Below are 72,089 nucleotides of genomic sequence, written 5' to 3'. Positions count from 1 at the left end.
TCTGCCAAAAACTGAGAAAAAAAAATTTACAAAACTTTTTATAAAAAAAAAAAAAAAAAGTTTATTTTGGATAAAATCTAATATTTGAAATGAGAAGTCTCACTTCAGGATCTTTCTATGTAAAATTTCAGTTTCCCAGTGGCTCTATGGGGGACATACTGCCTGTATCCAGATCATGCCGTATAGCCCCACTTCCTGAACAATTATATATATAATTTTCAAGCCCTTTATGACTCAGAGAATTTGAATGACTGGTCTCCAAGACACCTCTCGACACTGCTAACTACAGGCATTTCAACACACAAGAATTGGTACAAGAACCATCTATTCTTTGCCAATTTTTTCAACAGCAATAAACCCACTTTATTAGCCAAGTCCCAATAATTTAAACACACAGAAGAAAAATGTTTTAGGAATGTTGAAACTTCAGGGCAGTTGTTTGGGCAAAATCACTACAAATGGCCAAGTTAAGCATGTGAATACTTTTAGTGAAGTAAAACTGCATTTTTCTATGAATAAACAGTTCTCACAAAAAATCCTGCCTATCCTGACAAACTTCTCTGTGTCCCTGCACCGTGCCATTCAGCCAGATAAACACCATTCTGCATATTGAAACCCTTCCTACGTGAATTATTTGTTTTTCACAGAACTGAGATGGTACAAAAATTAGTACATGAAGCATGAAGATATTTAGAGAAAGAAAGGTTTCCCCTTCCAAATAAAGTTAACATTACAGAAATAAAGTTACTCTGTGCTAGCAGTAGAAAAGCCAAATCTCTGTTCCATATTTTGGAAAAGGTTTTAATTTCTATTTAATCAGTTCTTATTGGTTCAACACAACATTTTATGTTTTTATATTTTATTATTCATCTAAATCACCTTTTCTTATTTAAGAAAAACCTTCCCAGATCCTCTATAATTCTGTAATTAATGTTGAAGCTATAACATAGTGAGTCTTGTTTGTTTGCTTTTAATACATATATATATATGTATACCTTATATGGCTGCAGCAATTTTTAAAATAAGTCAGAAGCTAACTATAAATTATCATTGTTTTGACTAAATCACGTTGTTAAACAATCAGTACTAAGAAAGTCATGAGTGTAACCCAATCACAATTATGCTTGTATGCAACCTGATCCTAATATCCCACTACCTTTTCATTATCAGAACACATAGATGGAGACTGCCTTTTGTGGCAGACTGCAAGGAACAACATTATTTTTCTGTGGCCTAGGTGTCTAGCCTTAACAGCTCCCTGCCCGCACAGCCCCTGTTCTTGTTCTTCCTGCCGAAAAGCCATAGCTTGCAGCACCTCTTGGTTCTCAGAAGAGACAGTAGCTAGCCTTTGCAGGTAATGAGAGGATTAGAAAGTTTGGTTCTCTGGGACTTCCATCTGTGTCCCAGAACAGTCCTGTTTCCATGAAACAGGAGGAAGATTGACTAGTGAAAGAAGAGTAGAATGTAGGCAACAATGAGGTATTTGTTAATCACAAATACATGGTAAACGAGAACATGTGTAGAGAAGATTTGAGCCAGCTCTAACCTTGAAAAAGACAGCACATCACTCATGCCTGGCATAAATAATACTGTCCAAGGCCAGTCCAGGATCCAGAGTCCTGGTTTGTAAAGCAGAATCATCCAAACTTCAGAAGCAGCAGAAATAGTATGGGTCCCCAACAAAGGTGACAGCAGGGATTTATTCTAAAGAAAGAAGTATAGTACAAGAAAGAACTCCAGTATTTCTACACACACTCTCTTGCACTCTGCCTCCTACAGACAGAATGGTGGGCATTGGCCAAGCCTACTTCATACCGTGACTCTGGATATTACCAAAGATATAATATCCCTTTAAGATGAGAGAGTACTGAACTTCTGCAGAGCTGTGTGCAGACTCAGGCAGGCAGTATTTGCTTACTCTAAGCTTGTTTGTTCTAACTCCGGATGATAATGATGAGAAATTTGCATTTCCTTAAGCACAAAATAAGGTTCCGATGCAATTCAGGTACAGAGCTGTAGACATGTAGCTAATATTTATGCATGAATCCCAAGTCTATTGAGGCTATATTGAGGTTTGCCATAATAGAACAATCTATTCATCTATGTTCCCCTGTACTTGGCTCTGGTGAGGCCACACCTTGAGTACTGCGTTCAGTTTTGGGCCCCTCGCTACAAGAAGGACATCAAGGTGCTCGAGAGAGTCCAGAGAAGGGCAACGAAGCTGGTGAGGGGTCTGGAGAACAAGTCTTACAAGGAGTGACTGAGGGAGCTGGGATGTTCAGCCTGGAGAAGAGGAGGCTCAGGGGTGACCTTATCGCTCTCTATAGGTACCTTAAAGGAGACTGTAGCGCAGTAGGGGTTGGTCTATTCTCCCATGTGCCTGGTGACAGGACGAGGGGGAATGGGCTCAAGTTGTGCCAGGGGAGGTTTAGGTTGGATATTAGAAAGAACTTCTTTACTGAAAGGGTTGTTAGGCATTGGAATGGGCTGCCCAGGGAAGTGGTTGAGTCACCATCCCTGGAGGTCTTTAAGAGACGTTTAGATGTTGAACTTAGTGATATGGTTTAGTGGCGGACTTGTTATTGTTAGGTCAGAGGTTGGACTAGGTGATCTTGGAGGTCTCTTCCAACCTAGACAATTCTGTGATTCTGTGATTCTGTGATGTTCTCCAGGCTTCCTTATTGTTAACAATACATGCTTGTGATGTGAAATAGATATCTTATTTGAGTATATGCATAAAGGCTCACAATCTCATTTTTACAGCCCAAGTCTGAAATTTCAGCCCCAGACTTACCATTTAGATGACATCCAGTCTGGAAAGAACCTAAATTCCCTGTGAATCTACTTACCAAAAAAAAAAAAAAAGTTGTAAGGGTTCAGGCAGTCATACCAAATCCTGAGGTCACCAAATTACTCAGTTTCCAATATGACACCAATCTATGTTACTTGCATATTCTGTTTTCTTGTTTTGGGGGGGCAGAGGAGCGGTGGAGTATTTTTTGGTTGGTTGGTTTTTCTTTTTTATAGGAAAAAATGGTGTTGATCCACATTTTACTCTACAGCATAGTAGCTCCAGAGATCCTCTGTGAAAGAAAGACACAGGTTAAAATTCTCCTTTTCTAAAGAAAACAGGTATATTAATCTAGTTTTCCCACAGACAGGAAGGGTGATCTAACCTCTAGACTATAAAATTTTCATATGTGGGTCAGCCTCTCCCAGTCATTCCATTTTATATAAAGTTCATAGGTATCTATACAAGAAAAAATGACTCCATTGCATGTTGGTTAGTGAATACATCTACTGATATCAGGACAAAATTTTGAAGTACAGATTTTACTCTGGACTTGTATCTACAACATAAGGACACATAAAAGTACCATTAGGATGATCTCTTACTTTATTAAAAGCAAATGACATCAAACCTGAAGTGTAAAGGGAATTTACAAAGCAGGCACAAAAATTAGGGTTGTTCCCATAGAACTAAAAATTACTGTAAACTCTACTTCAACACAGAGTAAAGGGCAAATATCTCTGACCAGCCTTCCCTGAGACAAAGCAATACGTATATTCCAATGTTCCAAAACAAAACCGTGATAATAAACCTTTTCCCCAGAGGATGGCATAAAAGAACAGGCCATGTGTAACAGATGCTTCTTAGTTCAATTAAAGCACAGCAGGTTGCTGATTAATAGACCACAACAAGGCAACTCCAGAAAAGACACAGAAGGACCTTGTAGTCCATATTTGGTCTGCAGCTTCAGTGTTAGTCTCTGATTCCTGTCTTCTGCTTTCCTCACTGTTGACCTTCAATTCTCACAGCAGTGGGACTGGAATCCATAACTCCAGCTTTAACATACTGCTGCACCTTTATTAACTCCAATTTCACAGACAAGGCAAGAGTTGGTTCTCGTAAAAATGTATTCTGACATTAAAGATGAAAAGGGAAAGAAACCCAGCAACCTGAGCTTCCCAAATGAAGGTTACATAGCAAAGTAAGTTATATAATGCTGCTTTGTCTAGATGTGTGTATTTCTGTGTGTTTTATGTGTAATAAAAAGTATGGATGTTTTCATATGCAACTGTAATATTTTCCAGTAGGCACCTTAACTGAACTTAAATGGGTAGCTTAAACCAAACCATTGCCACTTAACACATACTATTACTCTGTTAAGTACTATCCAAGGTATGAACAACTAGACAGAATTCTAGAAGGTAGTACTAATAGAGATATGTAACCATACACCAGCCAAATAAATCTTCCTTTGGAATACTTCTGGCTATTAAGAACACAATCCAGTATTTTCTACATCTCTAAGATGACAGAACTCTTTGTCAAAAGCTTCAACTAGAAGCAAACTGACACAGGGGCAAGAATAAATAGCTGTCCTTATTTCACTCAGTCAAAATAAGAGGACAGAGCAGGAACCAGTGGAGACCTTTCCTTCAGCTTTCAAAATAAAACCAAGCTGGAAGAGATCAGACATGGAAAGTTTCTGTCAACACAGTTAAATTTTGGCAATATGAAGACAAAGAATGCAGTAACCCTAAAATAAAGGCTTCCAGCTAACTCTAACAGTAACTCTAACAGGTTGAATTACGTACAAACATCCTATACAAGCAACCTGACAACATTATCTCACGACTATGCACATATAAGCTAAAAGTTTTCCTTTTGTCATGATCATAAAAAAAAGTCAGTTCTGGATGGGAAATGATGAGACAAAAGAGACTTGACCTTGAAGAGGAAAATTAACTAAATTTAAATATTTTTCCTTTATCACAATGGAAAAAACATGAACTGGTAGGGAAAGAATTTCATTCTCAGGGCCCATTTGAAGGTCAAGGAAGAAGAAGTACTAGCTACAGAGAAATAAATCACTGGGACTCATTTGAATTTTTCTCAAGCCATACATCTTGGAAAGACTAGGGGAAAAAACATTGAGTAAAATGATGGCAAAGACATCAGTAAGTGTCATCTGTGTGTAAGAATAAAGGACCGTCATAGTGTTATTGGCCAAGTTCCAAGTAGGCTAATAAATTCTGTTAATCTTTATTTCCTGTGCAATTTTGAGATGGAATTTTTATTCTTTATCTCCTTTTTCACATTGCTGAATAACATTATTTTTCATTTTTAGTCAGATTGGTACTATAACACCACAAGAAACCCTTAACAACACAGAAGACTGAGTCAGATGGACAGAGACTGACAATTCTTTGGGGAAAAAAAAAAAAAAAAGAAATACAGTTTTTAAAATGTATTGCCAAAAGATAGACAGCTAAGCAAACTAATTGGCAGAAAGGTTTGATCTGCAGTTGGAAAAAGGGGACTAGAAGCGAGAAGAGAAATAATTCAGCTAATGAAGAATGAGGAAATCACATCCACATTACACTGCCAAAAAACAGCATAATCATATTTGCACGCTCAAGAAAGAACCTAAACTAGCCCATACAGATTTCTATATCAAAATTTTATGGAGCTGTGATAGATATTCCAGCTTATTTTGAACCTTTCACTGGAAAACACAGACATGGACAACAGTGGACAGAAACGTATTCAAAGAAGAATGGGAGGTCATCACAAAGGGCAGCCACTCCCTTGCAGACAACTGTTACCAATGATGATTTGAATCTGAGTACTGTCAACTATGATTTGTTCTGGGTGCACACTGGCTGCACTTCATTCGTGCTCAGTATCACTTGCTGCAGAGCAGCACTGCCATGCTGCAGATACTACTGTGAAGAAGATAAGATTTCTACTGCCAGAGTTTCTTCACTTTGGAGGCCTCATCTTACCAAGGTGAGGTAGAGGTCCACGGCTTGGTAGGGTAATAAGTAGGAGGGGGTTAAATTAAAAGGTGTAAGAAAAAACTTAGCAAGAATTTCAATTCAGATTTCCGCAACCTGGCAATTTTGATCTAATTGAGTCATGTCAACGGAGCGGGTTGAGAGGTCGTATTTTACATAACATTCATTTGCATTGCTAGCTTCAGAAAGTGATAATCCCCCCCCCACCCCCCCCATCTTTATGCATAAATAGACCACATTCAGGCACTTTATATATCATTAGCAATATTTCAGCACTCCAGCAGCGGTCTGTAGGGTTCAGTAGTCACAGAACTACAACTGCTTTGATACGTGTGTATAATCACAGGTAAGAATATAGCCAGTCCTGAAATTTTCAGGACAGAAAAAACAGATTATATTTGAAGGAAATGTTAATATACACTATTGTTTATAATTTTTCCTGTACTGCAATTTCTGACTCATCTCTTTGAGAGGAAGATGGATACTTTCCCCAAAGTCAAGCTCAAATAAAGACTTTTAATATTTTAGTATTTCTAATTGTATTTTATCTAGGATACCATTTCTTTTAAGCAAATAACAGGATGCATGTCTAGGTGGTTGAATGACAAAATTATTGGTTTTATGCAAAGAAAAAAAAATGCTTTTATGTATTTTCCGATTAAAAGTATCACTGCAGGTTACCCATCAAACCAGCATTCATAACACCAGTAACTGAGGCTGCATCTATACTCCAAAGAAAAAAGATGCTCTATACTTTTTTTTTTTTTTTTTTAAAATTTGGATTGATGGTGATATTTCCCCTAGACTAAAACTAAGAAAGATAAAAAAAGTTATGTTTGATCTCAGACAATGGCTAAAGTTCAAGAAAATAGAGGACACTTAGGTGTTGCTGAACTTATTTACTGTTAGTGTATGCAAAGTTTGGCTAGCCTGAACTGATAACTCCTCCCAACAGCTCAGATGTACCAAGATAATGTCAACCCCCAAACTGTTCCCATCTCTGAATTCAGCAAATAGCTCCCACAACCTTTTAGAGAGCAAAGGGATAGACTCTGGAAGTCTGCATTGCAACTGCATGGAGTCCAGCTGTTTCAAGAAGCTCTACAGCCCCACAGAAAACCAGAGCTCCCAGCTTAATCAGATCTCTCTTTCCATAAACTCTTTCTAAAAAAAAAAATGGACTGTAGCCTCATTGTCTTTGAATCCAAGACCCCAAAAAGAGGATAACCATAGAAACATGCTGGTTTTATTTATTTTATTTTTATATACAGACCCACCTGTTTGTTACAGCTGATACAAGTTTTGGACATCCCACATAAAAAATGACAAAAAGGAAAAAAAAAAAACAAAAAAACAAAAAAAACCACAACCTTGGGGCTAGTCCTAGTGTAGATTACAGAATTGTTCACAGATGTTCTCTGTATAGAGAAGGTCTTGTTTCCAGTCAAGGTAACAGAGAAATCTTAATAAAATCCATTGCACATTTGAATTTTAAGTGCAGAAGGTTTAGTGTTTACAAGCGCAATTTACCAAAATCCAGAAGTTGCTTTGTCCACATAGAATCAAAAGCTACTACTTTGCTTATATGTGGTACAAACCATATAATGCTGTGTACACTATTGGTAATGAAACAATTATTACATTACACTTAAGGACAAATATTATTTTGAAAAAGCCACATCCGTGAAGTTCACATTTCAAGGAGAATGAACAGACAGGCCAAAGTGTGGAAAAATGTGTAAACAAATCATTACCAATTTAAGTTCCTCTCAATTTCACTGGAAAAAAAAAAAAAAAGTGCTTTTGAGTTCAAGTTTCTCCTGCTTAAATGAAATGATGGGCAGTGTTTACATTTTTCATTTGTTTGTTTGTTTCCACTCAAAAGAGGTCCTGAAAAGTCATATGAGCAACTTTTAAATAATGTAAACAATTATTTAAAAAAAAAAAAGTATATTTTTCAAATAAATATTTCTACCTATTTATTCTGTTTTTATACCTTGGGCACAAAGCAGTCTTAACTTTACAACAACTTCATTAGAATTTCTGCTCCTAGTAAGGCAAAAGTAGGTATTTCTTAGAGTTTTGCTTGGAAATAAGAAATTCTGAAATATCTGAAGACTTTCTCAATAGTATACCAGTTCTGACTAATCACAAAAAAGATGGAAGTAAGATACAGTTTTGTAACCAATGCTGATAATATTGGTATGCACATTTAAGCTTTCTCCTATTCCTTATTGACACATCACTCTAGAATTAGAGCAAGTCAAAATGCAAGCCTTGGTTGCTCTTGATAGTCTCACGTTTTCAAGTAGCTGCAAACATCTACTTTGTGACAATTCCAAAATAAGAAAAGTTTGTTTTTAAAAAACTTGGAGGTGATGAGATATTAATTACTCCCCCCTCCCACAACATCTGTCTTCTTTCATGCATTTTAAAGAGAAAGACTACTCTGAAACAGCTAAAAAAGTATCATAAATAAGAGTCAATATGCAAGATACACTAACATCTCCGACAGCAAAAACTGGTGAAGAGACTGTACCTTTCTGCTGTGAAGTACAAACACGTGCACTTTTAGCTAGCAATAGCTGGATCTTCACTGTTTTGCAGCGCTTGACTATTTCAGTAATTGAGAAAATCTGGTGGAGATGCTGAATTTTCAGAGGCTGCATGTGTATTCTATTGCCTCTAATTAGCTTAAGATTTAGTCCTCCAAAAAATGCCACCAAAGTGAGTGAAACTAAGCAGTAAGAATAAAAAGGCAAAAATTCTCAAGAATGATGATTTTATTATTAATATATACATCTGCAAGTCTCCATAGGACTTGGGTCTACACTCTCATCAGTTATTTCCCAAAAGTTCTTATTCTGTAGGACTTACAGTAAGATATTAAAATTATGACATGAATGAACTATAAATTTATAGAACAAAAACTCAGATCCCACTGTCTGCAATGACAGTGCTACCATCTAGTGGAATAACAATGGTTATACAAGCAGCAACTGCAAGCTGCAGGTCGAAAGGTATCAGGAGAGTTTTAGTCTGTAGCTATGATCACAGAATTGTAGGGGTTGGAAGGGACCTCGAGAGATCATCAGGTCCAACCCCTCTGCCAGAGCAGGTTCCTTAGAGCAGGTTGCCCAGGTAGGCATCCAGACGGGCCTTGAATATCTCCAGAGAAGGAGACTCCACAACCTCCCTGGGCAGCCTGTTCCAGCGCTATATCACCCTGTTCCAGTGCTTTGTCACAAAAAAAAAAAAAAAAAAAAAGAAGTTCTTTTGCATGTTGGTGCGGAACTTCCTGTGATCCATTTTTTGATCATTGCCCCTTGTCCTGTCCCAACAAACCACTGAAAAGAGGTTGGCCAAACCCTTCTGTCTCCCACACTTAAGATATTTGTAAACATTGATAAGACCACCTCTCAGTCTTCTCAAGGCTGAACAGACCCAGGTATCTCAGCCTTTCCTCATAGGGAAGATGCTCCAGGCCCTGTATTATCTTTATTGCCCTCCAGTGGACTCTTTCCAGGAGATCCCTGTCTTTCTTGTACTGGGGAGCCCAGAACTGGACACAGTACTCCAGGTGAGGCTTGACCAGGGCAGAATAGAGGGGGAGGATCACCTCCCTTGACCTGCTGGCCACACTCCTGTTTATGCACTCCAGGCCCATTGACCCTGCTGGTTCATGGTCAACCTGTCACCCACCAGGACCCCCAGGTCCTTCTCCTCAGAGTTCCTCTCCAGCAGGTCTTCCCCCAGCCTGTACTGATATATGCTGTTGTCCCTTCCCAGGTGCAGGACTCTACACTTGCAAATGGTATTTGTATCCATGCAGCAAAGGAAAGTTCACAGCACAGGAAACTTCATGGGATTTCTGACAGCAGCTGCATTACTGCACCTGAGAGAAAGATGATTTCCATACCAAAGAGGTGTTAATTACCAGTAAAATTTTAGTGAAGGTAGGGGGGAAACAATCTCCCCTGCCTCTCTCCCCCATGCACACCCCATCCTCCCCACCCAACCCTGTTCCCTTCTCCCCTCCCAGTATAATAAAAAAAAAAAAAATAAAAAAAAATAAATTGCTCAAACCTGAAGACAGTACACAAGAGAAATGCAAAGATTTAGTCTAAATAGATGTTTAGAAAAGAATTAACAAATGGATTCAGATCTGAATGGATAACAACTGGATAGAAACAAGAGAAATTTCTGTTGAAAAGCAAACTTTGAGTTTAGTTTCAATCTTAAACTTTTTCATAAACAGGGCAACTATGCTAGTGAAAATTGGTTACAACACAGTTGTCAGCATGAATTCCATTTTTCACACAGCTGACTGATGCCTTGCAGACAGCATGATCACTGTAGAGGAAGACTGGAATATGATGTTGCATTGGCTTCACAGTTGAACTGGAAACGGAAATGGGCTAAGTTAAACAAGGTTTTTACTTAAGACTTAAAACAAACAAAACAATAACAAAAAACACCACTATACCTAAAAATCTGCAAAGAGCTGGAGAATCATTTGATAGATTTAACCAAGAATGAAAAGAGACTGACATATATTGTCAGAGTATGACTAAACCACCATTGTGGCCCATCACAGATGATGGCAAATTTCTTTTCAGAGAAGGCAGGGTATGTAACATGCAAAACAGTAGAAGTGTTAGCTGAAATACATTTCAAAAGCTGCATGTAATTCTGACCACTTTGCTCAAGAAAACACTAACCTAAATCTGGAACAGATTGGAGCTAGGGTGAAGTCAGAAGTAGAAATAAACAGTAGTATCAAAAATGGCAGTATTATAGGGTATAGTAGCTATTTGTGAATATGTCAGGGACATTAAAACCTGAAAGGAAGAAAAGCTGTTAAAAGTTAGAGACAGTGATGGCAAGCAACCAGATAGGTGCAGAAATGATTGCACTATGAGCTGTGAAAAAGAATGGGTCTAACCCTCAGAGAATATATATTAGAACAACCTTCTCATAGGAGTGGAGTGAGAAACAACCTAACTAGCACTAATATGGAGCTGAAAATGCTCATAAAATATAGTTGTCCATGGTAGATGGAGGTTGGAACTGCTGATCCAGGAAGTCTCTTCTTTTTATGTGTGGTGTTTCCAGAGCCATCATTTTCATTCTAGTTTTGCAGTTCAGGTCTAAGAAAGGCCTTGGAAGGAGTAATTTCAGTTACAAAGAATGAATCTGAACTGGTCCTACAGTGAGCATATAAATCCTTGCTTCTGTTTATTAACTTCCAAGCACCATTGATTTTTCTAATGCATTTGATTTTCTCTCTGCTGAAATTGTTTTTCAATAAGGTGATGCAGTGTCTCTTCCTGTGTTCAGTTTCCAGACAAACCAAGTTTCATCACTTACATAAAGTAATGGGCCTTTAATCAACTGACTCAATCCTTCTTATTTGGAAGATCATGCATTATGCTCATACAAAATAGAAACGAGATGTATTAAAATTACAAGTCACCATGAACCTATCTGCAATTTTCTTGTCCATGCTAGCAATAAGGTTCTTCTTATACATTGTAATCAGAAATGAAAGAAAGTAATCTCAGACTATACAAGTTTCATTGTTAAAGAGTATTTTAAAGAAGGAGAGTGACTTAATAGTGACTGTAACACTAACAAGATTGGTTTACATAAAAGAAGGCATGAAAATCTTATTACAAAGATCTGTTATGCAACCTAGATACTTAAAAGGAATATTTGCATTTCTCGGTACATTTCTTTTTCTTTAAGTGCTTGAATAAATGTATATAGATTTGAACACTAATTCATTCTTCTTTTGTATACATTATTTCACTGCAATACTGTGGACTGAAATTAAGTGTTCTATCTGCAGCTGAAAATGTACTTACAAGTTTATTCTAGTAATTAGATGGCTGTTGGAAAAAGGTTTTATTTATTAGGAGATTTAAAGAATATGTACCCATTTTTTTCTTAAATATAAGACAATTTTACTAGAGGAAGAGATAGTTTTCAGTATCTATAACTCTTTTCTTTCATTGAAAAGAAGTAAATACTAATTTCTGCAGAAAGTACTTTATCTCCTATAAGTGCAGAGGGAAAAATCTAAATAGTATCTTAGTATTTTGATTCATGAATCAAGAAAGGTAACTCATTTATTGTGTGCTTCCTTCCTCTTCATCTTCTCCTTGCAAATACAGTGTTCAGGAGTCTTTTGGTAGCATCTTTTCTAGACATTTTGTGGCACATTTATGCATATCCTGGGCAACAAACTGAAGAAATATGTTGAAAAAAAATAAATAGATTAGGTCTTATTCTTCTAGACTTTTGGTCCTATAAAATATTCCTGCCTCCTCCAATAAAAAAAAGCAGTTCAGATTAGTTGTTTTTGCATTTCTTTCAGGAACTAAAAGCAGAAGCAATAGAAAAAGTCACAGAAGAGGATGTTCCTACTGAGATTTCCCTTACAATTTTCTCACTACCCCCTCTTCCCCACCAGCTTGACAGGTCCTGTAGCACAAGCATTCACACAGATTAGCACTTCAATTTTCCCAGCTTCTTCTGCAGACGTATCTGTCTCAAAGCTTGCTTGGTTTTCAGCAGAGCAGCGAGAGCTCTGGCTTGCAGTAGCACACTGACAGCAGGTGTGGCTCGACAGCCCTGTATGAAAGTGTAAAGAGCCAACCGGTAATTAATTTTCATGTCTGCTGCTTGCAGTTGATTTTTGCAGTTCCCTAGCGGTACCGGTAGATGATGCACACGGATAACCCAGACGTTAGCAATGCCTGGCATGGAGTCCTGCTTCTTGGCTACATGCCCTAGGTGCAATAACTTCACTGCGGTTTACAGTCCCTAAGTTTCTTACAGACAGGTCAAACAGACACAGCAACACTAGTCTGAAGAGCTTTAATTCTACATTTGCAATAGGCTTCACTAATTCTAAATATTTACAATGGAAACATTCTGTTGTAAGGAAGTTACCTACACAGAACTAAATGAACAGAGACTTGCTCATACTTCCTGTACCCCCTCCAGCTCCTGCATCCCCTCTTCCAAATTACCTAAGTGCTGAATCTTCTAAAATCTGGTTCCAAGCTACATCCAGAAACTAGCTCTAGTCTCAAAGTACTAAAAATGTACCTCTCAGAAACAAAACTTCACAGGGCTCCTGCATGAAGCCCAAGACTCATGTACAACCTCCCATTTCTCCCCAAACCTCCCCATTACAACCTTTGTTTCTGAATCTGCTGATAACCACTACAGCATAACCAGGTGGGATCATGTGTCTTAGAGGCCCTGACAGGTACTTTCTGAACATAGGTATTTGTGTTCGTTTATTTTGTTGCAATTCTGTGAAAAGCAACAAAACCCTCAACCCTTTGGTCAGTCCATCCAGGATAGCAGAATTTTTTTTTTTTTCCTCCTTGCTCTGCACAGGCTATAGTTTCTCATTCTCTGATTCTTAAGCTATCTGCAGCTTGTTACAGACATGTCCAAAACAATTCCTTCTACACCAAGTAAATAATGCAGATGATCTGGAAGAAGTTCTTTTCATTCACTCTACCTAAAATAGTAGTTTGGCTAGACTGTCTATTCCTTATTTCCACTAGAAAACTATGAGATGATATGTGACATAGCTCATACTACTCAATTGTTGATTCAATTTGTGGTAAGCTTTGCAAGGTTCATAGAAGCTGTAAACCTAAACCGTACTGTATCAAAGAATTTGCTCTTGGCTACTACTGTACATTGCTTAAACAATGCCACTGTCTTGTTCATTCCCACTGAATTCACTGAAACTAAGCTGAGCTTCCAAATTTCCAACATTTTTACTCACAAGGGGAAGGAGTAGATCAAACAGTTTTGCTAATCATGCCACCACACTACCTTTCTACAGGAGTGTCCATTGTGAGGCACCCCAGCACGGGCAGGACACCAGCAGGCAGGTGACACATCTCATTATACAGAAGCACTCATTCCAGAGTGGAGACATTTATCTGGATGCAAGCCTGAGTATACTTTTGATCTGAAGAGGCCAAATCTGGTTCAAGAACCACCACAAAGCACTGGCATGTATGAAGACTTCATTGTATGCTTGACTTACCTCTTCACACATTCTCTGGTGGCTGCTAATGGCCATTAGTGCACACTGGTAGATACATCAGTATCCTTATATGAGGTAGCCATCTTTTGTTGTCAGAGAAAACAGAATTACATGTGCTCCTTATTCAGAAAGGAGCTGGTTACCCTTAGATTCCCCTTTTCACATTATGAGAACAGCATCCATTTCCATGAAGTACAGTGGTGTACAGGAGAAATTGTCAGTCAGGCTCACCATCAGACTCAGGGCTGGGGTAGAGGACATAACATACTGGCACACAGCAGAGGGTAAAAGCAGTCTATCTTTGTACAAGTACATAAGTCAATTGTGTCATCTTCACTTTTTTTTTTTTTTTTACAGACTCATTGAAGGACTTTATATGGGCTGCAAGTGTTCAGCAAAAATAACAGTAGCATGTTAATAAAATGCTAATGCTTGCCTGCACATTAGAAACAATATCATATATTGGTTTATTCACCTAACCAGGATAAATAAATAAATAAAATAAAAAATATTTTATTTTCTCATCTTCCAGTCTCTGTGTTGAATTTTATTAAAGTTCAAACATGAAATGTCAACAAGCTATCTACATAATTTAAAGAAATTCAACTGCTCTAATTAGCAGCAGTTTACCTTCAGAAAAGAATAATCTGGGTATTTCTCAGACACCAACAGCCCTGACTTAAAACCTTAGTATCCTTGGAAAATGAGACTCTCAGTCTGCATATCTATTATGTATATATATATACACACACACACAGGTCATGTCCTTGAATTGAGTCATCCAAGAAAGCAGCAAGCTTAGTAGAGCCTTTGCATTTTTATTATGGGACAGGGGTAATATCCCTATCTGCTGCATGTGAAGTCTATAAATTAATCATTCCATGGGTGCCATACCTGTAAGAGTATTAGGGCCTGAGAGGTAAGTACTCTTCATAACAGCTCTTGTAATTGCTTAATATTCTGTATTGAGAGATTTACTAGATCTAACATCTACAGCAACAACCTTCAGAGACCCAAGCATCCCCTCACTCTGCTCTCACAGGCAGTTTGAGGACTACAGAAGTGAGGGATTAAGTAGAGAGGTAGTGTAACAGCCTCCCCCAGCTAGCAGCTGGGCAAGAGCGTTGTAAAGTATCTCTGTCCTTCAAACACTCCTGTTAGGACTGATAGGCACAGCAAGCATGACCTCCCACCTGCTGCTTCAAACAGAGCTGGAGGAAAGATAAGTAAAGTGCCAGGTCACTGAGTGGTGCTTGCCAGTTTAAAGGAATCACATAAAGAAGTACAGAAGTTAATGTGGGCATGGAGGCTACAGCTGCACCATGCAGGGCAATTTGTCAGGTACAGAACTGTGCAACTATCACTTGTTATAGCATCTCTAGTCCCATGGGTTACTCCCCATAGGTGTGCCTATGCTCTGCACTGCAAAAAGAAGGATGTAATTACCAGTAAGAGGTGATGCCTAAACTGTCAATCTGGGCACAAACATCCAGATAGTGCAGGCTTACCTGTTAGTTAGCAACAGAGAGACAGAGCTGAACCAGCACATTTGGTGACAAGAGACTGCAGCTGAGAATTCCCAAATTCAGTGAATTGGTTTGAAGTGTTTACTAAATATGCAGAGGAGGCAGCTGGAGCTTGTAGGCAGGAGAGCAATCTGTGTGCACCAACAGGTGCTTGCCTTTAAAGGTCATCTGCAAGTAAAGAAGTTCAGCAAGCCACACTGTGCTGAAAATAAAACAGAAGAACAAAGAAAGCAACTATTGTAATTTCAGCACTGATTTCTAGTGTAACAGTCAAATACTTTGAACTTACAACTGGATCACTTATGTTTTGAAATTCTTAGTAGAGCCCCTGTCCTGCAGCTGTCTCAGTCTAGATAGATGTCGTTGCACTATGGAGCTCTTGGTAAAGACCCCAGGTAGCTCCTCTATCCACACATGATGTAGGAGCCTGACTTCAATTTGCACATAACTATGCAATGCTCACCAATTATTTGGGTTTATTAGTATGCATCTGTGAAATATGACTCCTTTCCAAGCAATGTTTATTATCTTCAATTAGATCTTGTTAAATATGATCTTATCAGTTAGACAGCTTAACTAGGAACTGATGAATTAACAGCTGGATTAGTTACACCTGAATAAAACACTGTATATTAATTAACCATGAGCTGCTTTGTTGTTTTAGCAACAGAGTTAACAGGATGAAGGTCAGCTTATAAAGAAGCCCTTGTTTTAAAGCCTAGGTTCCTTTAAAATTAAAGCAAATCCACTGTTCTGTAAGAAATTGAAGGGTCTTACAAGTCAAGCACAAAAGAAACACAAGATATTGTCCACTGCATTTAACTTAAGCAGGTGACCTGATTGTAGAAGGAGATCAAATTACTAAGGCAGGACTTTCCTTGATGAACCCATGCAGACTATGCCTTATATTAGCTTTGCTCTTTAAGTGCCTTTCAATATCTCCCAAGTACAATTTTCTTCATTACTTTTTGAGGGAGTGAGATTAGACTAACAGGTCTGTAGTTTTCTGGGTCTTCTCTTGTGTCCCTTTTGTAAATTGGTATAAAGTTGGCTATCTTCCAGTCGGCAGGGACCTCCCCAGACTTCCATGACCTTTGGAAAATTGTTGAGAGGAGTCCAGCTATAATGCCCACTAATTCCCTCAGCACCCTGGGATGAAATCCATCTGGCCCCGTGAACTTCTGAATGCTGAGCTGATACAATTGTTCCCTTACAATTCTGGCAACCACAGACAGAAAGCCACTGCTCACCTTGTCATGGTCCTCCACGTCTGGGGCATGCTATTAGGAGGAACACTTTAGATATCAGAGGAAAGAGTTGCTCTTCAGAAGAACTTTGCCAGGTAGGAGACATCAGCTGACAGAAACCTCATGAAGTTCAACAAAGGCAAACACAAAGGCCTGCATCTAGGATGCAATACCCCTCACAATAGTATAGGCTGGGGACTGACTGGGCAGAAAACAGTTTCTCTCAGCAGGACTTGGGAGTAGTAGTAGACAAAGAGTTGAATGTGGTAAGTGGTGTGCCCTTGCAGTAAAGAAGGTTTACTTCATACTGGGCTGTATGAGCAAGTGCACAGACAGTAGGCTGAGAAAGTGTTTATTTTCCTCATTCAGACTACTTCTGCAGTACCGAGGAGTCTAAAACTAGAGTCAGTACGAGAAAGAAATTGAGAAGATGTGTCTGCCCACCCTTGAAAAAAGCTCAGTCTGGCTTTTTGTGCTGTCTACAGCTCCCTAATGAGAAGGTGTAGAGACTATGGAGTTTGACTCTTTTGAGAGATAGAATGAGAGGCAAGATACACAAATTAATACAAATACAGTATTTATATTTATATTTTATGTAAGGTGCTAGACCTTTCTGGTCTAAATGGAATCAATCTTCTTAGTCACATTTCTTCAATATTGGCAACAAAATTTGTAGTATAAGGATACCATTCAGCAAGAGTAAAAGGCAACCAGATCCTTGAATGAAGAGAACTCTTTATTGTAGTTCCAGCTAGTTTATTGGTTATGAAACATAAAATCAAGGAAGAGGAATTTTGTATAAGCTCATGATAATATTCCCTTAGAAAGGACAACCTGATCCAGTTTGATATATGGAGTTATCACAGTTTAATTAAGTTCTGGTAAATGTAGGTATTACTCAACTAAATTGAAGGGTAGATCCCAAATGATATTTTTTTTCCTAAAAATGATTCATTCCACCTGTAAGAAAGAGGCACTGTTGAACAATAGTGGGCTCATGTAGCAGCAATCACATTTGTATAGCAAGGACATTATTACATTGGAAAACAAAGCAGAAAAGCCTGCTTTTAAACATCATCACGTATGCACACAAAACAATGAAGAAATAACCTTCAATACCTGTGTAAGTGAAACATCCCAGACCAAGGAAACACTGTTCAAGCCTTATGAACTGCGCCTTCAAATAACAAGCTTTATCGTTGATAGAAGGAAACAGGAATCACCTCTTTGAATGCTTTGGCTCTCTTGATAACTATGCAGATGTCTGGGGTGCACCTAACATACAATAAAATGATATTTTGATCTCTGCACTAGCTCCAGTCATGGGTTTTCTCCTCCCTCCTGTGTATGGGATCCATTAGGGCTCCATTTGTCCCCTTTACAGTCAATACTCATCCAAACAGCTTCCTCCTGAAAGTAATACAATCTTGCAATACAGTGGTGATGTGTACACAGATAAGAGTGTTGGACTTTTTATTTCATAATACCTTCCTTAAATGCTGTTATGTGCACAAGGTGCTCTTCCTTTTTGCTACAGAATGAGTGTTTCACATCCAGATCCTTATGCTTTCCATTTATGCAGGAGCAGTGAACAAGATCCTCCTCGTGGTTCGTGTTGCTGACCAGGAAGACATTATTGTTTTGCTGCTGCTGGCTGCTTCAGTTGCAGTGCTTGGAGGACTCCTGCATAGCATTCCATAAAAATCAAAGTGCATGTCATCATCAACCCTGCTGCACACATATGCCACCACCCCCTCATTCTGCCTTCTCAGGCCTGCAGAGAGCCTGTACAATATTGCCACAGGAACACCTCTTTCCTCTGTTCACCATCAGATTCAACATTCCTGCTGTGGGGACGTCCGCATTTCATCTTTACATATAACTTCAATTTTAACATATGTATGATGATTTTGTATTAAATCAACAATGATTTCCTTCATGAGTAGGCTTGCTTGAGAAATGCAAGTTCTGTTCCAGCATTGTTAATATTTTTGTTCACCACATATCTAGAAAGTGCTCAGATTTCAATACCAGCCCCTATGGAACAAGCCTATAGAGTGAACCAAAGAGCCCAAGAGCTTTCACTGATTGCACCTATGAATGGGAAGACAGAAGGTATTCTGCAAAGTGTTAAGCCTCCTCAGTACATAGCATCTCCCACATGTGATGCTCTGTGCTTAATAAAGGAAAAATATGTCTTTGTAGCAGAACACCCTTTTTAATTAAATTAGTAGGAAGTGCACAGCTTCTATCTAGCACAGCTAAATTTAACACAGTGAGACTGTCTGACTACAGCAAATGTTTAAATGTTAAATAGTTTTTAGAAAATTGTTCTGCTGATCCTTCAAATGCAAAGAAAACACAACAATCAATGCCTTCCACCAGCTGCTTATGACAGAGTCTGCTTCTCCCACTCTGGTTTATTCAGAAATAGTAATTTCTGAGTTCGCATTCAGAACAACATTTGAAAATATTAGTTAAACAGCCAAGAGACCAGAAACATGTCTGAGCATGCCAGCTGGATACATTTGAACTACATTTCTCTGAAAATCAGGTGGGAAAAGGCTATTATTAATTCCAGTTCATCAGCCTGGTTATTTTAAGACATGTTTGTCTCCTTGTTCCTATAACAACAGTTTGGTTTCGCAAGGGGTCCCTGCTTCATCTGTTCCGGGCATAAATTCAAAGTCTTATTTACCACTTGCCTATATCCAGGAGGGGAGCTAGTTCATTGCACCACGTGAATACTACCAACCATTGGTGAAATTATACATACTCTGGGTTTAAGTGTAGACACAGCTAGCTTCCCTACCTGTAGTTAATCCTCTGCTGGAGTTACCAATGCAATAGGATCAATTCTGTCTGTAATATAAATGAGAACGATTTTTTTTTTTTCATGGACAATACACCAGAAGAAAACAAAACAAAACAACAACAACAACAACAACAACAACAACAAACAACAACAACAACAAACAACAGCATAAAACAGATACCAGGGACATTTTTTCTATGAAGGTAGAATGGATGGCTTTTGGACTACTTGCATCTCTGTAAACAGAAAAGTACATCTGGTCTGTGCAGAAGAACCTGGAAGTACATAGGAACAAAAGTAAAAGGATTGAAACATCAATAATTGGAATGAGAAAAACAATCTTTGTTCCTACAACCATTCTGTGAGTCAAGGGAATTAGAAAAACAGATTTAGGAAAAGAAATTTGAGCTAGCTGCTATTACTCAACTGCAGCGGCATGACTCACATGACTGGATATTAAACTCATTGGTTACAGACTATTTAAGAAAGACAGCAGGGATATTATATAGCTTAGAGTTACAAACAATTCAGAGAGACAGGAATTTGTATACTATTCATGTATTAAATTATAAATCATAAAATGGAATAGTTCTAAGACAATGCAATAGGCTATTGGATAAGATGAGGAAATAGAAATAGCAGTTGCTAAAGCATTCAAGAAAAAATGTGTCAATCTACAGAATGTCAATTTAGGAGGTTTGGATGATGTGTTAAGTACAAGTAGACCAAGCAGATGTAATTTAGCTGATGCTTTCCCCATGTAGAAATAGAGTACAGTTCTGATTAATGTACACTCTGTGTGCTTCAAAAGATCCAGTATCTTAAAGCAGAAGACAAAAACGGAATGAGATATCTGAACACAAAGAACTGTAAGGAATTACTTCTACATTGCGTGGTTTTCCAATGTCACATCAACCATGTTCCTAAATTAGTTGGACATGTTTCACCAAGATGTCTACTCCACTCAGTCCATGTGTTACAGGCCTCAAAAAATACAAAGGTTTCTGCCAATCTGATGGTGTGTGTGTATGTGTATACTTTCTTCCTCATTTGGCAATAATCAATTTAATTTTTATTTATTTTTGAGTACTTGAGAAGACATTAATCATAGAATCATACAAGGGTTTGATTTGGAACAACCTTTAAAGATGAACTACTTCAACCCCCCACCAATGGCAAGAACACCTTCCACCAGACCAGGTTGCTCTAAGCCCCACTCAACCTGTCCTTGAACTCTTCCAGGGATAGGGCATCCACAGCTTCTCTGGGCAACCTGTGCCAGTGCCTCACCACCATCACAGTAAAGAATTTCTTCTTAAAGTCTAATCTAAATCTACCTTCTTTTAGTTTAAAACCATTACCCTTGGTCACTACACTCCCTGATAAATACACTCTCTGTAGGTTGAGGTCTGCCTGGAGCTTTTTCTTCTCCAGGCAGACCTCAGCTCCCTCAGTCTGTCCTAATATGAGAGGTGCTCCAGCCCTCTTATCAGCTCTGTGGCCCTCCTCTGGTCTTGTTCTAATACTTCCATGCCCTTCTTGTGCTAGGGGCCCCAAAGCTGAATGGAGGACTCCGGCTGGGGTATAACAAGAGCAGAGTAGAGGGGGGAAATCACCTTTCTCGCTCTGCTGGCCATGCTTCTTTTGATGTAGCCCAGGATATGTTCAGCTTTCTGGGCTGCAAGCACACATTGCTGGCTCATGTTGAGCTTGTCATCAACCAGCACCCCCAAGCCATTCTCCTCAGGGTTGGTCTCAATCTATTCTCCACCCAGCCTGTATTGGTGCTTATGATTGCCCTGACCCAGCTGCAGGACATTTCACTTGGCCTTCTTGAACTTCATGGGGTTTGCACAGGCCCACCTCTCAGGTGGATGGCATCCCATCCCTCCAGCGTGTCAACTGCACCACACAGCAACCTGGTCTAGTCGTAGGTGTCCCTGCCCATGGCAGGAGGGTTGGAATTGGATGGTCTTTAAGGTCCCTTCCAACCCAAACCATTCTATGATTCTATAATTCTGTGATCCCTTCTGTAGTTGTAGTCAGTCAACAAGTATTTACAGTAAGGCACTCTGCCTTTTTTTGCATCTCAGTAAAAAATGAAGAAGAAAATCTCTTGCACAACAAGGTGACCAGTAGTAATTCTGTAGGCTGGGACTAATACAGTTTGATTTAATAACCAAGACAAATACTGTTCAGGAATCCTTTAAACTCTCCTTGGGATACCAGAAAAATAAAAGTGAAAGGTAATGGGAATTGGCAAAGAAGGCTTTCTTAGATGCACCATAATGAAAATCCTTAATCATTAATGAAGAGGTCTGTAGATGGGCGTTACGTTTGCTAGCCGCCAGAAACACAGGATGCAGGGTATGCTGTTATGGTAGAAGATTGTATCCTGGAAAACAGCAACACTAAGAAACATACTTTTACATTAGCTGTCTATGCAAGACACTAAATACAATTCTCAGATGTATTAGCAGGAAACCTGAAGGTGGGACTTAGGGAAGTAATTTAATTACAAAAATTAAAGAGCTTCTCATTGGAATAATCTTAACAGGTCTCATATCAACACTTTCTTCTAATAAGGAAGCTCACAACTTGGAAGTTAGTCAGATAGACCTGCAATAGTGATTCAAAGAATTGCAGTGAAAGATTGAGGAAGCTCAAGTAATTTTTTATATTCAAAATAGGTAAGGCAGAAAACTTTCCAGTATGATCAGAGATGTGTGTGAGGGAGCGTACATCACAAAAGATGCAATCTCCCTACATTTAGTACATCAAAAAAATGACTTGAACTTCAGGTTTGCGAAAACAGGATTTTTGAAGCATTGATTGATTCCTAAATTTCTGCTGAAAAACCAAAAGCATCTGTGGATATTTGGCCAGAACTAGTCAGGAGGCAAAATCTTTGTACTGTGGGTAAGTATCAGAGGAAGATCTTCCTGACAGAGAATGCTTCTTTAAATTAGGAAAAGGAGTGTGTTTTGATTAATAATAATAATAATAATAATAATAATAATAATAATAATAATAATAATAACAATAACAATAATAACAATAATAATAAGATGTCCTTTTCCCCAGTTATGAAAGCACAGAAAATTTCACCAGTCCTCTGTCTTATGAAAAGTTTCTTGTTACACTTCTTGGGAAATGGAAGGAAATTTTAGTGAACTATTGGTGTATAACAAATACATTTTATATGGCATTGATATCAAATTCAGAACTTCCCCTCCTAAAAACAAAGCCCTGTAGTACCTGAGTTAAAGGAGAATTGTTTACTAGTGCTCATCTTCTGGTCATTTGGGACAGGTCAATACTAGGTGAAAAGGTACATTTGCTTAAACAAAATGTTATGTTACAAAGTGAGTGCTGTTAACTTTCCAGCAATGGCAAAATCATCCTACCCCACCTGTATCATTACTTCACAGATATTTGGTGAAGTAAATTTACTATAATCCTCTAAAACTTCTTAATTTTCCCTGGAGTTGAATTAGAGTGATAATAGTGAAAGAATAGCAAAGACAAGAAAGAGGAATATGAAGTCACTCGGTTTATAACTTGTTACAGAGCCCTAGGATCTCAGATTTGCAGTCAGATGCCTGGAAACATAAGTAATCATAATCCATGGGGGAAAAACATAGGAGAAAGTAGGCTTTTGTGGATGTCACAAAGGAAAATCTTGTAAAAAATGTTTTCTTTCATGAATTTCCCACTCTTGGGATCTGAAAGCAAAGTATAAATGGTTTGAATATGCTTATGTATGTCAGCAGCTACTCATCTGATAATCATTTCTGCAAGCAGTGAAAGTGTAGTGAATATGTATTCTCAGAACTACAAATCAGATTAAACCAGAATTTTGGTTTATTGGGAGGCCTTTTATGTTCATACACAGAATTATTTGACTCATGCAGATTTATTTATTTATTTATTTATTTCAACACAGGGAATATGTGTTTCTTTATAAACAAATACATAACCATTTTAAAGTACATTATATTTATGATGAATGAGCCCCATCTCTGCATGTAAAAAAAATATATATTTTTTTTTCCCCAGACAAAATCTGAATTGATAACACTACTGTATTTCATTTAACAATAAAGCTGTTTGCACAGGAACAGAAGGCCAAACAGGAGTGATGTTGAGTCAGATTCTTACATCAGACACAGTGGCATAAGTTCAGGATTACTCCAATTGCAAATCAAACTAACTGACGACAGTATTCAGCTAAATATGCTTTTACTTCAGAGGACTAAATGTACCTCATGAGCCTTTTGAATCCTGCTTGAATTGTTTTCTTGCAAAACATAACTGCAGAAATGTAACTGCTTTTTCCAGCTGCAGCAAGCTTAAGAAAAAGAAGTAGCATAAGGTGAATTTTACTAAAGTACAGGACACATATAATTAATCCTTATAATTAATCAGGACTAATACACATTAATCACTATAAAACAATTTAAATTTCATGACTGGAAGATGTAGCAGGAATTTAAAGTAGATATGCCTGATTGCACTTAGAATGAGATGTTACATGGCCATTTAAAGAGCCTGTTAAAATACTTCACCGGATATTTTGTCATAAATCTTGATATAACTAAACACAAAAGCATATTCAGAAATAGATTGCTAAAGACTAGGAAAAGAATTAAGAAATAAATTGTTGACCAATCTACAAGCTGATCAATTGTTTAAATGCAACAATGAGGATGATGTAGTCTCCCAAATACATAAAATATACAAATGCATTTTCTTTACCACACCCATATCTATAAAACTTATTAGCACTTTTAATGACATTGTTTGAGCCAATTTAGATTTAATTTCAAAATTATTCATTTAGTCTTATGAGTCATCAGAATAAATGCACAATATTTACCTAAATATACCAACCAGCAGGCGTACTCCCACTGCTGACTACAAGACGAAGATATGAGCCTATGATGGCATTAGTTCTGTCATTGTCACACAAACAAAAAAACACAGTTTCTTCCTGAGAATTGTTTCCTGTTGGAATCTACAGTCTGAGAATACGCAATGTTTTCTGTGCTCGCTGTAAACTGTAGTTTATTTTTGTTTTGGTGAAAAATGTCACTTTTCCCTTTTAACTATTTTTCTTTTTTATATTACAGTTGACTTTCTTGAATAAAAACTGCACTGTCCTATTTACTACTGCCCATTTTCTATCCCCTGTGAAAAAATACATCTGTGATCCTTTCTTACTTCTTCTAAAGCATAGGGTTTTAGATAAGCTACAAAGGTAAAGAAGACACACATTTTTTAAAAGTCATGAAAATGCTCATTAGTAAACTTTTAAAGTGAGATAACAGGATGGTTTTCCTGTGTAGGAAATACCTAAAAGAATCCAGGAAAAATTATCCGCTGAGAGTGCAATCACATGGTTCCCAAGGGGAAGGAAAAGCCTGGTTGTTTAAGGTCACAGTTCAAGGGACAGAGCACTTGATGTCTGTATCCCATCAAAGCTGAGTGCTTGAATTGAACTTGGTAAGACATTCTAAAATTATAACACAATGACAAAGTGTGACTGCATGGTTGGGACACAAGAACATGAAAAGAAGTCCAACATTTTGTATGTCAGATTGTTCATTAGGCAAAGAAATTATAAATAATATAGTAAAATAATAGTTCATAATCAAGGTTTTCAAATTTTAACTATGATATACTATTGTAAGGTGTAACATTTGTAAAAGTGGATGTGACAGAACTTGAGGTAGAGACATTAGCCTCCTCTATTCCAAACGGAGCATTTCAAGGAAACAGTTTCAAGAAGAAGCTGTGCTGAAACTTAAGAACATTGTTTTTTTAAATAGCAAATAGCAACAGTCAGTTAAAGAACTTGCTTGGAAAAAAAAAAAAAAAATGTTCGCTTCATATTGTTTCCTTTGTATGTATTTTAGAAGGTGACACTGAAGCTTCATTTAACCATATCACAAAATTACAATTGAGGGCACTGTGATGGTATCCTCTGTCATTTAAGAGTTCAGAACTTCCACTTGGAAAAAAAAAAAAAAAAAAAGTAAAATTATGATGTTATGCTTTATATGAACTTTGGTAAATGAGAACTGATATTTTTCCTGAAAATATACCAACTGATCATATTCAAGTAGCTCTGTAGCTAGTGGACAGAAGCAGATTTGTACAGAGATCAGTGGCATAGGCTTTCTTATGGATCCATGGATCCATGAACACTGGTTTTAGAACTCTTCAGAGAAAGGGGAAGGCCTCAGGAGATCTCTGTTCACAGCACAACCTCTTTTCTAATTTCACTGCACTGATTATTTCAAAGCTTCGATACCTTTGAAACCTGAAATTCAATTCATGCTTATCTCATTGCTAAATCCTTATTTCAAGCTCCTCATAATCCAGAGGCAAAACAGATGTGTTTGATTCTGCTTCCATTCTCAGACTTCTAAAATGTTAATCAAGGACTCTCAGAACACAGAAGGAAACTCAGAATAACCAGTGGAGCAAGATGACCCATATAGGCCATCTCAGCCAGCATCTCAGTCAACATCTTAGGACACTCAGCCAACATCTTAGGACCCTCAGCCAACACCTCTTAGCCTTATGGCTTTATACACAATTCCAACAAAATTTGTTACTAAGTTTATTCTTGTCTAAATTATCACTGTCTGTTCAAACAAACTCATGTCTGCTAAGAGAAGTGTGCTTTGTCATACACCCTGACACTGCTTTTATTTCTTTTGATTGGACATGAGGAATTAATGAGGAGATGAAAGGGAAAAACAAACAAACAAACAAACAACAACAAAAACTGCAATATTAACATCCAGAATGAGGGATAGCAAAGGGCCAGTCTGTGAGGTTAGCCAAAAGAATTGTGAAAAAGGTGGAGGTCTTACCTATATAATGAACTGGGCTGTTCTGATAACAGCTTCTTTAGTTTGCTAGAATAGCCAAAGGAAGAAGTTTCAATTTTGTTTTGAGTAGTCTCTAAAAAAAAACTAATTTCAGAACATCCCACCAGCTGGCTGTATTTTCCTCTCCCTGAACGACATCAATTGAGTCCACTGATTAAAGCAGCACCAAGGTGATAGAGAAACAGATTCACATCTCCTCCATCCAATTTGGAGGAATGTTTTGATCTCTGACTTGTCAGGTGAGTGTCCTACATTTTAAACAGTGCAGTATACAGTGGGCCTATCCCTATATCTGTCATTGAAAGGCTAGCAAAAAAAGAGACTGAAGCAAAGAAGAAAGTCAATAGAGGTATGAGAGAAGAAGATGCAAATGCCAGCCATGACAAACTCAAGAGACTTTCCAGCTCTGTTGGAAGGCTCCATTATCACCCATGCATGGTGACAAGTGACACCATGGCGACATTGACACCAGTGCGTATGTATGTAACTTGAGAGCTGGGGAAGTGATATCAATGTGAGTGAAACTAGGGAATTAATCTCAGATCAACCATTTTTGTTTAAGCATCTGGATCTGGGCTTTATGAGCTTTTTACTCTGTCTTTGCCTCTGATCTTTGAGACTAAAATCACAATTGCCTAGTGCAGGAAAGAGAAAATCATTAAGGCAAAATATTTTTAACAATGAATGGAGGAACATATCACCAGCAATGAGGAAGGATTTATCTAAAAATAAAATAATCAAGCATCCTGGAAGAAATTCCAGACTGTTTCATAGATGAGGACTACCGGCACAATGTCTATATCTCAATGCATATTGTTTAATACACACAACTAAATAAATGTTGATAACCTCTAGCCTGACAGAACATGAATAGGGAAGCCTATGCCACACACCAATTTGATATATTGTTCTACTTTATTTTGTTTTCTGCAGGTGTTGTTGGCAGCTTTGCCTGTTCTTAGAGGAAAATTTCCAAAAGTCACTCTTTCCCTGCCAGCACAATGTTTATATTCATGTTACAACTTGTTGGCATATAACACTGAGTACTATGAATGATTATGTACTGGTGCATTTTTTCTTAATGAATGGGACACATTCACAGAGGATTAATACTGGCCTTTACTTCTTGTCCCAAAATTATTTTTAATTTTAATTGTGCAAAATATAGGAATTTCAGTTCTTACAGTGAGTTTATTTATTTATTTATTTATTTATTTTTAACATTAGTCATACAAAGATTAGGAATTTGGTATAAACCATTGATATAGCTTCCCCTTACAATCAGTGGTGTACGCATCTAAAAAGGCAGGTAAGGTAAATTGTCTTCTAGCAGTTCCTGTGCCTCTGCACTATCATGTAGAGTGAAAAACTTGTTTGGAGTACCTGTTTAAATTGTTCAAGCTAAATGAGAGAGATGCCAGCCCACTAACAGCTGGGCAAGACATAAAACGAGAGAACAGTAACAAAATAAAAATTATATTCATTAAATTTGGATAAGGCTGATTTTCATTTTAGAGGATCAGCCTTTGTATAGGTAGATTCCCACTGAGTGACTAGAAATTATATGAGAAAGAACCCTAATATCTGAGTTCACGGAGCAGAGTCTACTAAATTCTACTGTTCCTTTTGTTTGTTTGTTTTTGGTGTTTTTTTTTGTTTTTTTTTTGTTTTGTTTTTTTCAGCAGATGTGAGAAGGAGTGGCTAGAAAAATCATTTTCCCTGAAATACAACCAGCAAAATATTAGTATTATATTGACTGAAGTAGCTTCTGGAGTGTTTTGACACTTAGCATCAAAGACAGTATTTCCTTAATTCAATTTGCAGAATACCTATACATTATCTTAGAAAAGACATTGCTAGCTTGGATTCTTTAGCTTCAAAAATTACATGAGAGGAATAACCAACACCATAACCAATAATTCTCTAATTCCATAGCGACATTTGTCTATAAAAAATGATACTACATGGAAAACCCAAGTATTTTTGTAATAATTCATGTCTACGTGCAAACAGGCAAAGCAAGTAGCCAGTGGTGTCCACCCTGACCACTCTCCATTTAACTATCTGAAGAGCCACAGAGTTGAAAAGGGCATTTGGATATGAAAATATAAATATATCAAAAAATGAATCAATGCTTTACATGTTGACAGATAGTCACACCATGCCTGGTGCATCTTCCTGATAACTCAGAGCCTGTTCTGCTGTCCCACACTATTCCCTTACAACCTAACAGAAGTTGATGACATAAACATATCCTTTTCCCAAATGCTTGGGTTGTGTGTGATTTAACCTTTAACTCCTGCTTGTTGTTATAGGTGAGATGTCAAATATTTCTTGCAAGCCTTTGGCAAGGGTTTGGGTATGTTTTCATCACTCTTCCCCTAAGTAATGTAGGCTGCAGTCAGAAGAGTAATGCCCTTCCCCCATCCCTCTGGCCACTTCCTTGAAGCTCAAACAGGAAAGCAGGGACAATGTAGAGGGACCAGCCATGGGCTCACAGTAAATCTGTAATTACTTGAAATGTCACTTCCTGTTTTTGAAGCCTACAGAAGAATAAATACACTTCTGGGCTGCGCTGTGAGGCGAAGGGGCTGGGGGCTGCAGGAACACAGAACTGCATTGCTCAGCCACATACCCTGACACTTTCAGGGATGACAAGTAATCTTCCTCTAGAGGCACATAAATGTTATTTGGAACGTATAAAAGGGATTTTTATCACAACTAAGGCTGCTACTTTTGCATTAGAAAAGTGTTCGTTGACAAGGCAGTAGTTTACATGCGCATTAGAAGCCAATTTTCACTGACAATCCGCATGCCATTTAATCTGCCAGAAGTTGTGCCCTGGCAGTCCCTGCCACTTTGTCCTGTACAAACATCTGAGTAAATATTTCCAGTAAATCCTGCTAAAAAATAATTTCCCCATACTGTTCCCCTAATGTTCGGAATGCATTTTTTACCAGCAGTATGAGTTCTTTAGGTTTATTACAAGAATGACAGACTGAAATGGGTTTGATCATAGCCTGAGAAAGGGACATCAATGGGTTAAGTCAACACTTGCTTAATAGAAAGCTACTTATAAAACTGTGCTGTCAGTGTAAATGATATTTCTCTTTTGTAGTCTCTGTCCAAGCTGTTGAATAAGAATGTGCAGTAAGTTTTGGCATCACATAAATGTTTTCCCAATTCCATGTGTTTGTAGACCAAGTTCTGTTCTTTAGAATGCAGAAGAAAGCTCTGAAATACTTCTTCACACTTCTGTGAAATACTGCAAGTTTCATTTCCACTCCTAGCTGATTGTGCTTTGCCAGACTCAGATATACTTGACTCATACAGCAACACATACACATGTTTAATTTCAACCCATGATCTGAGAATGTCAGGTTGGGCATAAGCACTGGGCATAAGGGGGAAGCCAGGGCTGTTGGCTTTGAAAGGCTGACAGTGGAAAATGTTGTCAAAGTAAGCAGATATCAAGTAAGGCCAGGAACTACACTGCAGAGTAAGCATGTATCACTCATTGCCTTAACCATTTTCAGAGAAACACTGCTTAAAGAAAATTGCTTAAAATTCTGCAGAAGTATTTAAAAATATTTTTTTAAAAATTGTCCATGGAGAACCCTGCTGAACCCAGGAATTCAGCAGAATTTCTCATTTGTTATTTCGCTTATTTGTATTTGCTATTTGTTCTTGTTGCTTTTATTTAAATAGTCATTAAAAAGGAAAACAAATACAGGGCTAATATGAAAAATCCTAATTAATTACTTTTGTTTGAGCATGATTGCTTTTCTGATATCAAAACACGCCACAAAACCAGTTTGATTCCTGTTCCAAATGAACCCAAATGGGAATCTAAGAGACTCTTTTACACAGGGCAGGCACTGAAATCATAAAATCACAGAATATCCTGAGCTGGAAGGGACCAACAAGAATCATCGAGTCCAACTCCTTGCTCCACATGGGACCACCCAAAAATCAGACCATGTGTCTGAGAGCATTGTCCAAACACTTGAACTCTGGCAGCTTGATGTCGTGACTGCTGCCGTGGAGAGCCTGTCCCAGTGCCTGATCACCCTCTCAGAGCATGCCCCAACTCCTTACAGTTCACCTGCCCACTCTGTAAATGCCCAGCAAGGTGCTTGCGATGGCCTGAGTGCTGCCCAATTCCCAAGTAATGTCCCTGCCTCTGTAGGAGCAGCCTGGACAGGCTGCTCTGCAAGCGAAGGTGAGCTGGGAGCCAAGGGGACCATGAGGCAGGTGGGACCATGGCCTTACAACAACAGACGCATCTCATAGCCGCCAGACAAGATGAGCAGGGAAGGGAGTCGTGTGTTCTGGAAACTGAAGCCTTCAAACACAAATCTCCTTCCATAACACTTTTCGCCTATTGGCCTGCTTTGTAGGCAAGCAAGAAAGCGGTTGAGGTTTCCAGTGTCTTCACCACAGGGACAGACAGTCCAGGGCCCTTTCTCCTTTGCTGAGAGCTTCAGCATTTCTGGTTTTCATCCCATGATGGAATGAAAACAAATTCTAATATACTGAATCCTCCACACCACAAGTATCTTTACAGAAAATTTTAAATTATATCACCACTGCAGAAATGTTGAGACTGCTTGGAAATGGTGCTATGCTCCATGTTTTGCATTCACATTTTTGTTTCATATTTTCTACCACATGATCATGTTATTTCATTTTTTTAGATAGAGAGTTAATCCATTCTACCAGTATGCCTCTATCACTGTTAGCCTGAATAAGACTTCTTCCTGTGGGATAGATTTTCATGTCTCATACATACTCTTGCTGAGGATTTAGGGTGAATAAAGCCCTGTTTATATCCCTGCTCAGGCTGTAACCACAGCCATAATAATGAGAGCAGAGGTGATACCACCAGAAAAGTCTGGATATTGTGTGTTTTTTTGATTCAAAGCAGTCATTTAGGAAGACTTGGAAGTCTTGGAGACATACAAATGGCTCTTTTTTCAAAAATTGCATAAGTTTTCATGAACCACTATTCCTGCCAAAAATACAAGAAGAGCTTTTTTGGAAGCCTGCACTGTTTCCTGCCAGCTCACCTGTTGGCTCTGGGTTTTGAGACTTTCCATACCTTAGCTGGTAACCTAGAAAACCATAAGATTTCCAAAACAAATTTGAACCATCACCATGTTAGAAGTTTCTGCTTCTCATCACAGGACTCTTCAGCTCTGGCTTACTCAGCCAGGGCTGCAAAGCAATGGGGGACACTAATTGTTCCTCATTTCCTTATGAAAAAAAAAAAAAAAAAAGTTTCAGTTTTGCCATAAATATAAAACTCATAAATTTTCCTTTCTGAAGAGACTATAATCATTTCCAATATATATATATATATATATATTATTTTTTTTTCAGTTACTATAGTTTCCTAGGGACAAGAAATGCTTATGGGCTTCTTCATTGCTTATATGCTTCAGACTTCAGGGAAGTCTGCAGGACTTTTGTTGCTATTAAGAAAACATGGGGGAAAAAAAAAATGTAGCCAAAATCAACAGAAGCAGATGCATTGATATTTAGGTACCCAGTCTGGACCTGCTGATCCCCAGTGGGCTCAACCAATTTAAGTCAGATTCCCCCATGTTGTGCCACACCAAAAATAAGCATGCAGAGCACTAGAAAAAAATGGAATCACGGAATTAATAACTGCAAAAATCACAAGAAATGTCATTTGGCTAAGCACAAATAATTTTTTTCTGAGAAGGATATGGATTTTTAAGAAAAGTTGATTGGCTAAAAAATTGCGTACATTACATAGAAAAGGTAGGTGATAAATTTTCTTTGTAGTTTTCATAAGTTTTAACACAGGTATACAAATACCTGGGACCCTATGGAAATCATCCTTACAGTGATAAAGAAGAGGGCCTAATCTCATTTTCTGGGTTTAACAGGCTGCGAGCCTCTACAGAGATGTGTAACACAGGAATAATAGTTATGAACCGAGTTCTCTACACATGTGCACAAATAGAGGCTGGCTGGATCCTGCCTTGATGTTACTTAACTGTTTGCACAGTTACAATGACTACACATCTTTGTTTTTCTAGGTGCATGTCTTTGTTGATGCTCTGATAGCAAAAAATGCATTAAGGAAGAAGGGGGTCATACAAGGCTAACTTTGAAGCTGGAAGTGTCCCGTGCAGTAATAAATATCTCTGCCAGCATGTCGCAGCAATGCATAGCATAAGCAAGGTTTAGAACCATTTATACAGTCTTTAACAAAGCTCCACCTGCTCTGTGCTGCTCTTTCCTATAGATGAGAAAACAGCATAGTTTTTTCTTGAAAATGCATACTCTGTTTTGTCCTGGTATGAAACTGATTGATTTGAAAAATCAGTGGGAAATAGTCATCCTTTTCTGTGATGTTTTCTTGTTCTTCCTATTAGCTGGCTGTCACAGCTTGATTCAGTCTTCATGTAAGTAGGGGTAAAACTGGTGCTGTGCACTGTACAACAACAAAAATATGTGATTGTGATCATATGATTGATATAAGAGCACCCATAGCACCTGTGGGGACTAAAAATAGGGTCTAAATTCTTCATACTGCCCACCCAAGGATGAATCCTGTATCTGACCTCTATACTGAATATATAGGGAGCTTGTTAAGAATCTGAAAATATGAAGTAATTAAAGAAAAAGTGTACCCAACTGATACAGATTATAGTTCTTTGAGCAAGTGCCTTTGAAAGGGTTTTTATTTCTTGTTTTGTTTTTCATGCCTGGCTTTTTCAGACTCACTGGCTACCCAACATGTATTTAAACCTGGGAGAAAATACAGAGTTAATATTTATCCAGCCATTTATTTCTGGGGATTTAGTCAAACCTAAGTTCATACTTACAGACATTTCCTTTATGATGATTATGATCACACTTCAAAATCACAGGATTTAAGAGACTTGATGATTCAAGAGACTTACTGTTAGTTTATAGGAATACAAATAGCATCTGCAAGGAATGCCAATTTTACCGTAGTACTCCTATGCTAACAATCTGTAACAGTGAGTACGCTGTAATTATGACTATATTTTTTGTATTAGTTTCAATTAATGAATTTAAAACTGTTCCTTTGTAATCCACTAGATAATTGCTGTCTAACTTCAATGACTTTCAGTATTCTCTCATAACAATTCTATGGCTTGGTAATGTTCAGTTAGACTTTAATTTAGACAAATATCTACATTCAGGAAGTCATTTACATGATTAACTTTACTTATAAGTGCTCACCTAGACAAAGGTCTCAACTCCTGCTGTGAGCTGATCCATACAAAGAAGAAAAAAAAAAAAAGTCATCATTAAAAATGGAGTTTAAACACAAGCCTTTGTTGATTCAGCCTGGAAAGGCTGTACAGTTGATCAGATAGAAATAAGCTCTTTTTTTTGCTCCCTTCTCTGACTAAACTTGACTTTCATATTATTATTAACATATAAAACCATAGCTTTTTTAGCCAATATTTGCCTGTTAGCAAGTATCTCTACCTTGATACTAAGTAGATTTACTTTCTTTAGGAAAGCAAAGAGGTTAGCAATATTTTTTGTGCTGGTTTGTACTGTTCTCAGAATGCACGGGGGTAAGCTTCTCAGATTTCAACATATTCTGGAGAATATCCAAGACCCGTCATAAACATAAAATAGCAGATTATATGAATTCCATAAATTATTAAGGGTCATCATTAGCCAACCTTTTTCCCCATTTTCATTTCCTTTTGACAGAAATGATGACTTTGTTATGAAAAATTTTCAGAAGTATAAGAATGTGAAAAATAGCTCAAATCTGTTTAATAAACCAGTCATGGATTAAAATCCAGCTACACTGCACTTTACAGAACAGATTGAATAGCATCTAATACACATTTTTATAAACAGTTAATCATGGGAAATAACTTCTGGAAACCGAAGCTTGTTTGTCATTAGTTCATATCAGGGTTAAACATGAAGGTCCTTGAAACTGTAAAAGTGTTTTGAAATGATACCTTCAGCAGTATGACCAAACTTGTGATCAAAGCTCACCTTTCTGGCCCTGTGGTATGGCTTGTCTATTTGGCATTACCTATCATACAAAGAAAATCAAATGCAAACTCCAAACAAAACCCTCAATAAAAAAATAAGACCTTGTTACTTTATATGAGCTGCTAGCTAGGTGATCCAAAGGCCTTTAATTCAGTTGACATCTTACTTCTAATCACAAAGCACGTAATAAACCAGAAATTATCAGTCAAGACAAAAGTCTGAAAAGTTCCTGGCTAGACAGAGTAGGAGGAAGCCCTCATGTGATGTAACTCAACATGGCTCAGTTGAAATCACCAGCTGAGAGCCTTTATAGCTTGGCAAAGTTTTAAAACAAATGTCTCAGAACATACACAGCCCGTATGCAGACTCTAATAACATAAACTTTCTTTCAATTTAAACCCTAATATGGGTTTGTATTAAACTGCTTAGCTCCTATTAATGGAGTTGCAGTATTTTTCCAGGCATGACAAATAACTACAGCATTCATGGTCACTTGAAAGTGCTGAAGTTTCATCCAGTCTAATTCTGAATTTGCTCTGCTTGTTAGTTTATGCCTATATCTTTCAATGGAGCCATATTCAGGGAAACCTACAGATTTTGTTATTGTATTAGTTCAGTTCTGTCTCAATGGATCTCATTTCAGCAAACGTATAAGGCACAGTGTCTTGCAGTCCATGGCTGGCAGCATGTGTCAAAACGCCTGTGAAGTGAATGGGTTTTCCTGGGCTTGCTATTGCTTTGAAGGCATAGACCAATATGGAGAGGTGGCCTACTCTAACAGGGAAAAAGGTTTAAAAATACATATTCTATTTATTGTCAATTTTATTTCCTCAGTTCTGGCATTGGTAATATTCTTCAGGAAACTAAATGATGTCATTTCCTTTCAAAAGGCAAGTTACATAAATGCTGGAATTCAGCCACTTCAAACAGCCTTCAAACAGATGGCCATGTGTATAAATGCCAGAAAGTGAGAGCAGCCACTTGCAGTAAAAAATGTTACCCCACACATGGTATAATGTTTATTTTATAGCCTCTCTCATGGACTTACATGGTTCATTCTTCTAATTTTTCCAGGCACAAATCCTTTAGGAACTGGCTGTAGAACACCAAAGTAAAATAAATTCAAATTATATAAATAAAATAACTTAAGCAGAACAAACCTTAATGGCTCAATAGATATCAACCACAACATAAAGCTGAATACAGACAGATATCACTATCAAATGTTTCATTTGTTTAGTTACTCCAGGACTGAACTTTGAATGGCGAATCAGTGAGACTTAAGAAAACCCATTTCACTTTAAAGGTTTTGTAAAACTTGATAAGGAGTTTAAATGGGGATGTGATAGCTGAATCCCTTGAACATGAATCCATATTTACTGTGACAAAAAAAAAAAAAAAAAAAAAAAAAAAAAAAAGCCCATCCATGATGCAGTTAGCTAAGGCCAGATGATGTACTTTGCCACATTGAGGAAGAACAGATGGAGCAACCTGGTCTTTAAAAACTCAGCTGTGAAGACAGAAGCCAGTACTGCATGATTAACTTTCCAGGCAAAGCATATGCACAGGACCATGAGCAGCTGGGAATTACAGTGATACATATCAGAAAAGAGAAGAATGATGGCAGAAAAGAGAAAGAAGATGGCAGAAAGGAAAGGGCCATCCTACACAATGCACTGCCACCCAATCCAGTACAATTACAGCCAGTGCAGCTGAAGGGGGCAATGCTGCTCCTGACTTTCTTTCATATTTTGCCACAGTGGGATGAAGCAGGCAATATCAGAGGATCAGCCTCAGCACTACTCTTGCAGTGTCCGGAAGAGAATCAAAGACGTTCTCTAGGGATAGGGCTAACATGAAGGGACCGGGGAGTCCACCTCTGGGTGTTACAAAATCCCGCGATGCTTTTCAGCACTTCTGATTTGATACAGCCATGCAATGAAAAGGTTGGTTGGCATTTTTTAAAGGAGTTTAACATTGTTCTGACTCTGTTAAAGTCTAACAAAATGGGAGAAGTCCCTGACTTCAAAAGGAGAGGCAGAAGGCCAAAGCACAGCCCTTCTGAAATTTTCATCCAGGTTTAAGATTATTTTCTTACTTGCCAGTACCACAGGCAAAATATCGCCCCGGCTCCAGAACTGTGGCTCCAGAGTTATGCCTCTGCCTTGTGAAAATTCTCTTGAATGTGGCAGATTAGTTTCCCTCAGGTGGGAAAAATCAATGACAAAAGGGTCTGGGAGTATATCTTCTGTGTGACTTGTTTCACTTATTCACTGCAGCCCAGCAATGGAGGCAACCACAAGCCCATTACAGGCTATTTCCCTTTTCAAAAGTTTCCACTCATAGAGCAGTGTCCAGTTCTCAGGAAGCTTTTCTGTCCTGGGAGTCTCATCCAAATACAGGGAATAAAGTAAAAAGGAAAGTTTCTTCTGGATGCCACAGCTTACTTCAAGGATCTTTACATAACAAAACAATACAGCATTTCTTCAGAGTAGATAGGGGTACTGCCATTTGAATTCCTGACAATAATGATAACAAATAAAGTCTTATGATATTGCCAAATATCAGATTAAGCTTTTTGGACAAGGGTCAATGAGGTTTCCAGGGGGCTGTGATTGAAGGTGGAGATGTTTCAATCTCCCTCCTTAAACTCTGTTCCTCAGCCATTACAATGCCTCAGGGCTGAGCCCTGTTTTCTGGGATGCTTTACTTTACTGTAAAAATGAAAAAATGCAGCAGTGACAATGCCATGCGATTCAATGGCATGTGACAATGACATGCGATCATTGAGAGCACCACATAGGCAGCAGTCTGGCCTGGCTGCAAGGGAGCAAAAGGCAAGTTGCCTGCAGGATCATAGAAGTGAGAGAACAGCCTACCTCCAGCCCATTCCCTCTCCCTGCTCCCTGGGAAGAAAGACTGCGCACACAGCACCATCCTGCCCTGCAGGATGCAAAGCAGGAGATTGAAAATGGGGGCACAGCGGGGATAGGCAGTGCAGGTCAGAACTGGATCGACACAAGACAACAAGTGCAAGGTGGGGCGTGTGACTCACATTGCAGATATGTCAACAATATTGGTGGCAAATAACTGTCATCACTTGTTAGCGCAGTATTCTGTGCCATGGGTTTATTGTTCATCGCTCCTGCAATGATTACAAACTTGCTTCCCTCTTAAGAGCAGCAAAGTGAGATGACAACACTACAATTTTCAAAGCCTGCTATGCAGTTCAGTTCCTGGTTCAAATAGTAAATCAACAGAGACCGCTCTACAGTACAGCAGCAAATGGCAACAACCTTACTTAAAGTTAATAAACCATTTTAAGCTTATTTGTCCAGAAAAATACCTCATAACCACATCTTGCCTCACTTACACTAACAGCCACACATCAAGAGAACTATCCTTGAGTACAGGTATATCAGCAAAATAGAGTCCCAAACCTTAGATTTCAGTCTTTTTACAGGACTGGAAAAGTTGATCGGAAGTTCATAAATACTACGCTGGCCTGTAACACACAGTTCTATAAAAGAGGCTAAAGTGATGACAACCAGCAAAGATGTCTCTACACAAAAACAGGGTTTCCTTTAAATTCTTTGATATAGCGATTAAGGGTATCAGTGTGGCACAATGAAGAGCTTGGACAGACCACAGCTGCATGATCAGAGGGGTGACACTGCAGAGGGGATGAAGGAACAGAGTTCAAGGTTGACATAGGTTACTCCACCCTAATCCTACTCTCCCAAAAGAATGGCTTCATCTAATAGTTCACTCCAGACCTACTCCTGGAGCAGCAAAATCCAGTGCTCTCTCTTGCTGTGGCTGCCAAAGCCACAATTTAATGATTCATTTTTGCAGTTTGCCTTATTTTTTAACACTGCAAAGGGAAAGACCTACTCACTTTGGGGTCTTTCTGTGCTCCCTGTGCCAAAGGGATGAGGAGTCACTTGGGTGAAGGTACACGCAGGTGCTGGAAAATGTCAGCTTCTCTCTTCTGCAGCACTGTCTTTTTTCATCTCCAAGGAGACTGAATGATCCTCACTGCCAATGCACCAGAGACAGAGGAATCCACTGCAGTGAAATCATGAGTCAGAGCTCCTCGATACAACTTGAACTTAAACTGTTAGAGAGCCAAGAATCAATATACTCCGCCAAGGGAACAAACCAAACGTACCAGCCATTGCTGCAATCAAAACACTACTTTTTTACTACTATTACAAGTTCTTTACTTAGGGTCTTGTGACTGTTTGGAATGTCAGACGTCTCCATTCAGGATGTTTCTCGCCTGTTTTTTTTTTTTTATGGTTTTGATTGCAAAAGAAAAGTTTAGAGATCCTATTACCTTAAGGCAGAATTGTGTCCTCAAATGTTTTTATGCTTCTCTTGGGCTTGGCTGCCCAAACTCCACCAAATAGTCTAATAAGTTCCATATGCCCATTTTTTGAAGAACACATTTTCAAAGTAGCAAATGTTTTGACGGATTGGCTCACAGAGAGCCTGAATGCTGTTATACACATCGTTTAGCATTCCACAAGGCCCCCACTGTTAAATTCTGGGAATGTGGCCAGAGTGACCTACCTAATACTGCACTAACTAGCTTTAAACAAAACAAAACAAAACAAAACAAAAAGAAAAATAAAAAAAAATCTTAAAAAATGTGCTGCACTAAAACATATTTGGAATTTGAACGTGCCTTTGCTGCCCTGGCAATTTGTGCTAGAGGTGTGCGGGAATTAGGCTGACATGTAACCAGACTCACAGAAAGAATGTTTTGCATAAAACTAAAAATATATTTTAAAAGTAGCTCACACACTTCATCTAGAGCAGAAGCTGGGGCCCCCATCTTGCAAGAAGTTATACACCACCTGAAAAGCTGAGCCTCCCACACACATTGAGTTCAGGGGAACATGAGCGTGTCCAACACTATCTAAAGAACAAGCCAATTCATTACAGAGCTTGACACTTCATTCAGTACATAGCAGAAATTTTTAAGAGAATGCAGCAAACCCCATATGACTGTAATTTAACCATATATTATAAGTGCATCCAGCATTGGAAAGAAAATGCTCACACATGTTTATACTGGTTAAGGAAATGTTCTAATATTTTTTAAAGACTTCAACCCCAGCTTTGATTTTTCCATCTTCTTTTTCAGTGGCATTTTTTGTTTCTTTCTTCATACACTATTCTTAGGTCAAAACATTCTGGAAAGCAGGTGCTGTTCTGCTCATTTTTTCACATGCAGAAGACAAGAGACCTGAGCAAACTGAGAAACAAATGATGAGTTTAATACTTCAGTCTCTGATCCTCCAAGCTGAAATCAAATTATGTTTGCTTTTTCTACTGACTGAAAGAAAGAAAGGAATTGCAATGTGTTTGTTTATTTGGAAGGGGAAACTTCTTGACCTAGAATACCCTTTCTGTGTATATAGCCCACATTAAATGCAATTTCTAACATTAGGACAAAAGAGAAAAGAGAAAAGCAGTGAGGAGGATATGTGGGTGCTAGGATATTCTGCATCTCTATGCATATGATGAAAGACGAGGCAGGGTTAACAACTCATGAAGGTTCAGCAAGGTCTACGTTTGGGAGTGGCAGCTATTAGACATGTTCAGTAGAAAGTGTGGAAGCCACTTAGGTAGGTAGCATTGCAAGCAGCTCATATATGGCATGATTTCTTCTAAACAAGCCAATTAGATTGCATATACAGGAGAGAAGTGTATTTGTGTATGCTTTTGTGTGTGCATGTGTGTGTGCAAAAGCTGATGTTTAATGCAAGACTACATGTAACTCCAGTAGGAAACTTGATCTGTGCCACTGTCACACCACTAGATTAGTGTTATACCTCTAGGCTTTCTGACTTGAGACAGCTTGCATTGAACCAATGCTTGGTCCACCAAGATGCCCTTTAGGGAGGAAAAAGTGACTTGTAGACTGAATGGCTTCAAAAAAATCTGGAGATATTTTATGGGCTGATCCTAATATTTGCTCCACTTTGAATGCAGACTACAGATTTCTGTTGTGACTATACTGACCGGTTACTCCAGAGGCTGGAATGCTGCTGGCTGTGTCTGTCGCCAAGTTGCTAGGGGAATGGAAAAAACTGAGACCTTTGCAAAAGCTCTTAGCTGTCTGTAATGACAAATACAACATGTCTGGGACATGCTGTGAAGAATAAGACACCAGCTCCGGACAAAGATCAGTGGGGAATGTAGGTATTTGTGCTAAAGTACAAAGGTATAAATGTGGTGTTGAAACCATGTATTTGAATATGCACAACAGCAACTAAACAGAGGAGACAGAAAAAGGAAAACCAGTAAATTTACTGTCTAATAGCTTTTGTTTGTCCATTCTTCACATTCTGCATACTACCTTGCAGTGCCTTGTACAATTTACTATGTGGCTGTAAAGGACAAAGTCAACGTTTTATCTGTAAAAATACAAAGTCTTTGGCAGTAATGCCAATGTAAAATACTCTTATCCTTCCCACATATTACTCATTTCCACCCTGTGCCAGTTGTGCTGGCACAGTTCTTTGTGCTGCAATGTCATAAGGCACTGTGAACCAGCTTATAAACAGATCCCATTTTTAGAAACACTCCCAAAAACTGTTTTCTGAAGCTGATGATCTCCTTAGTCTGATTCATCACCAGCTGCACAAACCTCTGTGTTGGAACATCTGAAGGGGTGATGCATGAACTGGTATAATTAAATTAGTATAATTGCCGAAGACTTCATCTTCTGAAATCACAGACTGCTTTCTATGTGTATTAGATGTTTGTTCTCCTAAGAAACTGATTAGTATTGCCACTTTGAGAATAGTCTGGGAATTACTAAACCAACATACAGGTTCTATGTATATACAACAGCCCCCAGGTTTTACTGTCATGTGCTGCTTTCTAGAAAGTCCTAAGAAGTCACAATTATAACTGCCATTGCAGCTGAAATGTAGATTTCATTGATTCCAAATAGCTGCAATGTAGAACAAGTTTTGCAAAATCAAGAAAAATATATGCAGGGAATATACAAGAACTAAATTGGGGGGCAAATTAACGGTACCTCATTCCTCGGAACTTATTAATCCAAATTAGTGAACATAACACTGTCTTTCAGTTGGTTCTGCTGCTCTTCCTGCCATCACCAAGACAGAACCACTTTGCTTAGAAAAATTTAAGGAATAACTTTGAAATTATTATCTGTTCTGTATTTTGTCAGAATAATTGTTTTCAGAGGAAAACGAAAACCTCAATAATATAACTGAAAAATTAACACTCCACTAACAAGCACTGACATAAAAAGTCTTTAATTTCTTCATGATACAGTCCCAAACTGTTTAGGTTTGTGATTCTCTAGTGGTGTGCATAAGGAAAAGAATCTTAAATCACATATTTTTTTAGCTCATCTGTCTACTCAGTAGTGTACAGCAATAAACATTTTTCATATCATCCTTTAACAGGCATTTTGCTGTGGATAGAAGTTCAAAATAAAATTATTGTCATGTAATTGCAGAAAATGTTTAGAACATTTTCTTCGTGCATACGGACTGCATAGACAAAACTCTTTACTTCAGATTTCTGGATGCGGTTTTAGCTGTCCTTTCACTTTAAAACACCTGTTTATTTAAAATACTGCATACCATTCTTTGAAAGAGATAGTTTTTTCTCATTATATTTTGGTTGATAACAAAGCCAGTAACCAGAGATCATAGAATCATACAATAGTTTGGGTTGGAAAAGACTTTAAACCCCCCTGCCATGGGCAGGGACACCTCCCACCAGACCAGGTTGCCCAAAGCCACATCCAACCTGGCCTTAAACATTTCCAGGGATGGGGCATCCACAGCTTCTCTGGGCAACCTGTTCCAGTGCCTCACCACCCTCTGAGCAAAGAATTTCTTCCTTATATCCAGTCTAAATCTACCCTCTTTCAGTTTAAAACCATTACTCCTTGTATCCTATTACTATGTTCATTGTCAAAGAGTCCTGCTCCAACTTTTCTGTAGGCCCTCTTTAGGTACTGGAAGGCCACTATAAGGCATCCACAGAGACTCCTCTCCTGCAGGCTGAATAACACCATCTCCCACTGACTGTTTTCATAGAAGAGGTGCTCCAGCCCTCTGATCACCCTCGTGGCCCTCCTCTGGACTCATTCTAGTACTTCCATGTCCTTCTTGTACTGGGGGCCCCAGAGCTGAATGCAGGACTCCAGTTGGGGTCTCATGAGAGTAGATTAGAGGGGGACAATCACCTCCCTTGACCTGTTGGTTACTCTGCTTTTGATGGATATGGATGGCTTTCTTGGCTGCCCAACCACTGGGAAAGCATGAAGAGTCACAGATGATAACCTGGGACAACCCTGGGATTCGGGGACTGTCTCAAGATGAAACCCCCCAGGATGTAACACTGCCTCAGCTTTTTCTGACGTCTTGGATTTTTCCTGTAGCCTCACCTAAAGCCATGGCCAAAGCCAAAGTATTTCCTAGTACCAAACAAGGCAGGAAGAAGAGAATTCACCATTACTGTTGCAGTATGGATGCCACATCACATAATTTATGGAACACTGTCACAGCCCACCATGGGTTCATATATCCTGTGATGAAACCTTCAACATGGAAGATATTTTCCCTAAGTCCAATTCTGTTTGTTGTTGTTGTTGTTGTTGTTGTTGTTTTGTTTTTAACCTGGTCATCAAGTTAGCCCTCTCCAACAGTCCCTCCTAAGAGACAGGAGAGAGGGTATGTATGCTAAATATTTTATTCTGCTCTTTCTGTAAGTCAAGGATCAATTAGTAAATGGCCAGCTGAGACCTACATGTGGCTCAGTTCTGCTATAGGTTACTGCTGGGTCTGAGGCTTCAAGAAGCTCCAGGTTTATATTCTTGGTACTGGCCCATGTATGGACCATGCTCTTAGTTTTACTTAACAGAGGTGAAAATATGGGTTGTGTGTTGTTAATTTAGTAACAATCTTAAATGAGTAAAGGATGAAACATTCTTTTTAAAAACTAAATACACATATGATACAAAAATGTAATTAAGATATATTTTAATATTAGCACAGGAGAAATATGAAGCAATTATCCATGTAGTGAAGAGCTTAAGCATTTAACTAACAAGGCTTAATTTTGTCACAGCGTTGCCTGTCATTCCTTCAGCAAATGCTGTTGCATTTCTGGGAAAACCCTGTCACCTTTGCTGTTGCTACTTGTAGTTATTTGAAATAAGCCACAGCCTTTATTAATAACCAATGAGCTAATAAGAAGTAGCATTTAAATCTCCACCATGTCCTCTGTCTGGTAAATATTTTCTCTTACGAGAATTGCTGACATACATTTGAACAGGTCTAGGGTTTTTAGAAAGCCATTTATGTGTAGAAAGAGCAGTACATTTGTAAATGTCCTTCAAAACAAAGAAGAAAACCAACAAGAAAAACTAAGCAGGATCTGTGTCCTCTGTGACCTGGTTTATCAGGGCGTTCACTTGGTCAAAATTTAATGTAAATAATGCTGGCTTCCTCTCTCTGACAGTCTGTGTGTTTTTGCTTAATCAGCAGTAATGGGGAAAAAGTTGAGAGAAAAATTAAATGAGCAGGCAACAGAGGAAAAGTCTACACGCAATACTGCAGAGCAGCAAGGACCTGATAGGGATAGTATTTGCTTATATTTCTTGAGCCTATTTAGCTCATGTGTGATCTCAGAAACTGAAGCATATGGAGTTGCATACACCTCATGCAGCTACCAGTAAGTTACATTGCCACATGATGATTTGAAGTGGGAGATCATTTTGAAGTGTAGGGAACTAAGAGGAGGTGATGAACTCACAAGTAAGCCTTGCTGGAGAGGGCTCCAAGCAGGTAGGACTTGGGGCTACAGGGGTGCAGAGAGCAGGACAAGGTGGCAGACCCAGAAAGGGAGGCTGAGTTCTGGTTGCACATCTGCCTGGAGACCCAGCTTCACAAGGAGATAGCAAGGAGAGCCATGGTCCACCAGGCACCCAGCCAGAAATTCACTTGGAGGGCAGGCAGGTGAGAAAGGTTCATCCTCATGCAGTCAAGCAGACTCCACTCTGGAGTATTTTATTTCCATAGAATGCAGTCACTGCTTTTGCTCCAGTTTCAAGTGCTGTGTCATACTTCCTTACCCTGCTTAAGGGTTACACTCAATCACTGTACCCAAACTAGTGTGCGTCTGAACTACTCACAGTTTGTCCTTACCCTAGTTGTGACAGTGTTCAATTTTGCTGCAGGATCAAGACACATCCAGGAAGCAAGAAAGAGTGGGCACAGAGGGACAAAAAGTATGTGGGGAATTCAGATGAGTAAAAGGGGTCATAGAAAGGGATCATAGAACCATAGAATCACAGAATCATTTAGGTTGAAAAAGACCTCTAAGATCGTCTAGTCCAACCTTTAACCTAGTACTAAAGTCCACCACTACACCACGCTAAATTCTCCGTCTACTTGTTTCTCAAAGACCTCCACGGGTGGTGACTCAGCCACTTCCCCAGGCAGCCTGTTCCAATGCCGCAAATCTGTTTCAGTAAAGAAATTTCTCATAATATCCAACCTAAGTATTTTGCAAATCTATCAGTATTTTGCAGAAACCTTGAACACCTGAAAATCTTTGCCCAGCACATGCCCATGACATCTTTCTGCCTGCATGCTTGTGCTTTTAAATGATAATAAAGATAAGATAATAAAATGAAAGGAAGACATGTAGGAAAACATTTTCCCAGCTATAGGAAAAATATTACACCTATCCGAAAAGATCTGCTCAGATCCACCTAAACAGATCTGAACATGTTTTGTTTCAGCTGTTAAATACACCTCTAACTGGACTTTGCAGACCAAGGCAAGAAGTGTGTCAAAGCACCAGGGTCAAAATATAATTACCCTGTGGCAGGCCAAGAAAAGCCTACACACCAGGAACCTATCCCCTAAGCCCATGTGGCCAGAGAGCACTAACCACGCAGTAGCATGTCCAGCCAAGAAAAGCTTTGCACACAGGAGTACAGAACAGAGAAGCAAGGCACAGGCTGCTGCTTGCTTGTGCAGAGAATGTGCTGAGAGAGGTCAGGACTCTGGCGTTGCTTGCAGAGCTCAAGCTCCCTCCCAGCTCCTGTCCCAGGTGCAGCCCACGGTCCTGCCAGCCCCCCTGTCCCCTGGCTCCTTCCAGCCCCCCTGCATTCTCCTGCTGCCAGGCTCCTGCTACTTGCCTGGCACTTACTTCTTCCCACCACCGCTGCCATAAGCCTGCCAATCCTTCACCTCAGATGGCATCAGCGGAAATAGGCGGAGGTGTACTGGAACAAGACATATTTGGTTCAATACCTCCCTCCCTTGCAGCAGTGCTATTTTTGCTGAACCCAAACACTGAGGACCAAATGATAGGGCCACCACCACTTTCCAGTTCTTTTCTCCTTTGTCTTTCTCTTAGTGAAGATACCGCAGCCTGTTCTGGTTCTAGCCTGCCATACAATCTGTCAGAGAATCCTGCGGTGAGAAAAATGTGCTAATTGATATATTTTTAGTGTTTCATTTACATTTCCCAGCTGGCCATCCAGAAACCATATGTGCTGGTGCTAATAATTAAGCCTCTGTAGTCTATCACAGCCCACCAGCAAATGCCACGGGAAGTGAATAACAGAGCCAGCCACACAGCTCTAACAAAACTTGGCAGCAGTATTCAGCTGGTTCTCTTGCTTGTCTTTTCCTTCTCCACTTCCCTGACTCCTCTCTTATTAGTTTTGGAGACTCTCATTAGCACATGCAAGCATGCCACAGAAATTGATACCGAAATTCCACAGAATTCAGGGGGAGTTGGAAAGGACTTGTAATGGTGCCAGGATGGTCAGTGTTGCAATTCCACCATCTTCATGCTAAGTACTATGAAATAAAACATCACCTCAATCCCAGGCTTGGTGTTTGAACTACAGCCATGATTCTCACTCCTCACTACTTCCGTCATCCAGTCCACCCCAGAATGAGTCACCTAAAGCTCCTTTAGCCTTCTTTGCCAATGGCAAATGGGATGGATTTCGGCAAGTAGCAAGGCAGCAATACCAGGAGGTGGTAAGACTTCCAAGTCTCAGAACTTTAGCCATCCATTGAGTGGAAGAGAGAGGAAAAAAAGAGGCAACTAAGTGTTACTTTTCATGCTATTGAATGCTCTGACATTGTCACTTAAAAATGATGGCAGATACTGATATTACTCAGTGCTGAAAAATGTTTTGATGTCACTACTGTGACCTGGAACATTTATCAGTAGGAGCAAAAGTAACTGGTTAAGATAATGAAACAGAAGTGCAGGAAAACAGCCAGTGGCTCAAGTCTCCCCGCAGTTAAGTCAATAAAAGGTGTCTATTGGTTTCAGCAGGAGGAACGTTAATACAAGAGGTCTGAAATGACTAAACACATCCATAGATCTCATAAAACAAAGAATAATCATCCTTATTGATGAGCAAGAATAAATCCTGAATCATGGCACACTGAGAGCAGGGTACGACATTTCCATTTTGCACTACAGTTATAAGTGACAGCAGCCCAAGAGCTAGCAGAGCTCCCTGCAGTGACAGAGACGGTAAGGGAGAGCTCTGCAGCTTGGCAGCACCTGGCTTACTTCAGCAGGGGTGATAATATTAGCACTTTGTTCTAACATTATAAAGAAATTTGCGTTAATATCTGTAGTCATTTCCTCTCAAAATGATAGTTTGTGCCTTGTTGATATTTTGCTGCTTTTATATGTGTGCAAATTCTGGAAAAAAAAAAAAAATCTGTAACTTTTTACACAGCATCATTAAGAATTAAGAAACTGTGACCATACAAAATAACTACCAAAACAAGAAGTAGTAGTCATCTGCTTCCCATGTTATTTTGAAAGAGTGAAAGTAATTTTATAAAATGCTTTTGTTGTCATGAAAAGAATTCTGTGACTCAGACAAAGGTGTGCTGGACTGTGATATTTATCTTAGTTCATTTAAAGTTATTCAACCACATCATTGTGCTGGTTGCTGAAAAATCACACAGAATGTCTTAGGAGAGCTGGCACAACGTGCCCCACAGCCAATGTTCTTCCCTCTGCCTACTGGAAAGAAATGCTGTTTAAATATTTAGTAAAACAAATATCGTATTATTTTTAACAGCTGTACTTATGCTAGCCTGGAGAGAGAGAGGGAGACAAGGAAGAGGACAGAGAGACACACATGCACAGAAGGGAGTAGAAAAAGAGAGAGAGGGAGGAAGGGGGGGCAGAAAGAGAACGACATAAAGAAAGAGGAAAAGAGAAGAGGGGAAGGAGGGAAGGAAGGAAGAAAGGAGAAGAGCAGAAGAAAAAGGAAGGAAGGAAGGAAGGAAGGAAGGAAGGAAGGAAGGAAGGAAGGAAGGAAGGAAGGAAGGAAGGAAGGAAGGAAAAGATGAAGAGAGATGAGAGAAAAAGAAAATTAAAGAAAATTAAGAAGAGAGAGAAGAAAGTGAAAATATTATAGTAGGTTTTCAGATTACCCAGGAGCATGGCATTTGTTTCAGATTTTACAGTATTTCTCACTGACTAGATGGTGAGACAAACACCTTGGATTGCCTTTATGACACAATTCACATCCAAGTAGAAATGATTTAAAAATAGAAGAGAAACTAGTTCAAGATTGGAGAAAAACAAGGCTGGTGCCTCAAACAGCTAAATAAATGTGGTAATATTTTGTAACTTTGCCAGGTTTTGGGTCTATATCTGGAAGGCAGGAAATGCTCTTAGTGATGTGCTGTGAGACTTTGGGGAATCTAACTGATATCCCTCTGTTTTCCCATCTGTAAAATGGAAATAATTATACTTGTCTCCTTTCAAATAGTGTTTGGGATTTGAAAGATGAGGTCTTTGTCTCTGATTCTGAGGGAACTGGGACTTCTTCTAGTCAGTCTGAATAAAAATACCATTTTCAGAAGGGCAGAACTTGCAACAGATTTGGTTGAAAGTGGCTGAATGAAACAGAGCTGATTCACACTATAAGTGTGGCCCCACAAGTTTCCATTTGCACTGTCAGGAAATAAACCAATTCCAGTCTTATCTGTGGTTGAACAAATATTCATTATATCTATGGGTACAATACATTGTGTTAAAATATATTTTATGTTGACAGCTTTTTTTTCCCACCCATACAACACCAAATGGTGATCTCCTATATGAAATGTGAAAAGAGACAGCATTGAGTTAGCTTTCTTAATCTGTTCTTAAGAGAATGATAAATATAACATGAAGCAGATAAAGAGTTAAAGCAAAATAGACTGTAATGGCTAGTAAATGTTTACATTTCTATGCAACTCCCTAACCAGTTTTCTTTCATATTTACATTTGTATAAATGCCCTGTTTCCTGTTGCATTTATCTGTTATGCCCTGGAATTAACCTAAATTTTGACTGCCCTAGAATGGAAGCTGCCTTCTTAGTTCGCCCTCTCTCCCTCTCTCTCCCTCTCTCTCTGTCCTGCACATAGTAAAGGATAAGCTGGCTGATGGCTGAATACTGCTGCTTACACAAGTGATGCATGTGAATATTTTGCAGGCTTGGTCCTGGTTTAGTTGGTGGTGATGCCAGAATTAATATCCCTCATAAACTGAGATGTCTGTGAGGAAGGAGAATTTGCAAAGGTTGAGGACAGAGCATGACAGAACATGGGACTTGCACCCAGAGGGTGGTGGTCAATGGTTCTATGTCCAGGTGGAGGCTGGTGAAAAGGGGTGTCCCCCAGATGTCTGTCTTGGGACTGGTACTGTTTAATATCTTTATCAGCGATGTAGACAGTGGGATCGAGTGCACCCTCAGCAAGGTTGCAGATGACACCAAGCTGAGTGGTGCAGTCGATACAACAGAAGGAAGGGATGCCATCCAGAGGGACCTGGACAAGCTTGAGAAGTGGGCCAACATGAACCTAATGAGGTTCAACAAGTCCAAGTGCAAGGTGCTGCACCTGGGTCTGGGCAATCCAAGACATGAGCACAGACTGGCAGAAGAACCCACTGAGAGCAGCCCTGCAGAGAAGGACTTGGGGGCTCTGGTGGACAAAAAGCTCATCATGTTCCATCAATTCTAAAAAAACAAAGACGGCAGAGTAATATTACTAATGAAGCCTACTTTTAATTGTAAATAATCTCCTCAAATATTTGTTAACATCATGGAAAGACACCTTACACAACATTTCACTAAAAGAGGCTTTACATTTACTCTTGACGGTAATGATAATGTACTATGAGTTGTTCGACAGGCATTGGTTTTAACTGGAGTGATTGAACATCAAGCTTTATAGATTTACAAAGTAAATATTGATGCAGGATGAAACCAAGGTTAATATTTGCCTCAAGGAAGAATGAATTCTGGTGATTCACAAAACTTTAAGTTAGCCAAGGCCCCTAACGCCCTCCAGGTTATATTGGTGTTAATCCAGAACAAGTCTATTGAAACCCACGAAGTTGTAGCAGTTTGAAAAGAAGCCTAGAATTAAGTTTAATATATTTTCTCTTTTTCCTAAGAACAATATCCTAATATCACAGGTATAATTTTGAGAGAAGCTTTTAAAAACCTTAGTCCTTTAGTAGTTACTAGTAAATAGTTAGAGAAAATGTGGAATTAGACCTATAAGAGTGTGATATGACTGAAAAATCAATGCAAGGAAAGTTACTTTTAATTTCTGAGATGCCAGATAAAATTAAATAAGTTAATTTCTGACCCAAGTGAAATAAACACCTTAATAATTTGAATAAGCATTAATTGTAGTGGTCACAATTTTAAAAAACAATTGCTAAATTTGAAGAAATTAAAAACAACATTGAATTTTGAATGCCTCAATCTGCCTGCACACCCTTGAGAATAATCCCACCACACTCACATAAAGCACTGTTGAATTCTAATTTTAAAGAGTTCTTCATCTGGTCTTTTCCATCTCATCATCAATGATAATTTTACTTCTGTATAATTTAAATTTAGATCTTTATGACTAGCCAATTTGCTTAGCTATCTTGTTTCTTGGATGTCATGCAGATGATTTCAATAGAATTAAATGAGCAAAACAATGGAAAAATGTCATTGCAAATGAGGCAGTCTCATCTCTGTTCTGAAAACTCCCTTTTCTGCCAGAGATGTTCTGCAGGTCATATGACCTAAATTCTAATTTCACCACCTCCCTTCCCCCCCTAACCCCCACCCCCCAGAAAAAAAAAAAAAAAAAAAAAAAAAAAAAACCACTTGAAATGTCCTTTCAAGACTTTCTCAGAAGCAAGGATTTCCTATCATCAATAATACATAAGGTTCTTGTGCAAAGGGCAGCCACGGAGGATTCTTGCAACATCAAAAACAAATCCATCCTTGAGGGATCTTTAAAGCATATTTCAAAACGTGTTCTAACCAAAACAAGCAGCACACACATGGAAGAAACATTTTATTGTCACTTCTCAAGCATTAGCCACTTCTGTGTGTAAATGATTTCTTACACCATTATTTACTACCTGAATGTTATGGTGTTCTCAATTCCTGAAAAGATGAAAAAGAGGGTTTATCATGTCCCTTTCTTTACAGGTAAGACTGATAACTAGATAAAGGTTTTGCAATAGCTTTTACAAGGACAAACAAGGAAGAAAAAACATCCAAATTCATATCACCAACGTGTATGGAGGACTTTGATACCAAGCAGGATTGCTTGATGTAACCTGAAAAGGCGCAGCATAAGAGTAAGAAAAACATAGCTTTGAAAGTATATGATGTTGGTGTTGGCAATGAGTACTGTTGAACTGAAGAGAAATACAGGATGCTTCTGCTGTTTCCTTTTTGCAGGATACATTTACTTTTGGAAGAGTTCTCTTAAGGCATTTTCTGCAAATATAAACTGTCTGGTGTAAATGGGTTGTTTGCTAGTTTGATCACTTGTTAGAAATAATTTATTTTTACTTGATCAGGAATAATTGTGTCTGACAAAGGTACATTTAAAGTTGTAAGCAATACTGAAAGAGATTTTTTTTTTTTTTAATGTAGTAAAATTTGAAGTAGTTTGTATTGTACATAAAGATTCAGGCATCTTGGCACATGTATCCATATAACCTTAAATCAATGTTTATTTCTCCTAACAGACAATAGAGATGAAATATTCCAAGTTGAGCTCAGAATTCATCCTTTTAGGTGGGATTTGGTGCCCAATGCCACAGAATTGATCTCAAAGTAATAAATTATATTTTTCTAATGTCAATCCTAATTGGAAAGAATAAATTGAATCATACTATGTTCTAATTCTTCTATTTTTTAATAGTTAAATTCTAGCAGTCAGGCTTAAAATATCTCAGTAATGTATCTCTCCAAGGAGTAACTTGAATGTGAAATGGCATGAAGCTGTGCACTGAAGTGAACTCAATCCTTGCCAACAAGATTGTAAGTTCATGACAACCGCAAACATTTGTAGCTTTGTAGCACCTTTGTTCCAAAGTGAACTTCAACTGCCCTAAATATCTCTGGAGCTGGTGAATTGACTGGCAGAATCTTTGGATTATTTGTATATGCCTTTGCTGTCTGACATGTCAAATATGGACATATGCACACAGCTTGAGCAGATGAACTGGACTGCAAACAAGCAGCACGTCTGACATCTGACTTACCTCTCGCATGTGAGCTGTTGCCCTGCATACACGCCTGTATTCCAGGAGGTACCAGACCTCCTGTATACTGACCAGACCACTGACATGAACCCAGCCTCCCCAGGCAGAGGCAGCAGTAAGAGAAGGTTGGCAGGAATCAGTCATACTTGCCATCAACTCTAAAAAGCCCTTCCCTTTTCTGTGTTTTTGCAAGTGTCTTCGCAAAAGGTGTGACTTGCTGTGCACAGTCTGCTGTGCCCATCAATGATGACATCTTTGGGAAATGCCAGGGAGATAGTGGCTGCCCTACATAAGTCGGAGGCAGCTTACTATGTGCCAGCTGTATCTATCTGGGAGGTCAGAATGGAGCCATTAGTATGCAAGAAATCTGCTTTGCGCTATCTTCTTCACAGACAGAAGTTTCCATGCCAAAACTGGTTTCCTCAAAATCCATACTTTGCTGCTGCCAAATGAAGAACCATCTAAAATCTGTAAGTGATCTAGTTTTTTGCACTAATGCCCTCCAAGGCAATTAAAGCTCTACTCTTCAGCATGCCTAGAAACTTCTGCCTTAACTGGTCAGACTCATTTAGTATGTATCTTCTCCTTAAGCCAAAAGCTTGATATTCTTGCATGCACCTATCCTAATCTGAACCCAGCAGAAAATCAGATTCTGTATGAAACAGAGACAGAAAGATGTTGGAGAGAGATTTATTTCAGCCAAGGTCTCAGGGATTAGAGCACTCAGGCAGACACATGGCTTCAGATTCCTTCTCTGAACCTGCAAAATGCAAACCCACCTTTTCCAGAACTTACAAATACCTTTTCTAAGAACCCAGAGACTCAAGTGCCCTCACTGCTCCCTGGAACTTATTTTTTTCTGTGGCAAGTGGAAAATCTTCATTGGAAAGGATTAAACCTGATCTCTCCCTTTCTGCCAGCTAAACAGTCCCTTGTCCTCTACGCAGAACACACTCCTACAACAAAAAGAGAGGTGAGTCTGACGCCTGTCAGTCAGAGGAGCTAGTAACAGGAAATTTTAAATGTGCTTGAAAGCCCTGCCTAGTTACAGAGGGAATGGTGATGTTACCTCCTCTTCTGGAAGTGTTACAATAGGAGAAACAAAACAAAACAAAACAAACAAAAAAAAAGAGTTATGATCCTTTTCTGAAGAAAGAATGTAGGCATCTAATCTGGGGGATGGGAACTCCATGGTTATTCCAAGCTAAGGGAGTTTTTTTTTGCTGCAACCTGGCAGAAGTTAACTATGCCCTGAAGAAAAGTGACATTCAGTTTTCTTAGAGGATTTTAGCCCAGAGGCACTTATTGTAAAGGAACATCACATGTTTCAACAGTGTTAGAGGTACTCAAACTATCCCCAGGGGAAGAAGCAGGTTTACACAGAAGAGCACTGGGGAGACAAGTTCATTGAATTCTCTGAGGTGGCCCAGAAGCACCAGGACTTTCAGAACAGTTTGCCTTGTCTTAATGCCACCCTGGGACCACTATTCCTCCCTGGTTTAGGAGGGCTGTTCCTCGGGAATGTCAGCACTATCCTATACTGTGGGTGAATGTGCCCTACTTCCCCTGAAGGGGCAAAACCTTCAGGTCATACCCCAGATTTGATTTTTATATGCCCACCACACCTGCCATTGAAAACATGACACTAATTTTGTTTGTTCTTTTACTTTCTGAGTCTGAATTATGTCTAAATGGAGGGATAAGTTACACACAGAAGTTGAGCATTTTGAACAGCTTCAGTTTAGTGAAATTAACACTACAGGACAAACATTTAGAAGTAAAATATTTTAGCCTGGATAACCACTTTTCCATTTAGCAGCCCAGTGTCATATCTCACACAAAGGAGTTAATGTAATGGAATAATCTGATGTAGAAATTATTTTAGAAATTATTTTATGCAATATTTATGAAATATGTATACTTCATAAAAGACTTTTTTGTACTGTGAATTCCATAAACTGAAAATAAGCAATTGCTCATTTTCATAATGTAAATTTCAATTTAAAATGTGTAAGTCTGCTTTGCTGCAAATGAGTCTGACCAGAAAGTATTTTTTGTTTATATTTAATAAAATTGAATGTAAACAGAATTTTGAAATATATTCAGAACTCAAAACACTTCTTATGCTTGAGCATGGTCAAAGTAGAATTTTGTCATCCAACTTATTATAAATAATACCCACATTCTCTAAGGACAAGGAATGAAAATTAAGAGAGAATGTCCATGGGATACACTGTTATTTATTGTGAGATAATGGACTCCTGCTGCTGTATGAATGGGATTGGGCAAGGCTGAGGCATTTATGGAAAACAAATATTCAAGGAAAGATGATGATTTCATTTCTAAAACTGGAAATACTTATCCTTTTATATAGGTTATGCTATTTGCTATATTATACATGCGACAAAGCTTTTAATAATTTTATCTTATCACACTTTGTCCTATAGAATAAAAATTTACTATTTGCCGCACCTCTAAAGCCTATCGTAAGCCAATCTTGTATGCAATGTTAGTTCTATTAAAAACAATAAAAAAAGATTTGTCTAAATACAGACTAGTCCAGTGAGTAAGGGTGTAACACCAAGTTCTTGGGGACAGATCGTGCCCTTAAGGCACAGTTTTGCATTGCTGCAACATGGACATGCTTGATCAGGTTTCTGACGATGGTTGTGTATCAAAGAGACCGCAGATACATCTGGACAGATAGATTTATGCCATATATTCTTTCTGAAAGGAAACTTCTGTGCCACAGCCAATCAGAGACAATTGTGCCCCTAAATACACAATTATCCTAAGTGAGCTTTTTAGCTTTTGTATTCTCTTCTACGTGTATACTCCTAATTGGATACTGGAACTAAAAGCAGTGGCACAGATTTTCAGAACAAACGGAACTCAGGACTGCTGTTAACACTGCATGTATAGTTATGACAAGCTGGTCATTTAGCTATAAAAACAACCATTAACTAATGATATGATAGCACAATCTGCTGTGGACATACCTAGATCTTCTATGATGCTTACTAGAGAGGATTTAGGGTGCCACAAGCAATTCTGGTGGATAGTCATTATTTTCAACAGCTGCAAACAAAAGCATTGTGACATAAGGCAAGTGTAGAAAGTTGAGAGGTTAACTACGAACATATTCATACATGTTGTGTGCATGACCTGTTTTGTCCCAAATGAGCATGGGATGAATCCTGCCCCTTACTGTCTTACATTCCTCATATATTTTTGCTTATCATTAAATTATATATATATTTTTTAAGATGGTACAGATTCGATCACCATGTAGGTGAGCCCACATAAGTTGAAGCACAAAATCATCACTATCTGAGAATTGCTGGTGCAATTGAATTGAAAAAAGAACTGTGGTCACATGTTTGGTTGCTTTAGTCTGATGCTTCAGTATTCATGTGATATATAGGCCAACAGTTTTGTGTTGCAGGAGTAACCATAAAACAAAGATATATGCTTTATGAAGAAGATGAGAGTTTGATATATGTACAAAGCTTTTGTTTCTGTACTGAAGTGAAACCCAGAAGCTTTAGAAAAATATCTATGTGAGAGGGTTTTTTGTTGTTCTTTTGTTTTGTTTTAGAAAAATGTCTATGGGAGAGCCAGGAAAGAAGTCTACAAGAGATCTGCAGCTTAAAGAACTTGAGAAGTTTTCTGTCAGCTGTAGGAGGAGGTTTGAGAGTAGAAAGAGAAATCACTAAGAGACTGCCTTATTTCTTCTATTTCCCATTTCATCGTCTGTCTGATTTTGCAATCTGCTGTCCATACTGGTGTGGTCATTGCTGGTCTATAAGACCCTTGTGCCTAGCATGGTTTAATCAATAGTCTAAGTTACTCTTTTACTGTAGCAATGAAAGAAAGCAAATAGTTAACAAGTGACTAGGAATCTTTATAATTGCTGACCTTCAATAGTCTATATAATGTGACTTTAGGCCACTTAGTAATAAATAGACTAGTGTAATATTTACAGACATGTCTGGAATGCAGCTAGTTCCTCTCTTTCACAAAGTCATTAATGGCTCTGTGAGGAATCAGACTACCCCCGTTCATGTTCCCTGAAGACACAGTTATCTCTTGACAGTTTATGCTGACCTCTCTGTTTTGTTTTGATTTGTTGTTCCCTGATCCATTTCCCAAATCCTGGGTTTTACAAACTGTTCTAAGGGGTTAAACATTTTCAGCAAATCATTCTATGATCTCAGTCCTACCCGTGGATTCCCCAGTGCAGTGATCAGAAGACCTCATAGAGACAGTGTTTCTCAATCAGTTCCTTTCAGGTGGAAAGGACCTTGTTGTTTGTATGAATAGAAATTTTCCTACTGAAAGTACACAACTCTCCCTCTTTTCCACTCCAGCAGCTAGTTTCCACTGCTTTGAAATTCTGAATGCTGAAGCAAACAGGGAAAAAATAGGAAATGTGTTTCGGAGAGCAGAAATGAAAACATATGGGGAAACAGTTTCTTGCTTTCCTTCTTTCTTTGCCTCTTTGACAAAATCTGAATGTAACAGCAGCTGCTGAAAAGCCCACAGCCTTACAGATATACAGGGTGAGCTTGGCCTTTGAGCTGTATCGTGTATGTAGGACTTACTTGTAAGAAGAGTGAAGGGATTATTTCCAGAGAATAAAAATCACCACTTTTGAAGAAGCAGAGTAGATTCATAACATTGTAGAGTTCCATTAAAAAGTTTAGTAATTGTTTGCAGCTGCCCGTTAAAGCTATTTCTTTCAAATCCCATGGCACTGAAGGCAGAAAGAAAGTCTGTATGCCAATTTTTATGGATCATAGTGTTGAATCTAAACTCTTCTACTGTGGTCCCCAAACCATTTTTGGTTTGTTTCTGTTTTATTCCAAATACAGACGGTACATATAGTCACTTAATGTTCCAAAACAAAAATAAAATTAAAAAGAATTAAAGGAATGTACAGAAAATGTATTGAAATCCTTAAAAAAAAAAAAAAAAAAAAAAAAGAGAAGTACAATTGGAAGTGCTAAATTCTGGAAAGTCCATTAAATACTGAATCAGCATCTGCATCAAGCCACTTTATAGAGGTAAAAGAAACAGGTTTGGATAAACTCTTTGCCATGCAGTATGACAGTCTGTGTCAAATCTGAGATTTAGCATCGACAAAGATTTTCAGTCCAGCTTGTAATTTGCTTTGATTTTTAATGTATGTTATTTTGCTTTATTATACAGCAGGGAATTTGGCCCATGTCCATATTAAAGAGATGTTGCCCTGAGCCACATTCATTTGCTTTCTAATATTTACATCATGGAGCTAAATTTGACTTTCAGTAGGATGCTTTTACCTTTCACATAACTGGTCCTGGTCTAATTATCCATGCCAACCTAACTTCCTTGGAAAACAAGGACTTAAGTAAAAGCCAAAGGCATTTTGAACACAGCCCAGAGATGTCAGATTCAAACAATATCTATTTTCTAAGCGCTGTGTGCAATGGGGAGTGAATGGAATTTTTTTTAAAGGAATTTTTCTGCGAGGTCAGTACAAAGGCGCTATCACAGTCAGTTGTTTTTGCACAATAGCAAATAAGGAAATGTGAGAAATCTGTCTCATGTTATCATCTTCCTCTGATATTGAGCAAGCTATTCTTGGATTAGATCAGCAATTTCTTTCCCTTCCATTCCCGCCCCCTCCATTTCTGCACATGTGCAGTAAACATCTGTGTTAAGGCAATGACACATTTCTCACTTCAGACTAATGCCTTTCCATTTTTAGGGAGAGCTGCTCTCTAGAGGTCTCAAGAAGTGGCAGCATGTTAGTATTTATTTGCTCTTATTATATACGAGACAATTTTTCAATACTATAACGTCACTGGATTAGAGTGTGAGATACAGAGAGGACTCAGATTGCAATTAAAGGTCATTTCAATCCTGACTAAATTCAATTCACTTTGCTAAATGTGTCTGTCTGACAGAAATGCTGCAGATGATATACACAGAAGAGGAAAAGAGTAAACAGCTATATTTTATGCAAAGACATCTTCAGGATAGAAAAAGAGTTGGAGTCTTCTCAAAACCACTGTGTGGTTTGCAGAGCTAGTCAATGCACTTTGAGATTTCTCTGGTGCAATGATTGCAGACAGGATTGAATGACATAAAAGGCCAACAGTAGAGATTCGGCTAAACACATTTTTTACATGTAGAATTTATCATTGTGTCCCACAGAATTTGTGCAATACATTTTGTTTGGTAACTGCTCCCATACCGGTCCAGCCTGACCAAGTAGTAATTCTTCTATTTCAGGTTATCCTACATTGCTATCCTATCATTTTCTTGTTACTTTTCATTACAATGTACTAATAACAAATGCATCAGTGCAGACATTTGTAAAAGAGAAGCATATACAGTCGATCTGCCACCTCCAAAAAAAAATTTTGCTACACATCTTTGTGTTTCTCTATGAAATATTGTGATTTCCTTTACTACAAATACTACTATAAAATAATAATAATAATAATAATAATAATAATAATAATAATAATAATAATAATAAATCTGTTTTTAAACCTACAAGAAAGAAACTGAGTAGTGCAAAAAGTGCTTGCATAACATCTAGAGACATAGCACATAAGACAGAAAAGATGTGTAAACAATAAAAGTAGAAGAGTGAGAGAAGACTGATAGTAAAACATAACAAATGGAGAAGTAAAATGTAAGCCAAGACTTATTTACTTATTCTGTGTGCTGCAGAATGTATGAGTGGAAGGAGGGGGCTTCCAGTAATGAAAAAGCTATTTAAAAGTATTTGCAGTGGTGTCCAATGTATTTCTACTTTGCAAAATGTATTTGCCTCTCCCTTTATCTACTATCTACTTTGCTTCTCACTAAGCTTTTGTTTGCAGCTCTCTTCCTCTTTAGCAAGAAAGGCAAACAGCTCTGCTGCAGCCTGTGTTTTTTCTTTGTGGCACATATCTACCAATAAAATGTTCACATGCTGAAATATCTTTGTCATGTGCACAAACAGTTAGAGCTGCACTTCGTTTTTCCTGTGATAATCACAGCGCAGCTGACTTCTCCCTTGCAACACAGAATGCTTTTTGTTGGTTTCCTCTGCCTTGATTTTCCTCCTTTTAGCTGGATTTCTTCATCACCTGCAGTGGTGTGCTTCCACCCAGAGCTGAGTCACTGGGATCTAATTCTGGTCACCTTCAACTCTGACTAAAATTAATGCCCTATTGACATGGCTTTTAATATCTTCCTGGGTTACGTCATGGTTGGCTTTTAGTCTTCCTCTTTGAACTACAGAAATTTAACACGATGTTTTTTAAGTAACACACAAATGCACCTTCAATCAACAGATAAGTCTATCTTTACTCAAGTCTAGACCTTTCATATCTTTTCACTTCATTTCTCAAATGACAGTTTGAGACAATGTGAGATGAATTTAAGACACTTGGCCTCCAGGGTTTATTTATGTTCTTTTACTGTTCACTGTAATAGCCCAGGAACGGTGTATGTTTCTTAGTTTGCTTTGCTTAGTTCTTGGGTGGTTTTTTTTTGTTTTGGTTGGTTTGGTTTGTGTTTTTGGTTGTTGTTTTTGTTGTTTTCTGTTTGTTTTTCTAATATATATTTTTGAACTGAGAAATCTTCTTTTCAATTGGTTCTCCTAAATTTTCTGCCAACTTATTCTTTTTGGAAAGGGAGTTTGAACAGCCTCACTCAAATTCCTTCCTCTTTTGTTTGTTTGATTTAGTTGCATCAGTTTTGCAGCCTGCTTTCAGCCACGTCTCAAGACACCACTGAATTTTTTTCACTTGCAAAAATCAAATCACTTTCAAAACAAAACAAAACAAAAAATCATGGAATCATAGAACCATAGGATGGTTTGGATGGGAAGAGATTTTAAAGATCACCTTATCCTGGTCACCTTCAACTCTGACTATAATTTATGCCCTATTGACATGGCAAAAAAGTCATTGAGTACCTCAGTCTTCTCCTTATCCTGGGTAATTGGTTCTCCCGTTTCCTTTTGGAGAGAGTCCACAATTTTTCTAGTCTTCCTTTTAACACTGACATACTTATAGAAATCTTTCTTGTTGCCTTTTACATCCCTGGCCAAATTTAATTCTAATAAGGCTTTAAATACCTAAAATACACCAAAGTTTCTGACCGTCTTTATAGATGGATCTTCATTTGTGGATGTGGTCTACCTCGACTTCAGTAAGGCTTTTGACATCATTTTCCACAGCATTCTCCTGCAAAATCTGGCTGCTCACAGCTTGGGTGGGTGTACACTTTGGATTAAAAGCTGTCTGGGGTGTCATGCACAAAGAGTCATGGTGAATGGAGTTAAATGCAGTTGGAGGCTAGTCACAAGCGGTGTCCTCCAGGGCTCAGTACTGGGACCAGTTTTCTTCAATATGTTTATCAGTGATCTGAACAAGGGGATGAAGTGCACCCTCAGTAAGTTTGCAGACGACACCAAGTTAGGCCTAAGCGTTGATCTGCTTGAAGGTAGGAAAACTGTACAGAGGGATCTGGATAGGCTGGACCAGTGGATCAAGGCCAGCTGTATGAAGTTCAGCAAGGCTCACTGCAGGGTCCTACACTTAGGGCATAACAACCCCATATAATGCTACAGGCTGGGGGAAGAGTAGCTGAAAAGCTGCCTAGCAAAAAGGAACCTAGGGGTATTGGTTGATAGCTGGCTGAACGTGAGCCAGCAGTGTGCTCAGGTAGCCAAGAAAGACAGCAGCATCCTGGCTTGTATCAGAAAGAGCAAGGCCAGCAGCACTAGGGAAGTGATTGTCCCCCTGTACTTGGCTCTGGCGAGGCTGCACCTTGAATACCATATTCAGTTTGAGACCTCTCATTACAAGGACATCGAGGTGCTGGAACATGTCCAGAGAAGGGCAACAAAGCTGGTGAAGGGTCTAGAGAACAAGTCTTATGGGCAGCAGCTGAGAGAGTTGGGGTTGTTTAGTCTGGAGAAAACGTAGGTTAAGGGGAGACCTCATCACACTCTACATTTACCTTAAAGAAGGCTATAGTGAGGTGAGGATTGTTCTCTTCTCCCAAGCACTAAGTGATAAGACAAGAGGAAATGACCTTACGTTGTGCCAGGGAAGGTTTACATTGGATATTAGGAAAAATTTCTTCACTGAAATGGTTGTGAAGTATTGGAACAGGCTGCCCAGGGAAGTAGTTGAGTCACCATCCCTGGAGATCTTCAAAAAACTTTTAGATGTAGTGCTTAGTGACATGGTTTAATGGTGGGCTTGTCAGTGTTAGGTTAAAGGTTGGACTAGATGATCTTAGTAGTCTTTTCCAACCTAAATTATTCCATAAATTATGCAAAAAATGCACTCTCCTACTCCTTCTTCAAAGAAATAAAACAAAATAAAATAAAAAAAAAACAATGGTTTCAAAAATCACAGACTTCTATATTTATGTATATTTTATAAGTAGATGAAAAATGATGATTCATTACATTTTCATTTCTATTGTACAATGCTTTGAATCACTTAAACTCCTGGTAATTTTTTTACAACTGTAGTTAATTAACACTGAAAGCACAGAATAGAGTTTATATTTGCTGGCTAGAAAACCGTGGATATATTTTTTGTTGATATATATATATTGTTATATATATATATTGTTGATATATTTATAAGTTATTTATTTATGGTCATTTCACCATGATAAACTACAGACCACTTACCCTATCATTGTCCTTACCAGAAGAATAGCAGTACTAAATGAGACTGAATGACTAGCCTATCTCCAACAGTAGTCATAACAGAACGGCTAAAGAAGAGTGTGAAAGAAAGGCAAGCATATAGTATTCCCCATTAATACACTACAACTTTCCAAAACTTTTCACCTCAGCATCTTCCAAAACTGGATGTGGTTTCCACAGACTTAATACCATGCGATCCTTTGGCAAGAAGTTCCATGTTGTGAAGAGCCACCTTTTTTTCTCTGAACCTATTTCCTACAAACCTCAGTTGAAATTCTCTGATTCTTTTACTGAAAAAAAAAAAAAACAGTAAGTCCTTTTGATGCATTTTATTATTTTATAGACCTCTAGAGTATCTTCCCAGCCATTTCTTTTCTACACCAAAGAATGCTACATTACTAAGACATTCATATATTTTTGTGACCAAGATGTGCAAACTTCTAAATACTGAGTAGTACTCTTGTCTGGAAATAGAGTTTATCCCAGAATGTAAATGCTCCTCAGCTACATGTGGAAGTTCATCACTTTTGACCCATGACTCCACTGCATTTATATTCAACTTTCTTGACATATTGTACATGTGTAGAGTTGATCTATAAGTATCTGAGTTTTCTTCTTAAGCTTTGTTTAACAATAAATATATCCACAGTTTTCTAGACAGCAAATATAATCTCTCTTCTGTGCTTTCAGTGTTAATTAACTAATAAATAGTATGTAATAAATACGCATACAATTAAGAGTTTAAAGATTAAAGGAAAACAAAATCACCAACATTTTCCAGGATAACAGAACCTATCTCACAACCCACATAAATTCACAATGAGCAGTTTCTCATAAGCACAGGCAGATCCCTTTGATGCAATATGGAAACAGAGTACTTAATTACATCATCACAGCCTCACAAATAATATGGGACTGAGGAAAAAAATTATGCCCTCTAAAGTGGAAGGTGTTCTGATGAAAGTCAAGGGGAGTTATGCTCAAATACCGAAGGGCTGAGTTTGTTTCTTTCTGCCTCCAGGGAGCGAACTGGAATCCACACTACTCCTTCAGCTACTTGCCAACACCTCCTCAGGTGTAAAGCACTTTAACATTAGTAAATACAGAGTTGCAAAATTGGCCCTTATCATATCGTCTTTTAGTAAGCTAAGCAGAGTTAATGCACCTAGTAGTCTAATTAACCCAAATTCATGGCAAGCACAGAATTATCTGTTCACTTTGTATACTACACCCTAGATGACACATTTTATCTAACTGTAGAGAGACATAACTGAATGCTCTGGAATAATCCCAAATATTATCCAATCCACCCACTTGCATTCATCAGGATTTATTTCTACACTTAACTCACAAAGATTTTCTCTCACCTACTTTTGAAGACTGCTCAGCTGATGACTGGCACCATCATGGTTGCATGGCACTTGGAGATAATTCTTTGATAGTACTTCAGAGATGCCCACAACAAGAATGCTGTCTGTGCCATGCATACCTGCCTCCCTATAAAGAAGGCATAATGACTATATTAAAAATACTATTTACTTTTTCAACATAGGCCTGACATCAATAGAGACATGCAGAACTGGATACAGCTGCAGGCGCACATTATGTTGCTGTTATGTAGGACATTTTCCTACCTATCATTGCCCACAGAGGTGTGCTGCATAAGCATGCTGCAGGGTTCTCTGCCATGGTGGGATTAAGCCCTTATTTTGCAAACAGAAGCCCGTGAGTCAGAAATGCATTCTACAGTTCTGCTGCTCAAGGAGAGACCCATTATAATGTATCCACAGAGTTTCATCTGCAAAAGCATATGGATTTGCAGCAATATCTATTTTAAGCTGATGGATTTATCATTCTATACTGAGAGAAATGAGGAAATCTCCAAAAGTCCTCCAGCTATCCAAGAAAACCCAAAGATTTGCACCCTTCCTATCATAGCAACACCTATTGCAAAGCTCCTCAAGCCATAAAGAAGATTCCTCAGGTGCCAGAACTCCTACAGGCACAGAGCACCCACAACAAGCCATAGGTAGGTAGGTAATGTACTAATGCTGCTTTGCTGCACTCATGGTAGATAAACTGTTCCACTCTTACTCTAGGGAATATAGTTCATTTAGGCACACCCATCAGCAGAGTCAGAGCTGCCACAGCATGCAATAGGTCCCGGTCTCCTTCCCAGCCTCAGCCTGTAGATAGCTTTAACCCCTTCCTTCCTGATATGCATTTCTAATTTTCTTTCATCTTTAATTAAAAAGATTTTGTAGGAAGATAGTTAAACCACTCCTGAATAATGGAAGCTGTAGGCACACGACTCATCTGTAAATATAATTTGTGCTTACACACTGAAGGTCACCAGTGTGCTGGCAAAGAGGCAGACTTTGGGTTCTTTTCACCCTGGCAACTACTACCTGCGCTAGTCACAAATATACAATCACATCTTGGCAAACCCCATTCACTCTTCATCTGTAAGATTTTTTCCTTAGGTGCCATAGCATATACTGATTCATTCTCCAGAGGTCCATCTATGCAACTTCTGCGTTGTTTTCCAATTACATCAGATTATAGCAGGATTTCCTTGCAGAATGTTACTTACTTCTCTGTATGTATTATTAAATGAATGCAGATTAGATCTTCATTGCCATGAAAACGAAAAAAATCACCCTGAGGATGAATAACCCAGTTAATAAATTTGTATAAAGTACTAAATTAAAAGGCATAACTACAGCTACTGATGCAGTTAAATGCAACACACTGATTATCATTTATCTTGGTTTATTTAAATATATATATCTATTCTACTTCATCTTGCTAGCTATTGAATCTTAGACACTAATTATATACATTAGAAGAATTGCCTTCTTATTATGCAAATGCAAGTTTCCATTTAGTGCTCATTTAAATTCTACTAGCCATCAAAAACATCTTCTTTGCATATCTATACTAATTTTTCTTCATTATCTGTGCACATGCAATACAGTTCTCTACATACACATGAATACATGCATGCATGCACTTAACCATATCGCTTCAAGTAATATCAGTTTTGAAGCATACAGTTACATTCTATGGGACCTGTTTCCAGGTGCTTTATGCCATACAGAAAAGCAGCAATACACAGTTGCAACACACTGAAAATACCCAGTCTGCAGTATTGTCTCAGTCAGCTCTCCAGGAAAGAAAAGAACACTCATGAGCCAGACAATTCAGAAACTGGGAACACACAGTTCCACATATTGCCACAGCTGTAATGCTGAACTGTTAACAAACAAATACCCCTATATCATAGTATATTACTCCATTTTCAACTCTGTGAACCAACTTTAGTCTCAGTCCTGGAAGTGGTGTGTGAGTAACTCTGCACTTCCAAGGGCTAGTCACATTCATAAAAATGCACATGTAAGAGTGCAGATTTTACTGTCCTGGACCAAACTCTGCGCGCTGTCCTCACTGGGGCAGTGAAACATTCAAGGTGAACCTTGAATATGATTCCTCCACTCTAGCAATGCCATAGGAAAGGTATAGCAGGACTTAATACATCTTCATCACCTTATCTGTCAGAGGTCTTCCAGCTCCACAAAAGAGAGGAGTATTACCATATGTGTACCATCTATGTGTGCAAGAAGAAAGGCTAGAAAAAGAGGGAGGTATGCTGAGGAGGTTGGGGGTGGGAGGGGGCTGGGGGGAAGAAACCAGAGAAACAGATAGTGAAGTCCCACAAAGCAAATTTTGGTCCCACAATGAAATTGGATGAGTTGAGAACATGGACTTACTGTGGAATATGTGAAACAACGGAAAAATACCTCCTTGCTCCTACCCACAGCCTCCCCTCCCCCCAATTATAGCTGGTTTAATGGTTTCACAATACTTTGTGGTATTGCAATACTCTATTGGTGTTGGTTTTTAAATAAATTCAAGTGTATCACTCATCATGACTATGTACTGATGTAGCAAAAAAGCAACAGAGTCTTACTTGACTTTCACTTCTTCATGCAGAGCAGCCACAGGGGCACAGAATTTGTCTTGTAGCCTTTGCTGAATTAACTGTCAGAGACTTGGGCAGCAGTGGATGAGTGGGAGTGCTTCTCTCAAGTTAGTCGATTAGGAAGGAATAGAGGTAGTAAATGCAAAGACACTCCCCATTCCTCTTTTCCCTTTACTTTGTATATGGAGTAGAGCAGTTGCAAGATCACATGCCCTGTGAAATGAAGGACCCTGCTCTTCCACCTTGACACCCTAACAGGCAGGGGAGCAGGAGATGGACTTCTCCTGAGGCAGTGCCACTGTGTAAAATTGCAGTCTCGATAGCACACTTCCCTCTCTGGCTCCCTGTTTATATTTCTGGACTTTTTGCTGTATATAGAAAACAGAGGAGCCCCTGTCAGCTTATGTTCTCAGTTCCCCATTTCAGTTACAAACCCCTGTTCCCAGAGCCCGGTGATTGGATTCTAAAATATTTTTCTACTGCTCTGAACTTGGACGTTTCTTTCAGAAAGCTGGAAAGGAGCTGGTACACTTTTGTTACCTCATGCAAAAAGGCAACAAATAAAATGAAGTCTTCCAGTACTCTTTGGGAGAGGTTTTTTTTCTTTTTTTTTTTCTTTTTTTTTTTTTTGGCTTGGACTTCATGCTTTTGAAAGTGCCTAGATGACAGCAGCAAACAGCAATGAGTGCATTATCTACAGAGCAGATACAGACAACTTCTTTAGTACACTCTGCAAGCGTACATCACTACTCACCAGGCAGAACTATGCTTTCATCGTCATACTTCTGCTGTGTCATGTGAAACTACCACTCACAATTACTAATTCTGATTGAGAATTTGGGGGTACCTACTGGGAATTAGACTGAGACTGGTCACAGCATTTGACATACATAGCTGATAGGTAGCAGTGGTAGCTTTCAAGAAGAATCTTTTGGCAGTTAACTCTGCAAGTTCAATGTTTGGTTTGCCCCAGCATCCTTGGCCACCACAAACCTTCCGGATGGAAATATGCATTCCAGTTGCAACTTTTGCTGAAATTGAATGTCAGGTGAATTCAACTACAAGACCATGCTGAGCTCATGCAGCTATATTATGACATGGGTGCCTTTTACATCTCTTTAGTTTGCATGGGTACAGTTAGGTTATTGTACTGCTTAAAAACAATTCTGACAAGCTGCGTCCTGCACCGTCCTCTCATCAAATTTCCATGACTTTTCTCATCATTAGTATTGCAGATTTTAACCTTCTGTTTCCCCCTTAATTCCCCACCCACCAACTCACACCCACCCCCAGCTGTTGGTCTTATACTGACTGAAAATTTTCTTTCCTATCTGAATAACATTCATATAACATTTTTATTGTCTGTGGTTTGTACCACGTATTCTCTGTGGTCTGGTATTATTCAGTTTTGTATGTTGAGATTTTGTAGGCCTACTCTTGGATTTGCTTATACTTATCTGTACTGCTAGTGACCTGTTGTCAGGGTGCTGAGGTAGTTTGCTGATGCTGGATGTCAGCAGACTGCCACGGAAGGGCTTTTTGAAGTATTTTATCCCACCTACTGCAAAACTTCCCAATCTTTGCCCACTTTTCTAGTTCCTACCAAAATAGAATGGTAAGTAGGTAGCTGGGGAGTTGCAATAGGAGCCCTACTTTGATTTTTTAGCGAAACAAGTACAAAAAAAAAAAATAATAATAATCATCATGATCCACATATGAAAATCATAAGACTTTCAAATATTCCTGTACTTGTGTCAGGGACAAGCAAGAGTGGGGCTGCTCTGCATGGGAGGGTGAGCTGGGAGCTGTGGGGATGGCAAGGCAGGCAGGACAATGTCCATGCGACAGAGGCCCATTTCCACAACACCCAAACAAGTGGCAGCAGCCTGAGTCAGCCACAGCCCACTGACTGCTGGACAAGCTTGTAGGGGTGAGGTAGGTCTGAAGTTAAGCCAAGAAATCAGGCCAGCAAGGCAAGGTGAGGATCAGTGTGGCACAAGGGCAGGCCCAGCACTATTGCAGTGGAGCTGAGGTGAGGACTCAGAGTGAAAGCCTGATCCTCAGCACAGCTCCCAAGTAAAGGGCCTGCCTCAGACAAGACTTCTGGCTATCAGCTTTTTTCACAGCAGCTTGATCCAAGGTTACACGGCTGTGCCATATCAAAGCTGACCTTGAATACTTCTTTGCAGGATGGGAGGAAGAGTTTACAGTGCCTGTTGGTGCACTCAGTGTCCTGGCAGGTTTCTGTCAACTAGTGCTACAGGCTTTCTCTTTTTCATTATTACCCCCATACAGTGCAGATCATCCAGGCCCTGCAGGCTGATACCAACCAGAGCACAGGACCAAACCTGTGCAATAGTTTTGCATTTGCTTGATATCACAGAAGTTTGAAATTTCAATAACACAAGCCTAGCACCTATCAACAGTAAATAGGTAGGCATGTGACTAAGTACAGAGGGTATGCTATATCTATGAAATGTCCTCACTGTGCTGAAAATCTATAGAAATACCATACCAATGCACAGCTGTGCTACAGAGGCCTTCTAGCCTTTGATAGTTATCTCATAGTACTCTCTTACTGGAAGGAATTAGATGCACATGTACCCTATAGTTCACTTGTTTAGTATTCTCAGGCCACTTCTTTTCTATGGAATTTACATTAATTTTCCCAACAACAACAGAAGAGCTCTCAATCAACAGCAAAAGTTAAAAGCATATCAATATTAAAAAAAAAAAATGTATTTAAAACCATCTTTTTCTACTGTTGCTTATCGTTAAAGATTGTTTCACACAACACTTGTGGAAGCTAAGAAATAGAAGGTGATTTCTAAGCTCAAAATAGAGTGTGTTGTCAATAAAGTCTCTAATGAGTTAATGGTAACTGGCTAGGTAACTTCTAAGAATTGTGCTGTCCTGCATCCAGATAGTTTAAATGTAAATGTACTGTGAAACTTAAGAGCACACTTAGAAAAGGTTGGAAAGAGAAGGAAGAAACATGGGAGAGATGGTTTGTGTTGGAAGGGACCTTAAACATCATCTAATTAAAGATAAAGACATAGCATTATGATATAGAATTGCTGCCTGTTCAGAACAGTACCGAACAATGTACATATGAAAAACAGTGAAAGATCTCCCTCAAGCACAGATTCAAATACAAGGTGAAAATACTGCTTAATGCATGTAACTTCCTTTTCATGACAAGGTCACACACCTACCTGACCAGAGAAAATTGAAATTTCAGTAACACTAGCTTAGCACCTATGACTGGTAAATAGATAGGTAAGTCTGTGACTAGGTACAGAGGGTATATCCATGCAAAGTTCTTGCTGTGCTGAAAATCTACAGAATGCTGATGTAATCTTTTTGGATTTCAGTAAAGTTTTTGGTACGGTTTCTCATGGTATATTTCTGGACAAAACGTCCAGCATACAGCTAGATGAATACATAATGCAATGGATGAATAATTGGCTAAGAAGGTTGAGCTCATAGGGTTGTAGTAAATAGGGTTACATCAGGCTGGTGGCCAGTCACCAGTGGGGATTCACAGGACTCCTTTTTAGGGCCAATTCTCTTCAGTGTCTTCATAAATTACTTGGATGCAGGACTTGAAGGTGTACTAAGTAAGTTTGCAGGTGACACTAAATTTGGAGGAGCTGTTGAGCCCCTTGAGGTTAGAGAGGCCAAGCAGAGAGATCGTAACAAATTAGAGGTCTGGGCAATCACTAACTGCATGGAGCTTAACCAGTGCTGGATTCTGCACCTGGGAGAGGGCAACCCTAGTGGTTCTGGTTGACAGCAAGTTGAACATGAGCCAGCGGTGTGCCCTGGCAGTCAAAAGGGCCAGCCACAGCTTGGGGTACATCAGGCACAGCACTGCTAGCTGGTCAAGGGAAGGGATCATCCTGCTGTGTGCTGGGCAGCCTCACCTTGAGTACTGTGTGCAGTATGAGGTGCCACAATATAGGAAGGACATTAAAAAGTGTCCAAAGGAGGGCTACAAAGATGGTGAAGGGTCTAGAGGAGAAGACATATGAGGAGTGGCTGAGGTCGCTTTGTTTGTTTAGCCCAGAGCAGAGGAGGCTGAGGATAGGCCTCATGGTGGCCTGCAGCTCCCTCACGAGGGGAGTGGAGGGGCAGGTGCTAAGATCTGCTCTCTGGGGACAGTAACAAGACCCGAGGCAATGGCATGGAGCTGTGTCAGGGGAGGATCACATTGGATATTATGAAAAAATTCTTCACTGAGAGGGTGGGTGGTTAATAGGGCACTGTCACAGGCTTCCCAGGGAAGTGGTCACAGCATAGAGCCTACTAGAGTTCAAGAAACATTTGGACAATGCTCTCAGATATCTGGTTTGATTTTTGCGTCGTCCCTTGTGGAGCCAGGAGTTGGATTCAATGATCCTTGTGGGTCCCTTCCAACTAATATTCATATATAGGATATTCTATTATTCTATGAAAATGGGGAGTGGGTGAGCTAAAGACATAGTTCATACCTCTGTGTATAGTTCATTCCTACTGTGGTCTTGCTAACAACCATTAAGAGTATTAATGTGTCAGCCTGCAGTTTAATAACTTACCTCATAGGCGCTGTATCAAAAGATTCCAACTTACCTTCATGTTCAAGTGCTGATAATCATTTTTTTCTAAATTTTAAAGAACTCCAACCTTGTAGAAGATGGGTATAGAATCATAGAATCATAGAATCATAGAATATCCCGAGTTGGAAGGGACCCATAAGGATCATCAAGTCTAACTCCTGGCACCGCACAGGTCTGCCCAAAAGTTTAGACCATGTGACTAAGTGCACAGTCCAATCTCTTCTTAAATTCAGACAGGCTTGGTGCAGTGACTACTTCACTGGGGAGCCTGTTCCAGTGTGCGACCACCCTCTCGGTGAAGAACCTCTTCCTGATGTCCAGCCTAAATTTCCCCTGCCTCAGCTTCACACTGTTCCCACAGGTCCTGTCACTGGTGATAACAGAGAATAGGTCATCTGCCTCTCCAGTCCCTCTCGCGAGGAAGTTGTAGACTGCGATGTATGCTTAAGAGTGAGTGAAAGGAAACAGTTTAGGCTGTCCTCTCACTTAAACAATGTGAGTTCTGCATGCCATACTCTTGCAATAGATTCTTTATGCCTTTGGTCACCTTCCCCATTCTGGTCTGCTAGGCTATTTCCTTTGTGAAGTCTTTAGACCAGGGACCAGTCTCTCACTGGACATTTGTACGTGGCTCAGTACAGATGGCCTAATAAGAGATGACAGCTCAAAGTAAAAAAATCAGTGGAAGATATTTACTTGTTGTTTTCAAAATTTTTATATTTCTTTATTTGAGAAAAGAAAAAATTTAAATGTTAAAATTTTATATTTTTCTCCCTGGAAGGGGTTCAAAAATAGAATTATTTAAAACCTTAAAGTTGCCCATTTTTTTTATCCCTTAACCAAGACTAATCGGTGATTCATGATCTTGTTTGTACCTTCCATATTTGTGGATCTTCAAAGGCTGAAGTGGCCATGCCATGAGTTAGATCATTCTTAAAACTTACTGATCAAGATATAGATCTTCCCCAGCACAGCCCCTACACACAGTCTTGTAAAAGTACAGTGCAACACCAGAGAAAGTCAGGAAATAAATTGGCTTCTGTATTTACAAGAGTCCATGCATAGCAGCCCCAGCAGGGGATCACAATCCACCCCTTGAGATCAATTCTGTTAAAAGTGAAAACAAAGTTTCTGGAATCACAGTAGTGGAAAGGACCATAAGTCGAGGCTTCTACAGTAACAGACAACTATGTAAAACAGTTTTTTAGTCCAGAAGGGTCCCCACAAACCACAAAATACTTCCCAACACCCTGTAACAAGCTTATGATCTGTGGTACAAAAGACCAAAAGCCACAAAGACTCCAGTGTGCCACAGGAAGTGTGCAGGAAAGATCCTGCTCATCACCAATATCTTTGGCTTCCATGAAAGCATGGATCCTGGGACATAAAAATTTTGTAAATTTTGTCTTAGATAGTGTCATTTTGATTTGACGATTGTTAGTTAAACAAATTTCAAATTGTGCTAGATACCTAAAGTAAGCCTCGAAATAAGTTCAAGTATTATATGTCATTAGGAAGAAAAAATTAAATAGTCATGAGTCCCTATGACTATTTTCCTTTTGTTTCAGCTTTGTTAACTACTATTCTGGTGCTTCCCAAAGGAGCTGTGTACTAGTAAATATTAAACAATACTACAGGTATCAATATATTACTAAAAGGTCCTTCCTTGTACGTAGCAACTGAAGACGGCATTCTTCAGCCTGTGTTACAAACTGTATGGTGAAAAACAATCAGGAATGTGTTGGAGACACAAACCTGTGATTTTCCTTTCTCT

At 38.8% G+C, this 72,089-nt stretch overlaps 2 long non-coding RNA genes across 3 annotated transcripts; one reads left to right on the top strand and one right to left on the bottom strand.

Annotated features, from left to right (window-relative positions):
* Positions 1-18,118: 18,118 nt before the first annotated feature.
* On the bottom strand, positions 18,119-38,580 carry LOC121061357. 2 transcript variants are annotated; one of them, XR_005815057.1, is made up of 8 exons: positions 38,302-38,580; positions 35,452-35,499; positions 34,404-34,443; positions 33,621-33,650; positions 32,691-32,841; positions 19,655-19,748; positions 19,471-19,520; positions 18,119-18,341 (listed from the first exon to the last, which is right to left on the bottom strand). It is a non-coding gene; the product is annotated as an uncharacterized LOC121061357 (long non-coding RNA). The 2 variants fall into 2 exon arrangements; XR_005815056.1 differs by lacking the exon at positions 34,404-34,443.
* A 1,317-nt stretch (positions 38,581-39,897) lies between these two features.
* On the top strand, positions 39,898-51,535 carry LOC121061511. Its single transcript, XR_005815132.1, has 3 exons — positions 39,898-40,039; positions 44,644-44,694; positions 51,502-51,535. It is a non-coding gene; the product is annotated as an uncharacterized LOC121061511 (long non-coding RNA).
* Positions 51,536-72,089: the final 20,554 nt, after the last annotated feature.

The sequence above is a fragment of the Cygnus olor genome, chromosome Z, assembly GCF_009769625.2.
Source record: "Cygnus olor isolate bCygOlo1 chromosome Z, bCygOlo1.pri.v2, whole genome shotgun sequence".
Lineage (NCBI taxonomy): Eukaryota > Metazoa > Chordata > Aves > Anseriformes > Anatidae > Cygnus > Cygnus olor.
The sequence above is the reverse complement of the archived record's forward strand: the minus strand, read 5'-3'. Positions and strand labels throughout refer to the sequence as shown.